Here is a 62,610-nt window from a genome sequence, read left to right as displayed (position 1 = left end):
TTATTCCCGCACCTTTGGACCTTCTATACCCTATGCCATCCGCCGTGAACCCGCTACCGCTGATGCCCCTGCTCCGAACCTTCGCTACAGCCGCTCGCCCTCACCTCGACGCCACCAGTCTCGTTCGCCCCAACCCCGCCGCTTCTCTTCGCCGCCTATCACCTCCCGGACCCAGCCGGAAAACTAGGCACTGCAGCTTCTGGAGGTGAAGCTGCATTGTCGACCCTGCCCTCAAATCCTCTGCTCACGCTACCTACTAACCGAAACCTTCTTGACGTTGACGGCTATCCTGTCACGGCACTCATCCGACGACGACTGAACAAGCTCCTCACCCCAGCGTCGGCACGCGTCGTCCGCGTTGCGGATGGCGGTACTGTGCCTATCATCGGTATGTGTACGGCACGTGTCAGCATCGCCGGCCGCCACACTCCTGTCCTCTTCACCGTAATTGCTCATTGTCCCCACGACCTCATTCTCGGCCTCGATTTTCTCTCCGCCCATTCTGCTCTTATTGACTGCTCTTCCAGTACCCTTCGCCTTGAGTTGCCGATGCTCGCAGAACCTTCTGACGCACCCCACTGCCGCTTACACTCCACCGGCTTTCTTCGCCTACCGCCAAAGTCCATAGCCTACATTGAACTGTCTTTCCCACCAGTTCCTGATGGCGAGTACCTCGTCACTCCTCTGCCCGACATTCCAATAAGGTACGACGTTACAGTGCCTCACAGTATACTTAAGATTACTGTGAACCGCACTCGCATGCCTGTCTGTAACTTTGGATTGGCAAAGCAAATTCTACCGCAAGGTATTTGCCTTGCCACCGTTGATTGTCTCGGCTACCAATACGTGGCAGCGTTATCGACCGATGGTTCTCGCAAGCTTAGCATGCCCCTCGCGCCAGCCTCGGGCGTCGATCCCAACATAAAGAAAATGATTGCGACGGACCTGTTCTCTACGCAGGCTGAAGACCTTTGCGAAGTATTATCGTCCTACTGCTATATTTTCGACTTCGACGATCGCCCTTTAGGCCAGACGCTCGCGGTCAAGCATCGGATTCTTACGGGCGATGCTGCGCCTATTCACCGACGACCGTATCGAGTTTCTGTGTCAGAACGCCGAGTAATTCAAGATGAAGTGAACAAAATGCTCTATAAAAACATCATTGAGCCTTCATCGAGTCCCTGGGCGTCACCTGTGGTGTTGGTTAAGAAGGACGGCACGTGGCGCTTCTGTGTAGACTACCGTCATCTGAACAGCATTACAAAGAAGGACGTCTACCCGCTCCCACGTATAGACGACACCCTTGACTGCCTGCACGGTTCCAGCTATTTCTCGTCTATTGATCTTCGTTCGGGATATTGGCAGATTGCTGTTGACGATATGGACAGAGAAAAAACCACGTTCATCACACCTGATGGCCTATACCAATTTCAAGTAATGCCGTTTGGATTATGCAACGCCCCTACCACCTTTGAGCGTATGATGGACTCCTTGCTCCAAGGTTTCAAATGGTCCACATGCCTCTGCTACCTCGACGACGTCATCGTCCTTCTCGCCAATGTTTGACACTCACCTTGAGCGTCTCACAACTATACTTGATGTATTTCGAAAGGCGAAGCTGCAACTTAACTCCTCCAAATGTCTTTTTGGCCACCGACAAATTACTCTTCTGGGCCATCTCGTTGATGCTTCCGGAGTACAGCCTGATCCCGACAAAACTCGCGCTGTCCGAGAGTTTCCGGTTCCGAAGACAGCCGCAGACGTTCGAAGTTTTGAAGGGCTGTGCTCGTACTTTCGTCGTTTTGTTCCAGATTTTGCGACAATTGCTAGGCCCCTAACTAATCTTTTGAAGAAAGGCGTACAATTCTCGTGGGGTACTGCAGAAGCCGCCGCCTTCTCTCGTCTCGTCACTCTTCTAACCTCACCACCCATTCTCGCCCACTTCGACCCTGATGCCCCTACAGAATTATGTGCAGATGCCAGCGGTCATGGCGTAGGTGCCGTCTTAGCCCAGCATCAGCGTGGCAAGGATCGCGTTATTGCTTATGCGAGCCGCCTCCTAGCACCATCGGAGCACAACTATTCCATTACGGAACGCGAATGCCTTGCTGTTGTCTAGGCGGTTGCGAAGTTCCGTCCTTACCTTTACGGTCGCCCTTTTTGCGTAGTCACTGACCATCATGCTCTCTGCTGGCCCTCATCGCTAAAAGATCCTACAGGCCGGCTTGGTCGATGGGCTTTGGGGCTACAGTAATTTTCATATTCCGTGGTGTACAAATCTGGCCGCCTGCACCAAGACGCTGACAGTTTGTCGCGTTACCCTGTTGACGACTCTGACTCCTCCAATATTTCCAGTGCTTCTTGCGTAATCTCTGTATCCCAGCTGCTTCATTTCGCCGACGAGCAACGCCGTGACGCTATACATCAGAGCACTCATCGACCGTTTTGAATACTCTCCGGCCGATGCTGCTCTACGCCTCTTCGTCCTACGCGACGGTACTCTGTACCGTCGTTACCTTCATCCGGACGGCTCTGAGTTCCTGCTTGTAATACCTAAACACCTCCGTTCCACCGTTCTAGAAGAGCTTCATGACGCACTAACGGCAGGACACCTCGGCGTATCTCGAACCTATGACCGTGTACGCCGCCGTTTTTTCTGGCCGGGCCTTGCCCGTTTCGTACGACATTACGTCGCCGCTTGTGAACTTTGCCAACGACGCAAGAAGCCTTCCCAGCTCCCCGCTGGTTACCTGCAGCCGCTCGACATCCCTGCCGAGCCCTTCCATCGTGTCGGCTTGGACCTTCTCGGCCCATTTCCGAAATCCACATCAGGAAACAAGTGGGTTGCAGTCGCGACGGACTACGCGACCCGCTACGCCGTAACCGGTGCTCTTCCGACCAGTTGCACAACTGATGTTGCGGACTTCCTCCTACATGATATCATTTTGATGCATGGTGCTCCGCGTCAATTGCTTACAGACCGCGGCCGCACCTTTTTGGCCAAAGTCATTGACGACATCATGCGTGCCTGCTCAATACAGCATAAATTTACCACCTCCTACCACCCCCAAACAAACGGCCTCACTGAGCGTTTGAACCGCACCCTTACAGACATGCTATCCAAATACGTTTCAGACGACCACCGTGACTGGGACCTGGCTCTACCTTACATTACCTTTGCATACAACTCTTCCCGTCTCGAAACTGCTGGCTTTTCCCCGTTTTACCTTTTGTATGGCCGCGAACCGACGCTACCACTGGACACTGTGCTTCCCTCTGCCACAGCTTCAACTAGCGATTATGCCCGTGATGCAATCGCCCATGCTGACCATGCTCGCCAACTTGCGCGCGCTCGTCTACAAGTGTCTCAAGACAAGCAGAAACAACGCTACGACCTCCGTCACCGTGATGTCCATATTGTGCCTGGCGCCCTCGTATTGCTTTGGTTACCATCGCGTAAAGTCGGCCTTTGTGAAAAACTGCTTTCCTGTTACACAGGCCCATATCGCGTGATACGCAAAGTGACCGATGTCACCTATGAAATCGTTCTAGCCATGCCCGCTACGTCCTCCACTGTGACAACCAGGGACATTGTCCACGTTGCCCGACTCAAGCCCTACAACTCGCCATGCACCTTGGATATTTAACAGCACCGTGACGGTGCTTTTGCCACCGAGGGGCAATATTACGATGTCATCGAGCAATGCTCAAGAGACGAGCCGCCGCGAGAACGACAAAGAAGTTGGTCGGTGCCCTTGGCACGAGCGAGTGTCAGCCTGGCAGCCTGGCTCCAGTGTAAATAGCGTGTAAATAGCATCTTTTGTCTGTGTCTTTCCACACGTAACAATATATTTCCTTTTCCGTGCTACACGTCCAACTCACTTGAGAAATTTACTGGTGCTTGTTGCTTGCAGAATATACATGACGGCGAATATGTTTAGCGAACTGACACAGGCTGCTCCAATGTTACTAGACTAACGTTGGGCTGCTCGGCCCAAATCTTTTAGTGAAATATGCCTTTTCGACCGTATGGCTACAGCCAGAAAGAAGTTGAAGCGTCAATCATTAGTAGTATGGGACATATGGGCATTATCAGCATAAGGGATGCATTAAGATGCATGTTAAGGGATGCATTATGATACAAGTGGGAGCAGCCTATAAATACGCTAAAGTCACGCATATGCTCGCAAACTCTTCTTCGAAGACATCAAAGTAGAGCATGATGATGATAGTGATCTAAAGAAAGGAAGGAAAGACGTTTGATTCTGCAACCCGTGAGGGAGCACGGAGTATACACTCTTAGGCAAAGTTACACCCTTTGGCTAAAGTCACGCATATGCTCGCAAACTCTTCTTCGAAGACATCAAAGTAGAGCATGATGATGATAGTGATCTAAAGAAAGGAAGGAAAGACTCTTGATTCTGCAACCCGTGAGGGAGCACGGAGTATACACTCTTAGGCAAAGTTACACCCTTTGGCTTGCCCCTTCTGCCACACAACAATAATCGTTATCTGCCTTGATGCGTTTCCTTTCTTCAACGCTGCGAGCCCGGAACTTTCCAGTAACGAACGGCACGCGCGTTATCAGAAGGGGCACTCCAAAGGGTGTAACTTTGCGGAGAGGCGCGTCCTGCGGAGAGGCGGCTAGTTTACGGGGACTAAACGAACGTTCGCGTCACCTTGTTTCGCGGGAGGACCGAGTGTTTAAAAACTGCTGTTGTGTGGATGCTCGACACACTTTCTTAAGCGGTCATGTTAGACTGAGACTCTCTCTCAAGCAGTCATGTTAGACTGATGTACTTTCTCAAATAGTCATGTTAGACTGATTTAAATACTGTAAATAAACCCATATTCCTCGTTCTCGATGAGAAGCAGTCCTTCCCTTCATCAACGTCCTCAGCGTGGATAAGTTGGACGACGGCATGGGCCAGCTACCTTCGAATTCATGCCGGACTCCAATCTTGACAATGGATCACGAGCGATGGGATTGAGCCCCCAATCCTGACACCAGGTGGAACCAAATTGGAACAGCAAATGTTTTACATTTAGTAGTTTCATTTTGGCATTATTCATACAACCAAGTGATATGTAGCATAAGAAGGTGGAAGGTTGGGTGAGTTGGTGTTTTTCGCAATGCAGAAATGGTTTTAGAAAGAAAGAGAGTACAGAGAAGCAGTGATCTCTCTCCTCTGCAGTCATTTTCTTCACTAAAACCATTCATGCGCTGCACAATTAAAACATTGCCAGGTGAAATGTTTCAGAATGTCAAAAATGTTTAGGTTGTAGACATTGGATAATAGAATAAAAGGAACCTATAAGTCCATCTATAATGACGTATTCATACAATGTATGTGTTGCGGATGCTGGAAAATAAAGCTGCATTAAACATGATATTTTGTACATGCCATCACCATGACGACACTTAATTCTGGCTTTCCTTGCACTTTGCTTACATAACATGTTTAGTGAAAATAACATATAATCACGGTTGTATCTTCGTGCTGTTGGCTTGAGGATGCTGAAACATTTCAGTCTCTTTTGTTCATTCTTTGTCACTGAGCTTTTAGGTAGTTTTTATTTTTGTTACAAGCAAGCATTCTGGTTGTAATTACGTCATGCAATTCAAAGGCCTGTTGTGATGTTTTGAATGCAGTGTGGCATAACCCAGTGACAGACAACAAAGTAGTAATACAATATCACTATGCAAACTGCAGCAAATTATAGCTGTCATAATAAAGTAGAAATGTCTTGCAGGCTTTGGTTATATATTCAGGCTTCATATTGGTCCTTACTTCGGTGTTCAGTGACTGGAAAAGGTATCTGCATTCACATGGAGTGGCTTAATTATGTCTTAGGTCATTGAAAGGGCACCATTTTCTTGGCTTATTGACATGGAAAGTGGGAGCGGGCACACACATCCTAAAATATTTAAAGCCTATGTTGGTGCTGTTTGCCATTCTGATTTCAAAATTGCTGGGCATAAAGTGTACAAGTCTCGTAGTTAGTTCCTGAAGGGTGATGAAGGAACCTACCAATAACTCCTAGAACACACAGTGCCTGCAAAACAGGTTGCTAAAATTACAAGCAATAACAATCAACTGACAGGTGTGGACAGCCAGTCACAGCATGCAGTGAGGGGAATAGAGATAAAAGCTTCACTTGACGCTGCTGATCTACACTTTGTAAGCAGCGTCTGCATAAAATCTGTAAGATACAGACTCAGTTGTGTGGTTTATCAATGCTCAGAGAGAAATTCTATATTTGTCCAAAAAGCATGTTTGTGACTGACCTCCTAACTGCAGCCATCGTTAACATGTACCAGGGCTAGTCAAGTCAGTCAGTGTGCGCACTAGTCGATTTCCTGCATCCATAAGCTTGACCACTTTTTTGCATCAGTGCTCAAGGGCCATGGTTCTGCCTTGCTGTATGTAGAGTAAATGGATACGCTTTGCATTTCATTGCAGCTTGATGCTGTGCATCACAGCAGCACAGCTTTTCATAACACAACTTGCCATGTGCCATCGAGTACATATCTGGCACAACAGCTCTCATGTTTGTGGCACACAGCGCATACAACAAAGCTTCTTATTGCCGCGACACCATCTGTGCCCAACCACGCTGACGATAAAGACGACGACAATATGCATAAAATTGTGCCAAGACTCCCGCCGTATCAAATCTCAGATGAGCATATGTACTGCATATTCATGTATTCATTAACCCTGGCTCATATTTCGTACTACTTGAAATCGATAACAAAGCATGATGGGCATTGTTTCCGGCAAGTTTAATTTAAATCAGTTTCATATATAGTATGTCTATATATTGCAGAAATCTGGTGTAAAATATTCACTTAAAAAAGCTAATTTTAGCATACAACCTTCCACACATAACCGCTTTTTACAGAGCTCCAAGTCGGTGTAGCCAATGGTTCACAGATTCCTAGGCAGAGTTCGAAACGGGCTTGCGGAAACCATTCTAGAGGTGCCGCACTGGCAAGCATCATCTGTTGTAAAAGCAAGCTAGATATCTGATAAAGTATTTGCGATGAAGAAAGCTTGTGCCACTATTTGAACTTTTTCTGACATCCAATCACAGGCAACATGTGGAACCAGACATGGAAATCTCTAATTGATGTTAACACCTTTGTTTCCAGGGTGTGACCCTGATGGATTTGGTGAAACACTGGCGAGCTTTGGTACACGAAACATAAAATCCTACTGTTTGTTGCTCAAGTTACCTTCACAGAATGGCCCAGTTCATGACATAGCCATTTAAGGCTGTAGGTCTTGAATCCTGCGAGTGCCATGGCTATCTCCCTTCTTTTGTTATTGATGCAGGTCATTTAACAGCATACATTGTACTCGACAAACATCTTATCACTGTTAAATCTATGAATTTTCATCCACACAGCTGTTGCTGAAAACCCTCAGTAATACCTTTAGCCCTGATAATGTAATATACAGGGTCATCATTTTTAAGTTTTACGGAATATTTAAGAATCGCCTGTGGCGGATGGCCCAATTCTTGTCATTGAGCTGGATTATTCGAATATGCGGGCATTACTAGCACGAGAAATCTAAACACATATTCTAATGATTAACAAAAAACTGCAAATTAACTTTTTAAATAATTACTTTACGGCCCATATTCGAATTTATTAGTTGTAGCCGGGATGTTTACAAGACACATCCACTCGAAATTAATTTCCAGGATGACACCAATTTGGAGTCATTTTCAAAAGTGTGGGATGAAATACTTGAACGTTCCGGTTACTTTTGCGCTCCAATGCGTAAGAGCGCTTAATAAATAAGTGAACCAAGAGTGCACTTTCATGGCACATTTGATGGCACATATCTACAAACTGGTGCGATCCTGGAAATTCATTCTCAGTGGATACACCTGACTAACTCACCAGCTACAATTTGTAAATTGCAATATGTGCTGTGAAGTAATTAAGTAAAAATATCATTAGTAAATTTTTGTTAATTATCTGAATATGAATTTTCAATTTTTTGTGCAAGTAATGCTTACCTCTCTGAGCAATCCAGCTAAAGGGGTGGAATTACGCTATCTGCAACAGATGAGTTTTACAAATTTCATAAAACTTAATGGTCACCCTGTATATGTAGCGTTTAGCACATGTATTTGCTACTTGCATACACAAGTAAATAAGCATGACATACAACTGCAAATATGGAAAAATCTAACTTCTCTGCAGTGTTGCCAGATTGCCAGCAGGAAAGTCAGTAGCCAGAACTCTTAAAAATAAGACTTCCCCAAAATTCTGTATATCGCATAAAACCATTTTGGTGTGATAAAAAGTATTGTTTAATTAAGAAGCACATACTGTTGGTTCCGATATAATAAAAAAATGTTAAATTACAATGACCTTGTTGAGATGTCAATGTAGGGCAAATGGTTGCATGCCCTCTACCACTGCACAGCCAGGAATGAATGACTGATGGCATGGCGACTTTGGTGTGCCACCTGCCCTCTTCATGAAATACAAGCGTGCGCTCTACAGTTTCCTTGGAGATCAAAACTGCGGTAAGTTGCCGCGTCTCCTCGCACTTCAAATATGGCAGACCGTTGTTCTCCTTGCACAGAAGCAACATGATGCTCACACCTCCAGCCTTAGCAGAGCAGCTGCCGAAGGCTCATCCTGGCGACCCTTAGTTACTACACCGAAGATTACCAAGATGTTACTTTAAACCACAGAAATCAGTAGATATTTTGTTTTATCCTGGAATCAGTAGACCACTAAGAAAGTTACTTAGTGAAAAATCAGTAGGTATGGCAACACTCTTTATGTTTTTTAATACCATGTTGTTAATAATAACAAAACTTCCATCACAGTCACAGTTCTGTTGAGGCACAGTTCCACCACAGTTATCATACCTTTGTTACAAAAAAGCAACTAAAGCATCTCCTGAAAAACTCTATTTGTGTTTGGAAGTTTTAGAATGTTCACCTGATCTTTACAAGCTTTTATCAACTTCAGTAACTTTGAAGAAAACTGCTTTAACAATTTTCTTGCACTATACTGAACACTTCCCGACTCTCTCACCAACATGTACACAAAGTAGAACATGATTCCCTCTTGATCACAGTAAACATCATCTTCGTGAAGCAAGGGTGGAAGACTTTGGACAGATGGGCAGCGAAGAAACAACTGCAGAAGTCCACTTGATGCACTAAACAGAGAGGCTGGTGCACTCTGAAGGACATACTGCCATGCACAAATGAATGCTGGTTTGGACCACAATAGCGGGTGACCACCCAGTGTGGGCAAAACACGGCAAAGGACATCAGTTGCACCAGCACTAGTGGCAGCTGACAGAAATGCTTCCCAAGTTGGTGCAGCCTGCACATGATACTCGATGCAGAGGTTGCCCACCAACTCTAGAGCCACAGCGTTGTGGTTGTGTAAATGAAGGACTGCATTGACAATTTCAGAGGCACCATCTGCATCAAGGTCCAAAGATGGGAGTGGTACACCAAGCTGTTGCAATCTGGCTTTGTAAGCCAAAGCTCTCAATTCCTCCAGGCTGGATACACCGCTCTTCGGCGGCAGATCGAGAAAAGTGGGATTTGAGATTCCCAAACCAGCTAGCATGCACATCATGGCGAGGACACGTGGTCTCAGCCCAATGAAGCCATCACTCACTGATGCAATGCAAGAAAGCACTTCCTTCATCTGCTCTGGAATATGCTGCATCAGATGAACAATGGTGATGAAACCTGCAGATCTTCTTGCACTGCCCACATGACTTGCCTCCAAATAAGGTTCCAAGGTACTTTCATCGCCAGTGTATTCAGAGGCTTGGAACCCTAGCCACCGCTTTATAGATTTCTCAAGGAGACCAGAAAAGTCTACCGAGACAACACCATCAGTTGCAGCAATCTGGCTTATGCAGCTGTAAAGTTCTGAGGTATCAGAAAAAACAAGGTGCCACCTTGTATCCTCCAGCAATGCAGCTACAAGGTCTTCTGTTTTGCCACAGAGTGCCAAGTACGAAGAAGAGTTAAAATTGTGCTGCTTGAGTAGTTGTTCATTTCGGTGCTTTATGTACTTCCTTCTAAATTTCATCTTTGCATCACTCATTTTAGATTTTGCCTCGCCAGATGCAAAAAATGCATCGGGCAATGTAGCACACTCCCTAGCTACACTCGTGGCTGTTGGGCCTTTTGGCAAGTTGTCTAGAAGATTCATCAGGCATGCAACAGCCTTTTCCTTCTTGTTCATCTGCACTATCAGTCTCTTGACACTTGAAATAAATGCTGCATCTAGTATGTTCCCATTATGCTGTTGTGCACTCCACATCCGAATGGCATTATCTACGGCAATGAACCGGATGTCGTCTTTGTTCAGCCTAAGTGTGTCTGCAACATTCAGCCATGCATCCGCAGTTTCAGGGTGCAACTCATTGGTAATGAATTGCCACAATGATGGCTTAAGCAAATGACGAAATGGTAGTCTTGACTGCATCAGAGACGAAATCTCAGCCACCGGATATTCTTCACACCACACGTCCATTTCCTGTTCTGAAGGAGGGCTGTACCTTTCATAGGACTCAAGGAAGTGCAGTATATCAATTTCCCTCTGAACACTGCTGTCTGGTCCTTCTTCAATGGCTCTTATGTAGTCATAGCCAAATCGCAAAACTTCGTAGTGGTATGGGTTTACCTTGGTTAGACTCTTCATGAGTACCTTTTGCACCGACACCTTCGGCATTTTCTCAAGCACACGAGAAGCCTCTGCTAGTATTTGTGGCAGGCTCCGCCTCTTAATACAGGGGTCTTCTGCTTGAGTACACAGAAGGAACTCAAGTCTTCGAGAAAGGGACAGCTCTATGTTTATGTTAAAGGAACTGCAGTAACTCATGAGGTCATCAACATCAATCAACGAAGACTTCTCCATTTGCTCAAGAACAGACTGTAAAATAGCAGGGTTTTGGTTTGTCATTGCATCTGCAAAAGAAATGTCAGCTTTACCCAACTTCTGGCACCAGTAGGCACCTTTCACGACAGCTCGAAATGCAGCTTTCTGGGCTGAGTCACTGCATAGTTCAAAGCCGACAGTAGCGACAGTTTTGAGCAACCTGAAGTTGCTGTTGCACTGACCAAGAAGCTTTTTCAACATTGCAAGTGCCTTTCGAGGTTGCAGGTTGCACAGCAAGCCCTTCAAGAAAGGCATGTCGGCATGCTTTCTAGCTGAAGCCCGGGTCATGATTGAAATTGTATTTTTGCTGATCTGGTGCTCAGTCACTTCTTGAAGTGATTTGTGCACTGAGTGTTGCTGTGGGATGTCAAGAAACATCTGGAAAACTGTTGCAACCACAGACAGGCAAAGCTCATCTTGAGATCTCTGGCTAAGGTACTGGCAGGTTGCTTGCAAGTGGAGCTTCACTTCTTCAAGAAGTCCTGGGTGCTTCTTGTCTAGGAAGTTCCACACAGATTTTCCAAGAGCAGCTAAGTGCATCAGCATTTGCTTCTTGTCTAGTGCATACCCATGCCTACTGTGCAGAAAATTCTGTTCCTTGGTCGAGCATACACATGCAGAAACAGTCGAAGAATGGTCAACACTGCCGAGCAGAACTGATGCTTGCATTAAAATGTCGGCCCAAAGAGCAACATTTGTACACTTCTTGACATTGTTAACTGTGGATGCCAGTCCTATACGAGAAGCGATCTTGTGTACGTTAGTAGCTATGTGCAACACATCTTCACACTGACAAAATATCAGGGGCAAGATAACAAGAACAGACTCTCGGATGTAGTGAAGCTCCAGCAGGCAAGTGCACAATGAGTCCACCATGTCATCTCGTTTAAGCTCAAGCACCAAAGTGAGCATTACTTCTATAGCAGACTGCAAATCAAGCTTCAAGACTCCAGCAAGGTAAAGTGCCTTTCTACAGATAATCTTACATGCATCTTGATCTTGTGCGGGTTCACTCAACAAGACTTTCTGGAAGCCTTGCTTTAAGACTTCATGCTTGTCACTTTCACAACAAAGCTCAGCCGCAGAAACAGTGATGCCAAAGTCCCTTCTCAGCACCATTCCCTGGCGCACCTGACGGTGCAGTGTATCATAACCGATGGCACTAGCACTTGAAGTCTGCTGCAAGACACTCAGTAAGTATTGCCAGCATTCCATCAGATCAGCAACTTTCACCTCCGAGTATGTATTGTGACGTTTCAGGAGGAGCTCTGCAAATGACGACAGTCTGGGAGCAACTTTAAGGAATAGCTCCTGTGGGACACTCTGCAAAACCTCAGCAAATCTATTAATGTCAGCTTTCACATAAGCCATTTGCACGTAAAGCAAAAAGACATCAAGTTCTGACATGTCGCCTAAGTTCTTGGCAACAGTGAGAGCATCCTGCAATGCTTCTTGCTTTTCAGAAAGCAAAATGCATTTTACCAGCGTACTAGTAGTGCTGAGTGCCATTGACCGAAACAAGTTGACATCATAGCTCAACAGAATCATTTTAGCCTGCATTCGATCCCTCTCGTAGTCAATCTCTCTGGCAGCTGAGCCTCTCAGCGAGGAACCATGATCTGCAAGCCCTTGAATGCTTTCACTCCACGGCACATGTGCATGGCTGAGGATCTTCTTCACAGCCACAAGCCAACAATGAGGGTGGTCAATAAGTGCTGCTAAGGCAACCATCTTGTCTTCCAGAAGCTCATCATGCATCAAACTGACACCTTTGTAGCAAAGCACTTTGTCAACATAGGACTGCAGCACATTTGAAATGTCCAACCCATTGGTTTCAACAAATTGTATTAGAAATCCTTGCACGAGTGATGCAACTTCCTGCTTTGTAATGGCTTCATCGAGGATTGCAAATGCCACTTCCTGCTTGTCAGTGTTTTGCAGCTCTTGCAGGGTGAGACAGCACTTGTATTTGCTCCGCAGAACTTCAAGGTTCTGGAGATCCAAGGAGAGATGGTACAGCTTGCACAGTGCACTTGTCTTGTCCCTTATTCTTTTCGGCACACCATACACGATCAGCCAAGTTTTCAATGGAAAACAGTCTGCAATTGTACTGGTCAATTGGAAATGATCCAAGACGACCTTCACAAGTCCCAGGGCTCCAGAAGGCCAGAGTGACTTATTGCGGAATTCCATCTGCAGAACTCTATCTACAATCCATTGGCAGATGTATTCAAGGCTCTCAGGCAACGAATCAACTATTAGAGGCAGAAAGCTGCCTTTAAGCCACTGTAAAAGAGATGAGAGCTCCACGGTTATTGGAATGGCATCTAAAAGATGCCCTACAACATCACAGCTCAAGCCTCGCAAGAACTCGTCCTGATGACGCTCCCAAATGAAAAATCCTGCAGGCATGTGATCATCTCTGAAAAGGACACAAATCTCCTGGATGAGGTCAGCTTGTGAAAATGCAAACCAGTCACTTTTAAAGTCACTGTCACACAAGAATCTGAATGTGGTAGCTCTGTTCAGTAGCAACATAATCTGAGCAGATACGCTATCACGTTCTTCAATGTCACAATCTTCTGCAGACGATACATGTCCTTGCAAGAAAAGGAACAGCTTAGATGCAACAGCAGGTGAGGCAAAAGGTGTCTCAATGCAGCACCTAGCTACCTGTAGGACATCTGGAAGCACCTTCACCAAGTTAAAAACTTCATGAACCAGCTTAAGTTCATCCTCTTCATCCATCGATGCATCTGTCAGCCTAATACTAAGGCTCTTGAGAATGTACAAAAGGTGGTGCCAGTGAACTTCTTCAACAGAGAGGTTGAACAGCTTTGCAAATTCTTCAGCCTCTGAAAACTTGTTTTTGTTGATCAATTTCATCAAATGATTTTCTGGGAGTGCCTCGCTGATCGTCCGAACTCTGAGTCCAGTTAAAGCTTCTTCATTATCACTAAAGCCTTCAACTATCCAGAAATTTTCTAAAGAGTCGCAAAATGCCATCATGTGACAGGTCTCGTTAACTTCCAATGCATACTGCATGGAAAAGTCAGGGAACCTGTAGATCTCCAGTCTTCTGGTTGAAGTTTCAGAAGTAGCTGTGAGCACCGCTATTCTGCATTCTTGTTCAGGTCCACGCTCGGTTTTTGCGGCGGCTTCTTCGCAGAAAACAAAGTCCGTAACGGTTTTTTCCGACCAAATGTCCTTGATAAGGAAAGTCTTCAAGCAGATGGTGACGAGACGGCTGCCTTCAGTGAGAGTAAGCAGAGTGCAGAGGCTGTCTACTACAACCATTTTGCGAACCCGTTCGCCAGCAATGTTATTAAGGATGCCATAAGCCGAACTGTTGGCGTCCATGGGAATGCAGCAAACAGCTCCTTGTCCACCAGTGACCAGCAAATCGTCATCCAACACACAGGCGCTAGCCATTGATACCAAAGAAAGCATAAAGTCATTTCGACTCGCGTGTTGATTAACGTCGACTATGCGGATTTGGAGCGGCGACAAGTCTGGCTGGTCCGCCGATGCGAGCTGCGCGATCACGGCGTTGCTGATTGTGGCTGTTATGACGTGGTGTCCCGTTAGCACGCACACGGTGTAGCTGTCACTGTTCTTCTTCACGTCCACGGAACGGAAGAGGGCAGCGGTATCATCATTTTCTGTGCTAGGAACAGGTACCTTGACGATGGACTGGGCAGACTCGACGGTGAATATGTGAAGGTTGGCACTTCTTTCCGCAACAATGAGAAGTCCATCCAGTACGTCGCTGCACAAAGCAACGGCATCGACGGCAGCATTGAAACGCGTAGAGAAGAGGAAGCTACCATGCTTGAATACTTTCACAACATCATCTATCGCAACCGCAAGATGTTTCTGCGAAACAACGCCCTTCACAGTTGGGTTCACTGCGACGCCAGGAGTGTCCGCACAAATTGTAAACTGTGTACGGACTTCGTATAGTTGAGATCCAGCTTTCTCTTCATTGCGTTGACCGAACAGTGTGGTTTCACCGTCAAAATTAGCGCACACGTTAGACCACATCATTTTACAATTTCATATTTCATCGTACCTGCTCAAAGCAACGCTCGTTGCGTTCGTCTCTTCAACAATTTGGCGCGACAGCGAAATGATACTGATGATAATGGTACAACACGGAAACGTTTTCCTGCAAATAGCAAAAAAAAAAAAAAAATAGTTGACCCTTATTGCTGTTTTATTCCCGCTAAAATTTTGTAGAAAGATCACATTCTCGTATTCTGTATATATTAAAGAAAACGTCAATTTACTGACGTCTGCGCCATTAGCGGTGAGCGCTGCTAGTGAGCGATGTCCATTGATACACGCCGGCACCATGCACGCCGGCTATGACGTTTCTTTGTCGCTTTCGGCATCTGCAGTAAGAGAAAGTACGGCCTTCGAGATTTGTTTTTATTATTTGCTGGCGTTGCGTGACACATTGACATGCATATATCGCTTAATCTGTTACTGCTCAAACTTAGCAGAAATGGCGCTCTTTATGGCACAGACCGTTCAGTATAATGATTGCAACTGTTATTTTTTCGGTTTGTCAAGATAAAATTTTGAATTTGCCTCCGTTGGCACTCGGGACCCCTCGCAGTATGTACTATGGCGGCTATGCCAATGTTGTTGTCCGCGATGCAGAAAAGCATGACCTTCGAGATTCGTTTTCATTTATGAGAGCAGCGGTGAGCGCAAAACCTTTATTAGAAGAGGTGTGAAAATTAGCGTACACAGGCGAAGGAGGTAAGACAGCTGTCATTACTAACTGATTTATTAGGCATGCGCAGAAACACAGGAACACAGTCGAAAACAGAAAGGAAACAGGTAATGGGGCTCTTGCATTGCCCAGGGGGCGCTGCGAAGGATGGATGGATGTTATGAGCGTCCCCTTTGGAACGGGGCGGTGGCTTGCGCCACCAAGCTCTTACTACTATGCTGCCTAATATCCTACCTATGTTCACCAATGAAAAAAAAAAAAAAAAACCACTATGAACTACCACGTCCAAATTTTCTGATACCCTATTGCGAACTGTGCTTTTGTACGTCTCCGTCTTTTGTCGTTTCCCTACTTTTCTTCCACCAATCCTCCAATCGCCTCTTACTGATGTCTATTGCGGACCTGTTTGCTTTACCACTGCTCCCGCTGAACCCAAGGGCTTCAAGGAGGCCAGTGGTGCCTAAATCGACCGCTGGGTAGACGTCCTCACATTCTAATAAAATATGTTCCGTCGTTTCCCTAGCTTTACCGCAGCAAGCACATGTTTCTTCTTCATTCTTATATCTCGCTTTATAGGTGCGTGTTCTAAGGCATCCCGATCTCGCTTCGAAAAGTAATGAGCTTCCCTTTGAGTTATCATAAATGGTTTCTTTCCTAATTTCGTTTTTTCCCCTTAAGTAGTTACTCATGGCAGGTTTCTTTTCCATTGCCGCCACCCATGAGATTAATTCAGCCTCTCTGACTTTCCGCTTGACCTTCTTTGTTGCTGTGTTGCCCACCCCACAGGCCGCATACTTGCTGGTAAGCTTCCTAGTTCTTTTCCTCCACTGTGAATCAATGTTTTGCCTGTACAGATACCTGAACACTCTCCCAGCCCATTCACTTTCCTCCATATTCCTCAGCCGTTCTTCGTACTCAATTTTACTGCGGGCTTCCCTCACTTCAAAACTAGTCCAGCCCATATCCCCTTGCACAGCTTCATTTGTAGTCTTCCCGTGAGCGCCCAATGCGAGGCGACCCACTGACCTTTGGTTCCCGTCGAGTCCTGATTGTACCCCTGATTTAAAGCAAACAACCGCATTTCCAAAAGTAAGTCCTGGAACCATTACCCCTTTCCACATACCTCGGAGGACCTCGTACCTATTGTATCCCCATAGCGCTCTGTGCTTCATTATGGCTGCATTTCTCTTCCCCTTGACTGTTATGGTTTTTTCCTGTGTTTCCATATATCCGTTGCCTTCGTTTATCCATATACCAAGGTATTTATATTCTGTTACCCGAGGTATTTCTTGGCCCTGTATCTCCACTGTCTGTTCACTGTTTTCATTGAATACAATAACACCTGATTTTCTAACACTAAATTTCAAACCTAACTTGTTGCCCTCCTGTCCACAGATATTAGCCAGACGTTGCAAATCACTTTGCTTGTTTGCGAGCAACACAATGTCGTCCGCATAAAATAAACCTGGGAGTTGCTGCTCTATTACTGTACCTGCCTGTTTGTATGAGAGATTAAACCCGATATTACTCCCTTCTAGCGCCCTCTCCATCCTCACCATGTACATCATAAACAGCAGCGGGGATAAAGGGCACCCCTGCCTCAGTCCCTTGTTGATATGAACTTTCTCCGCGCTCCTCATCCCTTCCCATTCAACGCAAACAGTATTTTCTAGGTAAATCTCTCTCAAGAGCTGTATACAATCGTTACCTAAGCCTTCCCCTTCCAGAATATCCCACAAAATGCTGCGGTCTACGTTGTCGTATGCTCCTGTAATGTCCAAAAAGGCTACATACAACGGTCTGCTTTCTGCTTTTGATATTTCAATACACTGAGTAAGAACAAACAAGTTATCATCCAAACGCCTACCTATTCTAAAGCCATTCTGAAGCTCTCCCAAAATGCCATTATTTTCTGCCCATGCTTGAAGCTTTAATTTCACTGCCTGCATTGCTAGCCTGTATATTACCGATGTAATGGTCAACGGTCTATACGAGTGAATTCTGTCTTTCTCCCCCTTACCTTTATAAATTAAATTCATTCTACTTTGTCGCCAACTGTCTGGTATTCGTCTATCTTTTAAAGTTTTTTCAACTGCTTTCACGAGAGCTTCCTTACTTTTTGGTCCCAGTTCATTTATCAGCCTAACGGGAACCTCGTCTAGCCCTGTGGCTGTGCGCTTAGGAATTTTCTCTTCCGCTTTCTTCCAGTTTAAATTTGTAAGCACTAGCTCCTTTCCCCCTTGGGTCTCTTTCATGCTCTTTTTTTCTTCAAATACAACCTTGTCCTTGCCTTGGAAAGATTCGGCTGTTACTTTTTGGATGTAATTTATTGCTGCTTCTCCTTCCAGTCTGTTTTCATCTTCGTCTAGGATATGTTGTTGTATTGTTGTTGCCTTCCTGCCTAATAATTTTATGTGATTCCAAAATGTGCGAAAAAGGTGCTAAAAAGCGCCCTCTGTCCTAAAATGGGTCGTACCAAGCTCGGTCGTCTGCTTCGGAAAGCACGTTTACAATATGGACCCGCCACTTTCGGTTGTGTTGTATCACGGCCTGCAGCGAGTATCGGGCGCCGAAGATTTTTTCAGGAGTGGCACGCTGCGTAAAGGCAAGAAATTATGCAGTGCCGAATACGTGTATGCCGTTCAAGAATTAAACGGCGAAGTTTTAGCGCGGTGTCAATCGCAAGTGAAGCGAGTCGCGCACGAAGTGGAACTTCAGGTAAGGTTTGCACGCTGCTAGATTCAGGCGCACAAACGCGAGGAAATGCTTGCTATAAATGAATCCACAGCAGCGATAAGCAGACATCATGTGTACGGAACTGCTCGAGCACACGAAGGTACGCGCCGTGACGGCAGCGGTCTTTCAGCATGCCGCGATGTACGAACTGCTCGAGCGCACGATCGTACGCTCCGCGACGGCAGCGGTCTTTCGACATGCCGCGAAACGGCCGGTCTCCTGCAATCTTTGTTGACTGCATGCCGCTAAACAAGTAGTTAGACCTGCGTTGTAGTAGCGGCCATCTGTCCCTTTTAGTAACTGGTAATAACTGATGCAATGCATATGAGCTCGCACGTACGTGCGAATCGCGCTGCAGCGCGAGCTCGTGCGCTGCTCGCTTGATGTAGCTTTTAATGACAACGCTAGAACATCGATCTGCTGTAATCAATATTATCTTGCTGCGCTGCCTCAACATGCTGGCATGAGGTCAAGTATGAGCACATTTAACTCTGTAACCTGTGCTGCTCGTAGTGGGGTAGTGAATTATCACCGAATCAACCCGGCCATTTGTGGTCATTTGCACACACCTGGGCACTTCACCACTTCGCACCGGTCGAATTGTTAATTGTCGCTGTGGCCGGGTTTCGAATCGTGAATCACCAGCCATGCCTGCTGCTATGTCGGTCTGCCGTCGGGACTGTAGGTGCAAAAGACCGAATTTTAGAACGCAGATCTATAATCAAGCAAGCTTCAAGACAGGTGAAGCAGTCAGCATGGCGCGAAGTTTCGCTTAACCAGCGCGACGAACTGCAGTTATACAGCGCGCCCGACGCTCCGCTTCGTGAGGCCTTGAAGGGAAACGATAGAATCGGATGTTGGGATTCAGGCCTTCTTGTTCATGGGAGCCCACGACGCAGCAGTATCGACGGTGACGCTTTTTCGATGCTGAGCTAGGTCCCTCCGGATCGGCGTCGCCGATTCCTTCTGCTTCCAGCATTACGTCCCACGGCACACGGAGAGTCCGTTTTCGTTAAACTGTAGGCTGCGACCAGCTCGCAGCGTGGTCGACGTGGTCTGTGAGAAGTGACGAGCCTTTTCGCACTCGCAACAGGGCAGAAAAAAGTGCGAATCGACGCAAAACTCGGCCTAGAAACGTGCTTCGCCACAGCCAGGGCTCAATACGACCCAAACTGGTACGACCCAGATGTCGTTTCCCGCGCCGCCACCAGGCGCCGCTACTATACCTCAAACTCCAGCGCAAGACGCCCATGGTTTTCTGGTTTCATGCCATTTTTTCCAACAAAGCATTTTCTCAATGGTAGAAGGTCGTGTCACTGATACATTTTGCTCTGTTTTTTCTTAACAAGGTCGGCTTCTGATATTTCCCTCGCATTCTTGTTCTTATTTTTCCAAGAACACGACGCCTTCATCAACTGCCGTTTCAGTTAGATATAGGCCTGTTTGCTCAGGAGTACAGAGAATTAGTTACGACAACTATTTGATTTACGAAGGGCCAAAACACCGACCAAATATTCTGCAAGAAAGATTGGTACAAAGTCTGGAAGACGAAGGGAGAATGGCCAAGAATATAGCAAGGCCACGTAACTTACTTTTGCCACAAACCTTCATGTCACTTCTGCGAATGAAATGAAACACATTATGTAAAAACAGCGTCAGGGCGGTCTATAAACATGTGATGGTGATAAGGTGACGTATTTTATGCTGCTAGGTCCACTTGGCATTTTCACATTGCTCTTATGAGTTCCATAGTTGCAGATGATCGCCGTTTCTCATTTACAGCAAGAAATCCTACAACTGCATGCGCAGGTTACTGTATGCAGCTTTTTTAAGCATTCAACCCTTTATTTTCCACACGACTACGGACAGCCGGCCTTACTGCAGCGAGAAAGTGAATGCTCTCGAAAGCACATTAAATTTCTCAGCTGCTGAACGCCATAGGCCATGGGCCACCGCAGTTGGGCTCCATTCCCGAAGAATATGAGCAGAAATTCTAATCATGAGTAAATATCTTATCTGATCTTAATCTACGCTCCAAAGGTCTCCCCAGTCCCCAGTCATGACTCTCTCCCATTGGTTGTCCAATCACAATGCGGAACAAGCACCGTACACGTGACCGGGCTGCACAGTCACGATGTCTGGGTCGAGTTGCACAGTCCTGGAGGTCATTATCATAAATTCTTGCTGTGCACGAGCCTCTTGCTTCCGCACTTCATGGGACACAGTCCCCAAGGGAAAATATTAGCACACTTGTTTTAGGAATCTTTTGATGTCTGGGCTTCTTACGGACTGTGTTTTTGTGGACTGTTTTCAATAAGAGGTGCAGTGCGAGGCAATGGCCTAGCTCCAAAGCAACAGCATTGATTTCGTGAACTGAATCGTGGAAGTTGCACCTGAATTCATTCACTTGTGCATTGTCAACCATGACAACCCCCCATGGCTACCCCCCATGGCTACAATTCTCCGTCGCCCGTCTTGGTGTTGGGCAGTCTCTCCTTCGGCAGTCATTGCACTTGTAACCGTCCTCGGAGATGGCACTCAAACTCCAGTGAAAAAAATCTGTGTACAGTGTTGCATGTGATGTTATACCAGGAGTTTCCATTCTAACTTTTTGCCGTCACCATTTCTGTGGATGTTGCACCAGTAAAACGAATGGCATGCTGCAAAAATGAGGCAACTGTTTCAATCGGTACTTTTGCATACTTTCATCACTGTGTTTCCCAAAAGCAGTCTGAGGAACCAATCACACCTTGAACACTTCATTTATTCTGCACAAAACAGTTCGGGAAACATTTTCCAAGGGACATTAAATGGAAACAGTAAAACAGCTTCAAGGCTGCAGATTACCCCTCCAAAACCCCCATTTGTGTTTTTTCAGTACAATAGGATGGATCCAAGCTTCCAGCTCTTGAAATTCATGCCTGAACTACGTACAGCATCTTCAATGTTGTCCTGTCAAGCCCTTTCTGTACAAGCCTATAAATTTTGCCACGTTACTTCTGCTTACTTCTGAGTGAATTATAGTCTACCGTCTAGCAGGTGCTGCAAAAATCTACAATGTCACAAGTAGCTGGAATAGAAATTTCAAAATGACTTTGGTCATCTCTCTTTCTTTTCTGCATCCTTTTTGGCTTATAAAAGTTCCGCACAGTATTTGCCATCCTAGAAGTGTAATCCAGCTTTAGCTTAATATTCCTTTTCAGCCTCTTTTTAACTGTGCACAAAGAGAATCTCGGTAAGTAACGTTTACGGCCACTCACATAACAGGATCACAGGTGCATAAATGAAACCAAGTTTGCAAGTCCCGACACTTGTAGTTTAAGTACACTCTTCCGACATTAGAATGTACGAGGAATATCAACACAGTGAATGTTTAAAGGGGAGCAGTCTTATTGCTGTAGTACCTATAAGAGATGAAACATAACAGAACTCTTCTTGGGGAAACACTAAAGTGCTGCCAACAATCTTCCAGAGAGCTGTTTCTAGGTACACTTGTCTAACATTACAATGCACAAGGATTGTGAACGCACAATACATTTAAAAGGTAGCAGTCTTATTACACTAGTGCCTATAGGAGACAAATTTTAACAGACCTTTTCTCTAAAAAGAACTAAAGTCCTGCCAACCAGCTTCCACACAGCTGTGTCACTTAAAGAATAGTGACCTGCATTATTCTTTATAAGTACTCAGAAAACTGTGCTCAGCAAGGTCACATTGTGCACCAGAAGGACTAGCATCAAAGTGCCCAGAATCTGAGCACACAGCTCTTAGGTCAATCAGTCTACACATATTCAGCATGTATATATGTGGAAAATACACTATATCTGGAAACAAGACAACCAGCCATATTGTACAGATACTGGAATGTGCATGGAAGCGCAAACAAAACAAACACTCAGCTGAAGCACAACATTACAGCCTAGTATGTTTACCTGCTAGTGCACAAGTTTAAAATAGTGCTGCACATGCTACAAGAGCCAACCTTGAAGAGGGATACAATGGTGTTGCAAGGAGCAGGCCACCCACGGTGTTGCATATTGTGATGGCGTCATGTATTATTTTTCGCTGTGTAAGCAACTTTTCGTAGCTTAATATGTGGAGTTGCTTTAGAGGTAGCCAAAGGGAACGTGATGTGGTGAGCCCTGTTGTGGGCACCACAAACTCGAGTAATGCATGTGCTTGGATCAAGAAGGTTATTCTAGTATAGTCAATATTTTAAAAATTAGGTTCTCCTGCTTGTAGGCACTTTAATGCTGATGAAATAAAATTACGGTCACTCCTTATACCACAAGAGAGTCACAGAATGAAGTAAGCATATAACATGCACAAAATACCAAGAACACCTTGCTTGAAAATCAAATTTTATTATACCTATGGTATAAGAACTTATTGATATGATATTCAAGAAAAGGCTGCAGGTTGCAATTTCCAGCAGACATTGAATGTGCACACGCATTCAATTGCTGAATGGCATGATGAAGTGTTTCACATCGGGTACATACAGTGCAGCTTTGCCCTGCATCCTAGATGCCTGTTCTACAAGACATATTTGCGCTTTGAGTGTTTGTAATAATTTAGGAATATGCAATGGCAATCGCACATGTGGTTTCCCCACACTTTCCATAGTAAGGAGTAATTGCTGGTGTGGTGTAGCTGGGGAATATTTTTTTTTTCTCTGGCTTTCAAGCAAATTGGTACAGGAGTGTACAAGGATGACTAACAGCTGAGTGATGACCAAGTGAGTAGTGTAATAAGATATTATAGATTCCAGCAGGGCCAATTTAGATATCATTCTGTGGCATACCATTATCAAAATGGTATGCCACAGAATGGTCTAGATGCTTTGAACTTTGACTGCTGACACCTGTCCTGCTCCCTTTGTCAACTGATATGTAACAAGTCTTATTGGCAAGTAGTGCACTGGCTTCTCCTTTTACATAAATGACCAACAATGAGGGTTCACTTATGGACTGTTTCAACAATGAATCATATCATGAAACTTGACAGCCCACAAACGGCAATGGATGCCACATTTGTTGCTTGATGCTCATGACAATGACAGTAAACTTATTTTCGTGTGTAAGGCAGCTGCCATCTTTAAGGTTAAAGTATAAATCTGTTTGAACCACATGAATCCACACAATGCTGATGCAGCAATTTTCTGGCTTTTACATGGAAAGAAGTATGGCAATTCATACAGCATTGGACATTGCTTGGCCAACATACCTCTAGTGTCACAGAATGTGCTAGGCAGACGACCTTAAATATAAGAAAATGGTTTTGACAGTAAATATAAGCAGGTCACACAAGCTTGGGAGCATGAGATGCAGAGATAATATACCTAGGTGGCATGCACTACCAAAATCAAGCAGCCAATTCATCTAAATTTCTTGAAAATGAAAAAGAGGTTTCAATATGAGAGTGCACATGTTGCAAGATGTGAATAGTGATGACACAATGTAGTTAACATAACTCTTTAAACACGCGAAACAGTTGATATAGACGTGCAATATGGCTGCAAATAAAATGTTGAGTGCCTTGTAACAGAACCATCAAAAAGCTTAAAACGTAGTGGAAATTTCTGCAATGCTTACTAATCACCGAGTACTGAAAAAAAACACCTAATCCAGCCATTCAGCACAACCAGTTGAACATACAGAAAAATCTGTAAATGAGAGCAGGACAGTGCCATGAAATGAATTTCCACCAATATCATGTAATGACTAAAACCAAAACATTATTGGTTAGAAAGCTTAAGTACACAAGCTAAGATAAAGTTTTTCTAGTGAAATTAAGAACTGCAAAATCAAGAAAGAATAAATGTACCAGGAGACGCCAACACTGTCAAAAATGGAAACAGCAAGAACAAGCAATTCATTTCACCTAGTTCTACTGCGTTCTTGTAAAACGCTACAGAGCTGTCAATTTGGGTCATAATGCAGAAAGGATGCCACTCGGGCCAAAGATGACGACCAAAAAGGAAGAAAAATGGAATAGAATCATTACATTATTCAGTCCTGATAATATTATCAGTAGGTTTGGACATCATTAAAGGGCTTCTAAACCACCTATGACATTTTTTAATGTAAACACACGTATGGTGCATAGTGTACTGCGATGCTAATCTTTCTTGAATATAGCAGCTCTGTGCACCATGGGGAAGCTACGTGTTCAAAAAACAGTCCCGTGCTCCTCTCTGGGTTTTTCTTGTCCCTTCTTCGTACATTGCAACACCAGCAGGGTGTTGTGCACGACATCGCCACTGTAAAAGCTGTTTGTTGGTCAGTCAGCGAGGGACGATAGTACCATCATGACAAGAGCCAGCTGTGTTCCGAGAATGGAAAGAATTTTGCCCATTGTGCTCCATTGAACCTTCTACGGAACTTCCATTCAGTCGCACGGAGGGCGATTAGGGGCAGACAGTGGAGGAGCCTTTGTTCTGGTGTGTTGACATGACCAAACCAGTAGCTTTTGCTGCTCTGCATGGAGTTGATGAGAGTGTGGCGAGGAGAGAGCGCCAGTGGGGAGGGCAGTGGAAGTGAGCGAGAAACCATGGCAGCCGCGTAGTCATTCAGCAAATGATTGTAACTTTGTATTATGGCATAATTTCAGAATTTTCTTACGGCTGTAGTATACTTGTTGTGACTGGTACACAGCTGCCCCTATGCTACACATTTTCAAGCTATAGAGGGTCACAGCAAGAGAGGGCCAGAGTTGTGGTGCAAAAAGCATCGGGATTTGTCCAACAATGCTCCAACACTCAGTATCTTGCTTGTACAGCAGTTCATCGCTAATCACCCTGTCCAACTTTTACATGCATCCTAAGGACCAATCCACATTTTAATAGAGTCTCTTTTCTGGACATACATGTAAAAAAAAAAAAAAAATCAGGGCTGCTCAAGATGTTCAGACATCATGACCTGCTAAGGTGCGTTGCTGAAAACATGCCATAACATATGATGCCAACCCAAAACTTCATAATCAAGAACACTAACAACCTAAAATAAAATAGAGAGAGAGGTAAAGTGTCACTGTTATTGCATAAGCCCACTTAAAATATATTGTATTGTTTATATTATGAACATAGCTCATGCCACCTACCTCTAAATTGACTTTTCACTGTTTATTGGCTCCAAGGTACCGAACCTGAATATGCAATAGAACTTCATGATAATCTGTTCAAATAGATCAGGAAGCACATCACACAGATCTACACCGGGAATGCACTGGGAAGCCATGATTACTACCATTCACAAACACATTTGAAGAAGTTATAATGGCGTAACTGATGCTAGAGAATGCTTATGACTGAGGCTGCCTCGGAGGAGCATACGGACAGCCTAGGAACTGATCTGCAATACGACCGGCTTCTCTCAGCCCACTGAGCAATGCACCGTGCACGGTTGCTGGATAATTGCGAATTGTGTGTTCACCAGCAAAGAACAACCGGGGCAGTGACTGTGGCTGTGATGAACCTGGAACCACAGAGGGCGGCGTCACAGGAGTTGCCAAGATGTCATAATCACTTCCAGAGGACCCTGTGGCAACATAGGAATAAGAACCTCTTGACCATGGGTCAGCTCTCCAGCGGGTCACAACGGTTTCCTTAGGTTGCGGCACACTGCCAAAAATACCCTTCAGCACAGCCAGGCAGCGCCCCACAATGACATCATCACTAACATTCTCCATGATGGCTGCTGCCTCACCAGCTACTAGTGCCAAAAGTACAGGTGCTCGGTAAAGGTTCCAGAAAAGGAAGAGTTCACCTCTGCTAGCTGTTGTGCTGCCAACATGTCCAAAAAGGTTAGCATTGGGATCCCAGAAGATACGGTCAAAGCAAAGCACCACCTTATTGAGATTGCCAAAACCTAGCCGTTGAATGGAACTAACTTTCCACTCTGGAAGAGGTGGAATGAACTGCACGGTGTTTGGTACATTAGGGTTGCCCTGCACTGCTTGCTTCATAACACCAAGTGGGAGTGTGCTAAGGACAGCGTCTGCTTTGAAACTGATGAGACCACCACTGCTCCGGGTGTTAGCAGCTAGCACTTCGACTCCCGTGCTCCCATGGCGGATCTGTTTGACAGCAGTGTTGAGCCGAATTTCGAGCCCTTCTGCAAGTGCAACAGGAACACATGAGTAACCATTACGTACAGTCAGATGTGCACCAGTAAATTCAAAATCGTCATCTTGATCCCAGTGCTTCAGTGACAGGTTGTTCAAAGGAGTGGCATTGGCGAACTCTAGATTGGCAAAATGCCAGTCAAGCACCTGTCGATCGCGAGACGAGAGGTAGACGTCACTTGGCGGAGATGCCTCCAGCTCTTGCAACTTATCCTCTATCTCTTTTTGCTGCTCAACAAGTTGGTCCCATTCCCGGCAGGTACAAGTTAGTTCGTGCTGTTTGCTTCGCAGCACAAACTCCTGCGTGACGTCACGCTGTGCCTTGGAAGAGGCAAGCTCTTTGTGCTGCTGGTGCAAGGCCTCAATGTGGTCTCGCAGCTGCAGCATGCGCTGTTGGTTTGTCTTAAGCTTCTCTTGCATCTCCAATATAAGCTTCCAGTGCTCAATCTGCTTTTCTTTTACATGTTTCTCTTGAAGTTTTATGACCCATTCCAACGCCTGGCCAAGGGACACTGGCTTGCCTTGTATGTAGTTGAAATCAAGCTGGTGCGACAGGTAAGATGTTGCCTCAAGAAGCCGGTTAAACTCGCGCTCTACCATCTCATCTTTGTCTTTAGGCACAGTGGTGCCATTGGACTCGTAGAGCGGGCACTTCTGACGGATCCGATGCAGCTCCATCTTGATCTGCCGGCTCAGCACGGCCACGGGATTGCCGCCCAATCCCGTGACCACCATGGCACCCAGGTCGGCAATGTAGTTGCCCTTGCGGAAAGTAGCCACACGACCGCCGACTCGGTCTCGAGCCTCAAGCACGATCACTTCCATGCCAAACTGCTGGAGCTGTTGCGCCGCAGCCAGGCCCGAGATGCCGGCTCCTACGACAATGACCTTTCCGTGCTTCTTGGCTGGCGGACCACGGATGCGTTCGTAGACGCCGAAGTTGACGAGCCCCTGGCGCTCCAGGTAGGCGTGTACACGCATCACGAAAGGCACGTCGCTGTTGTACGGTGGTTCGATTTGCGGAAGCGCGTTCTCGAATATAAGCTGCATCTTGGGGTTCTGCAGCCACAGCTGCAGCAGCCGGTTGCGGATGTGCAGGAATACCTTCTGAGTTTGCTGCGGGCCCTGCGCCACGTCTGGGAAGCAGGCCGCTTCCTGAGCCGTCATCTTGTCGAAAGGGAGCCGGCTCTGAAAGGCGGCCCCTTCCAGCCCAGTCGGGTCCTCCATCTCGCTGTCCACGTCTTGCCCATCGCCGCCGCCCTCGGAAATTGTCGCCGCCGCTAAACGCTCGCCACGACGGTCACCTGTGCTGCCCAAGCGTGCCTGCTTGGCATGCTGGCTGTTGCCGCTCTCGTCGTCCGACGCGTAGCTGGCGCCGTCGTCGCCAGGAGGTCCAGCTGTTCCGCCGGCGGCTTGCCTGTCGCCCATTTCCTTCGGATCGAGACGTGCCCGTCGCCTCCGTGTAGTGCGTCTACCTGTAGGGTCGTCGTCTCTGAGCTCACTTCCAGCTGCCGCTGCCTGATCGGCAGAGAACACTTCCTGGGGGCTGAGACGTTTTCTGTCGTCCGAGGAACTCATTCTGAAAAAACCTCTGGCTGTTACTGTCAGTTATAATGAATTTTGGCTGTGAATGTCCTAGCCAGACGCCTGGTAGCGCGATCGTTCATTCAAAGGTGACCAAAGAATATGGTGAGAGCGATTACCGTAGTAGGTGCAGTACTCGGAGGAACGGGCAATGTTTTGTCGGCGTCGACGTCGGCATCGCGCGCACTCCTGCATTTCTGGGCAGCAGCTGTTGCTGGTGTTATTTCTAAGTTCGAGGCGGGGCCGATTCTATGGCAACACATTATAAGTGAGGCCGTTTGTTAGCTTTTTTTCTCTCGTTTTGTCGAGAAGTCGACGGTCTTCGATACATTCATCCGGGCTCGCAACTGTTACTGTACAACTGTTTCGGTTGGTTCAATGTTGCACACCTTTGCACGCTTTCGACCTAAACGGACAAAACTTCGCCGCTTGACAGCGAGTCTGCCCTCGTTTTTAAACGTTTATTCAAGGAGTGCATATCTTTTTTACCGCTTATGTAAAACATAATATTCTGTCTGGCAAGCATGTATTTACCTTGTGCGCTGTGACTGGCGTATAGATGATTTTCAAAACACATCGTCTGTGACGTGTTTCAGTCTCGGGAACACTTTCTGCCGCATCAAACCAATAAATGCATAGCCTTTAAGATCAGCATTTTTATCTATGGGGCGTCGCCCAATGAGCATATGCCCATGGGGCTTGGATTTAGACGATTTGAACGCTAAACGCGAACGCAGCGCAAATCTCGGAGGCCACAAAATTGTGTTACTTTAGAAATTTGCCGACAGATGGCGATACCTACTCAGGAGGTAAAAAAAAAAATGATCTGAGCGATCGGGCTCGGTGAATGTTTTTGCAGTTTCCTAGAAGTAAATGTAGAAAACCATCATTTTCTGTGAATAGCTTCCACCTCCTACCCACACTGTGAGTGGCGCAGCGTTCGCGGAAGTTCTGCTTTTTCCCGGAACATTAAATGCAAGGGAGGAGGAAGAGTAACGACGAATCTGTTCAATACTTGGCCGATGCTCCACGGTGGCTGTGTATACTGTATGTACCATTTGGGCAGAGGAACAACATACACAAAAAATATCTACAATGAATGTAAGCGAGTGAGTAGCCGAATGCGTGTATTTGTTGCAGCGAGAACGTTTAGATATCGTTTGGCGTTCACTGCAACGGCGCCATTTTACCGGCGGTGAATGTCCAACCTCCGGCGACCAACCATCAACCATAAGAACGGGTGAAGGATCGAGCCAAAGACAGCTTGAAGAAAAGAGTTTTACGTGCCAAAGCTACTTTCTGATTATGAGGCCCGCCGTAGTGGAGGAGTCCGGAAATTTCGACCACCTGTGTTCTTTTAACGAGAAAGGTATTCGCCTGAAGTAAACATTCCTAGCACGTGTAACCGTGTCGCCGAATCTTCGGTGGGTCTAGCGGGCGTTTCCTGTTCGTGGGGTGTGTTCTACCATTGGCGCTGTGACTGTCTCTCTTTGCACGACAGCGCAGGAACTTCACTTTAAGCAGCTGTGTTCTGCTTTCGCCGTTGGGTTCCGGTTGATGATGATTATATTTCTATTGGCATCTTCGATACGGGGCGGTGACAAATAGCCACCTAGTCTGCTTGAGCTAACCAGGTACTATATATGCATAGCAGCCTAGCATTTTGGCTTTTAACTTGGACCGAGGTTTCACGGGACCATTCACGAGACCATTGACAAGCTAGTAGAGCAGGCGGAGTTGAATCCCAATCAAAGGGCCGAACTGAGGGAACTCGTGTTTGAATTTAACGACATTTTCGGACACACCAGGCAGGACCACTGCGATCGCTCACGATATCGAGTTAACCTCATCGGACCCAGTTCGTTCGAAAGCTTATCGCGTTTCACCTCATCAACGTCAAGTCATGGCTGCTGAAATAAACAAAATGTTAGAGCTAGGTGTAATCCTAGCTCTAGCCTGGAGGGTGATTATACCTCGCCTCTTATCTTGGTTGAGGTCCCAGGAAAGGAGCCACGACCATGTATCGACTACCGCAGGCTCAATTTAATCACGAAGGACCAGACCTACCCAATACCGCATATCTAGAAAACGCTTGAGAGAGTGAGCAATGCTAATTTCATCTCTACGCTTTATTTAGTCAGAGGGTACTGGCAGGTTCCGCTGACCGACAGGGCAAGCAGGCTTGCGGCGTTTATTTCCCCGATGGGAACCTTTCGGCCGAAAGTCCTGAGCTTTGGATTGAAGAATGCTCCCTATTGTTTCTCTAGCCTTATGGACCAGGTGCTACGGGGATTGGAGGACTTTGCACTTCCGTATCTCGATGACACAGCAATCTCTTCTTCATCGTGAACGGACTATATGCAACACCTGCGAACCGTGTTGTGTCGTCTACGAGAGGCCAACTTAACTGTCAAGGCTCCCAAATGCCAATTAGGGCGCGCGGAGGTAGCTTATCCAGGGGCGCTATAACGTAAAACTATTCCAAACTTTTCTATTCCGATTTTGCAATCAGCCCTCTGCGATTGGTCGAAAAATTTTGTGGACCACCCCCACTTCACCTGTCTGTCACGGGACGTCACGAAAACAGCGATAGCTCAACATGTAATATGACGTGCACACACTGATTATGCATGATTTGACCGAACGAAAGAAAAATAGTTATTTCTGATTCGACGCCTTCTCGCCATTAGTCCTCGGCTATTGGTCAAGAGTTTTCGGGCTGCACCCACTTCACCTGCAAAAACCGCACAACCGCAAGACCGCACGAAACCGCAAAAACTCACCACGTCATGGTGACGTGTAAGCGTTAAAGATACATTAATATGTCGAACAAAACTGAATTTTCTTCTGAATAGCCGCAGGCTGCCTCTTTCCGAAAGGAATAAAAGATTGCTGCATGGTTTTGGGTTTCGGTTTATAGCATGGGTTTATTTGCGGGACCGTGTAACGTTTTCGAGCACTTTGAGCACGTTTACGACCTCGTTCTGCAAACTCTTCTTTGCTGAGGATCCGTTTTAGCATCATTCTTAAGCTTCCGTTGCATGCCGCCGCGATTTTCGACGAGCCACCGCAAGCTAAGTAAGGGAAAGCGGACCAATCGCAGACGCCGCCACCACCCTCTTCATCCGGTAATATATTTTCAGCGCGCTGGCTCGGCCCCATCGAAACCCTATCAACTTGAGCGTGCTCCTCGCCTCGTGTCAACCAATTAAAGAGAAACTGTTCGATGTAGGCAATACTATTCGCTTTGAAAGCAAAAGAAAAGTGACCTCGTTTAAACGAGGAGTGCGTTTGATTGGGCTTTTCAAACAACGCGGCGGGTTACCTCCCTATGCTTGCGTCGCTGCTTACGTTAATATGACGTCAGGAGATTGCAATAAAAACAGATTGGAATAGTTTCACGTTATAGAGCCCAAGGTTGATAGAAAGTCCGCATAGATTTCAAGTTACGACTTCTTCAAACAACATCTAGAAAGACAGCTTGTATAGCGGCAGAAGAGGCGCGGGTAATTTGCACCGCTTTTCATAATCTGAGCGGTTTCTGCCTGTTCTTTCTCTTGTGTCGTAAGAAAGAAACAAAAAAGCACGATTGAAGATATCTTGGTTTATAGCGTCTATATGGTGAGAACTCGGGGTTATAGTACTCTTTTCACGTAGAATATAAAAAAATTCAAAAACAGAATAAAAACGTTTGAGACTCCGCACATTTTCACCGCCTTTAAATTGGGCTTCGCCACACTAAGACAAAGTTAAAATGTGAAGCAATCAACTTTCACACGGTAACGATTTTGGTGTTGAAGCAACCATAACATTTTCGACAAAAATTAAAGGTGTAGGTGCGTACGGAGTGGCCCAAGCGCGGGATTTTTGAGTCTCTATTTCTGCCTGTGGCCCAGTCCGGGCTATATTTTTTTGTATGCACGGCAGGATATCTTAATTTCAGTTGAGTTCCTGGACACCATGCTAGGAGGATATATCTGCGCATGGAGAACAATACCTATAGACAATACGACTCTATGTTTTGTCGTTGTGTCCTACAAAAGATACTGAAACTTGATATTTCTAGGCCCCTGCGGTTTCCTTGTTTATAACAGGCAATGAAAGACAATGACTCTCACATGACTATGCTGGCAAGTGCGCGTGCGTAGATGTCGGGCAGATTATCACGTGTCCTGCTTATCGCCCGTTCCGCCCTCTCTATATGCAAAGATTATAACAGTAATCGTCTTTCTCAGTAGCGACAATGGACGCCGAGTCCCAATCTATGCACTGGCCTGTCTTCTCTGGATGCTCTGATAATGCGTTGAAACACGCAGTGTTGCATTTGGTGATGATTCTGCTTGAGACACTTCTTGAAGTTTCCAACTTAGCCGATATAGGTTGCGTCCCATTCTTTGCGTCGGACATTGTACACGACGCGAAGGTATACTTCGATCTTTTGCGGAAGTCCTTCGATCTTTTGCGGAAGTTGCCGACGCGACTGCCTGTTATTATTGACAATTATATTGTCGGAGTCTCTGCACATTCAGACGACGCGAAAAGCCGAACACGTGGTAATCAGGGAGAATCCGGAGCATTCGTTTGGCCGCCGTTTCCGTTATGCGCATTGCGCGGCCCACGACAGCTCATTCGGGAACTAAATCGTTCAACATTTTCATGAAACACGTCGCACCCGGTATCCACTTTATGCTGCACGTATATGCTTATGTATTTACACCGTTGTCCACGTTGTGGCGGTACCGCCAGATTACAGAAGGACCTAAACAGATTCAAACGGCATAGACACGTGGTCCGCACTGAATAAGCTCGCCTCTAATTATACTCCGCCTCGCGAACTACATATTTGGTGCAGCGAAGGCTATTCGCGCTTTCCAGATACGCTAACGCCGCCATGCGTATTTTTCCGGAACCCGGGAGGGGGTGATGGATTTCCCACTCACGCCGTCTCCGCAGCTGTGTTGGCGTTTTGGTACTCTTCGATATGAAAAAAACTGTCGACGATCGATGGGCAACCGCATGTGAATTGTGCCACAATGCACAAATCGTGCTATATTGGGAAAAGTAAGCCCGCACCACTTTTCAAAAAAAAAAAAAAAAAAAGAAGAAGAAGAAGAGGGAGTTGCGGGCGATCAAGCTCCGAATTGGGAAGCAAATGAGCGAAGAAATGGTCGTATGTAGCGAGCATTTCAACAAAGACGACTTCTTTTGGGGCTCCTTGGCGAATGTACCTGACTCTTGCTCAATGATTTCATTTTGTTTTTGTAGCGAGCCCTTATGACAGCGGCAGAAGAGAAACTCCGTGCCTTCGCAAAAGATCCCGCTGCGGGATCTTTTGCGGAGTGAGACCCAGGGTTGGCCGAAGAACGCCCTCTACAGATTCCCAAAGTAAATTCAAATACGAAAGTGTCACCGTTTATTAAGTTTTCTGCCTTGTTGGAATCGCACCGCTGGCACGAGTTGATGGGGTCTCGGTGCTGACGCCCGTTATTGCAAATGGGTCGCAAGCCCCAAGGGTAGCGTTGGCCTGGCGGCCTGGGGCACTGGAAGCATCCGAAGGTCCCGGCAAAGCATGAGAAGACTGGTAACAGAACAACTTGTTTATTCTAACATAGCAAAAGAGCGGCCGGTCAGGTCGACCGAAGTGGAGAGACGGGAGAGCACGTAACTCAACAGTACAAATCGGAGCCTCTCTCCTGGCGTCCGGGGGCAGCTGCTCTTATACTCTCGGCGTCGCGGTCCAAAAGGGAAGGTCACGGGATGAAGGTCACGGGATGAAGGTCACGGGACGGCGGAGCATGAGCCCACGACGGCGCGCACGGTCGAGCCGAGAGACCTGCTGAACCGAGTGTAGTGACGCATCGCCAACCCTCACTTGGGGAGCTCCGCTCCCCGGCTGCCGCGCTTTGACAAGCGTGGGCACACACACACACACGCACACACGAAGACACGTGGCACTGAAACACGCCTGGACACGCTTGGCGGGTAGGCGTTGCGGCGGCGTCGAACGGGCCAAAATGTCCGCCGCTTTGAACAAAGCCCCGGCGTCCGTGGCATCCGCGCCGGCATTACCGCGCGTTGTAGGCGAAACGTAACAGACCGCCCCGCCGGGGGAAGGAGATCCCGATGGTCAGGGGACTGCATCCGCTGTCCGGAGGGATGTCGCTCGATGATGCTCATAACCGTAGTCGGGCGTCCTTTGGCGTTTCTTGAGCGCAGCGCACAGAGAAGGCCTCGTTCTCACGTTCAGGTGCACACAGGACACTGCAAAGTGACTTCGGGAGAGTTGACATTTTTGTTCTCGTTTCCGGCAAGCGTTAGAACTACGCCGAAAGTCAACCGCTCAGTCAGCAAGCACGGCACAACCCTCACTAAGCCCTGCCAGGCTCTTTCCCCTTTTATACTGCTGCCTAGTTCCTTACAGTAGTTTAGCAGCACTCAGAACGCGTCCACAAATCGGAAAAATTGCACTAAAAAGCACATCATCACTTTGAAACACTACACAAAAGCAATAGGTTAAAAATCCTGCCTCAGGAAGAAAAACATCAGTAACAAGCAATTTTGAGGCTGATTCCCACGTTAGGGGCTTCGACTTAAGCCATCGGCGTTACCGTTGAGACTCCCCTTTTTGTAACGCACCTCAAAGGAATATTGTTGCAAAGCGAGGCTCCAGCGCAGGAGGCGGCCATTTTTGGGAGAGATGGTCTGCAGCCATTGGAGAGGGCAGTGATCCGTTTCAATGATAAACCTCGAGCCGGCTAGGTAACATGACAATTTCTGAACGGCCCACACGATACACGCACACTCTTTCTCGGTGGCGCTATACGCCTGCTCACGACTGGTCAGCTTACGACTAGCATACAGGACGGGGTGTTCTACTTCTCCATTTTCCCGTTGGCACAGTACAACGCCCATGCCTCGCTCACTAGCATCACAATGAACAACGAACCCTTTTGTGTAGTCGGGCGATCGTAGCACAGGCTGGCTTGTTAGGGCGCTCTTTAGGGCGCTAAAAGCTCTTTCCTTCGTCTCATCCCAGACGACTGTTTGCGGCTCTGTCTTTCTTAGAGCATCCGTCAAGGGAGCCGCGATATCAGAGTACCTGGGGATGTACCTCTGATAGTAGCCGGCGACACCTAAGAACGACCGAATATCGGTCTTCGTACGCGGTTGCGGGAAGTCTCGCACAGCGGCCACCTTTATTTCAGAGGGGCGGCGTCGACCCCGACCAATCACGTGTCCGAGGTAGACAACCTCGGCCTGTGCTAACTGGCACTTGGGAGCCTTGACTGTCAAGCCCGCATCGCGCAGGCGGGTTAGCACTGCCCGCAAGTGCGCCATATGTTCAGGCCAGGATGCGGAGAATATCGCTACGTCGTCTAGATACGGTAAAGCGAATTCTTGCTGTCCCCGCAACACTTTATCCATGAGGCTTGAAAAGCAGTATGGCGCGTTCTTCAAACCAAAACTCAAAACTTTAGGACGGAATGTCCCCATTGGTGAAATGAACGCCGCATACCTACTAGCCTCTTCTGTAAGTGGAACCTGCCAATAACCCCTGACAAGATCTAGGGTGGAAATAAACTGAGCGCTACTCACTCTCTCAAGGCGCTCCTCGATGTTAGGGATCGGATAAATTTGATCCTTAGTGATGGAATTAAGCCTGCGGTAGTCGACGCAAGGACGAGGTTCCTTGCCCGGTACCTCAACTAAAATCAAAGGGGAGGTATAATCACTCTCACCTGCTTCAATAACACCGAGCTGTAGCATTTTCTTTACCTCAGCCTCCATAATATCGCTCTGGCGGGGTGACACCCGGTACGCCTTGGATCGTACTGGCTCTGGGGAGGTAAGTTCTATGTCATGAGTAAGGACAGAAGTCCTACCAGGCCTCTCAGAGAACAGACCTTGAAACTCTTGTAAGAGCTGGTGTAGTTCGGTTTTCTGCTCAGGCGACAGCGATGCTTTACTTATTAAGTCACTAATGACTTGATCGGTGTCTTTCCTGTTCGTCACTGAGCCTAGTCCCGGAAGCTCGACCGGAAGCTCTTCTAACTTTCCCGTGTCGGGAATTTCCTCTCCAGTATCTGGTGCCTTTAACGCTACAGGCTCAATTTTATCCCGTTCGGGCGTGCCCTGAATACCAGCTTGCTGCGCCTCTGACCCTTTCTCATCGTTCAACAACGTCGGCCCCGCAACTACCGCCTTTGCAGCGAGCTCCCGAACTTTCGATCTGGTTAAGGCCTGAACGCTAGCCTCACCAAACAAAAGCCCCTTCTCGCGCAGGAGGTGATCGGACCTGTTCGAAAATAGGTACGGGTACTGGGGGGGCAGCATAGATGACACTGCGGCCTCCGTCTCAAGTGCTCCGAAAGGTCCTTCAATAAGCACTTTTGCTACCGGCAGACACACGCTATGAGCTTCCACTGCTTGCTTGATCCATGCGCACTCGCCCGTGAACATATCGGGTTCTACGTAAGAGGGGTGAACTACATCCATTGTAGCTGCGGAATCGCGAAGCACTCGGCACTCTTTCCCGTTCACGAGGAGGTCTCGCATGTAAGGCTCGAGAAGCTTCATGTTCTCGTCAGTGCTGCATATAGACAAAAACACGACTTGTGTTTTTGTTTCTGGACACTGCGCCGAAAAGTGACCCGGCTTCTGGCACGTATAACAAACGCGCGCTTGCCTCGTCTCGAACCGCTTTCTGCGTTCGGCTTCGGTTGCCGCCGTCTCCTTACGTTCGGTCGGACTGCTTTCACTCGCATCCGCACTACGTGTATCCCCCTTTGCTCTCATGGGTGTGAACTTCGGCCTCTCAAACTTGGAGCCAAATTCACCCTTTTGACCGTCCTTAGCTCCGCGAGCCCGACGCGTCACAAACTCCTCGGCTAACTCAGCGGCTCTAGCCACCGTACTAACGTCTGGCCTATCCAAGACCCAGTACCGCACGTTCTCAGGTAACCGACTATAAAACTGTTCTAGCCCGAAACACTGCAGAACTTTCTCGTGGTCACCAAACGCTTTCTCTTCTTTGAGCCACTCCTGCATGTTTGACATAAGCCTGTAGGCAAACTCTGTATATGACTCACTTCTGCCTTTCTCATTTTCCCGAAACTTCCGACGGAACGCCTCCGCTGACAGCCGGTACTTTTTTAGCAGACTCGATTTCACTTTGTCGAAATCCTCTGCCTCCTCTCTCTCCAAGCGAGCGACTACGTCGGCCGCCTCGCCGGGTAGCAAAGTGAGCAAGCGCTGTGGCCACGTTTCCCGAGAGAACCCCTGCTTCTCGCACGTTCGCTCAAAGTTAACCAGGAACAAACCAATGTCCTCTCCAAGCTTAAACGGCCGCATCAGGTCAGTCATTTTGAACAATACTCGTTCTCCTGCACCGTGTGCCTGACTTCCATTACGAGCGCGTTCCATCTCTACCTCGAGACGCTTCATTTCCAAAGCGTGTTCGCGCTCTTCTTTTTCTTTCTGTTCTTTTCGTTCACGCTCATCTTTCTCTTTCTGTTCTTTAAGTTCACGCTCATCTTTCTCTTTCTGTTCTTTACGTTCGCGCTCATCTTTCTCTTTCTGTTCTTTAAGTTCGCGCTCCTGTTTCTCTTTTTGCTCCTCCCTCTCCTCAATGGTCTCAAGGCATTCCGACAGCTCGTCATCCTCAGCTTCTAACTCAAGAATAGCCCTTAGCAGTTCTGGTTTTCTGAGTTTGTCTGAGACATCCAGACCCAACTCTCTCGCAAGCTCCAGCAATTTCGGTTTGCGCAACGACTTCAAATCCATGGCTGCTCTGAATGCTGCTTTCTCTACTGCCTACTATTGTCTTGCCGCAAACTAACCCGGCAGCAACGACAACCCCAATTACCAGCTCTGTTTCTAACACTAACAAAAGCCTGGCAAAACTCAGAAGAAGAAAGTCCCGCACTCACCAAACCTCGCAGCCAAGACTTCAGCGCAGTCGTTCCGCTGCAGGCAACCAGTCATCACACAGGGCTCGTTGCGCTGCTCCCGGATGGTCGTTGTGCTGCTCAGCATACAGTCAACCGCATCTCTTCGCTGCTGGCCTCCGTTGTCGCGATCTCTCCGCTGCCAACCAGTTGTAGGAATCGCACCGCTGGCACGAGTTGATGGGGTCTCGGTGCTGACGCCCGTTATTGCAAATGGGTCGCAAGCCCCAAGGGTAGCGTTGGCCTGGCGGCCTGGGGCACTGGAAGCATCCGAAGGTCCCGGCAAAGCATGAGAAGACTGGTAACAGAACAACTTGTTTATTCTAACATAGCAAAAGAGCGGCCGGTCAGGTCGACCGAAGTGGAGAGACGGGAGAGCACGTAACTCAACAGTACAAATCGGAGCCTCTCTCCTGGCGTCCGGGGGCAGCTGCTCTTATACTCTCGGCGTCGCGGTCCAAAAGGGAAGGTCACGGGATGAAGGTCACGGGATGAAGGTCACGGGACGGCGGAGCATGAGCCCACGACGGCGCGCACGGTCGAGCCGAGAGACCTGCTGAACCGAGTGTAGTGACGCATCGCCAACCCTCACTTGGGGAGCTCCGCTCCCCGGCTGCCGCGCTTTGACAAGCGTGGGCACACACACACACACGCACACACGAAGACACGTGGCACTGAAACACGCCTGGACACGCTTGGCGGGTAGGCGTTGCGGCGGCGTCGAACGGGCCAAAATGTCCGCCGCTTTGAACAAAGCCCCGGCGTCCGTGGCATCCGCGCCGGCATTACCGCGCGTTGTAGGCGAAACGTAACAGCCTACACTCGCGCTGTTTCGGCAAATACTCTGCGACTGTGCCTATCGCTGCGCCGCGAGCATTGGAAACTAGAAAACTTATTCCGCAACTGTTCTTAGTCGTTTTGTGTGAGAATGAAACAGGCGGTCTATGCACAAGGCGCTCGCTGTTTTTTTTTTTTTTTTTCCGTAGTGAAAGGTGTGTACCGATCGGAGGTCGAGCGCACGCCTTTCTGATTTTGTATTTTTGTTTGGTCCTAAAGCATCTCTTCTATAACAATGTTGCAGGAAACAAGGGCCAGGACTACGTACCTAAGGCGGTCACTAATGAACTCTGCGCATGCGAGCTTCCCTACAACACGCAAAAACGCTAATCGGGCTGGAAACGGGGCGCGCTGGCACACCTCGTCGTCTCGCTCATATGTTGTAAATCGGCACTACTGAAATGTTTGCGTGTTATCTGGCATCATTAACAAGCATTCCGCAACTAAGTCGGTGCATGGAGCCATTGATCTCGTCCTGAATGCACTAAACGTTTATATTATGCAGCGGCATGGGGGGTATACTGCGCTTTGTTTACATCCGAGCGCTACCGATTAACTGCTTGGTGTCAGTTCTTGTACACCGCGTATAGATTACGAAGCGTAAGGAGAAATAGTGACCTTTACGGCGCCAGTTACAGTGCAGACTTAAACTTTTATAGTATGCGGCGGGCATCTTACTGCACTTGTCTGCAGGCAGAGTGACTTGACCTGGACAGCCGCGCTTATCGTCTCTCGTATTTGACACCATATTATATGGCCAACGTTAAACGTAGCCTCTCCCTCTACAACACATCTCTGCATTTCCTTAGCAATGTCAAGGATCGCGCTTAGAGATAACAGACGCCCGTAAGCCGCCTGCTTCTGGAGATGCGCACGCTTTCGTATCGCCTGCATGGACCACCTCTATCTCCGCCATATTGAAACGTTCTCCGCGCCACCTATAGGCGCTGGAAAGTGCAGTATACCGTGTTAGCCAATCAGTAACGAGGGTCACTCCGCGTCTTAAGAAGAAAACGACGCTCGCCCATTGTCCGCTGCTAATGAATTCTTTCCGTTCAGCTGGCGTCGCGCGGAGGGCCTATACAGAGGAAGACAACTCGATCCCACTGCTTCTCATATCAGACATGCCTTGTGCGTTGCGCCTCGGTTGAGCCCTGCCTGTTATCAACTGATCCATCCTACCTGAGCGCGTTTTCTCGGGAAGTGACTGCGCATTTTCGGAGCCGTGACGCGTGATGCCCGTTACGGTCCATCACAACCTACTCCATTTCCTCCTACTTCCTCATTTTGCCATTGTCCTTTTCTCACGTTTTGACGGAACTGTGGGCCTCCTTGGCAAGGGCGTGACGCACCTGTGCTCTTGTGCCCGACTCGTCGAAGCATTATAAGTAGTTGCAGTATTACAACTGTTCGTTGAATTTACGATCGCTGGAATTGTTCTCTGGAAAGCCAGTAGAAGCACCGTGCGTGAGAAGTACCGAATAAAAAGCGCGCATCAGAACTTGCGTCACTTGTGACGGAGACAGCGTTGCTGCATTGTCAGATCGATTGCACACACCACCGCCTTTTCCACCGGGCGCGCCTGTGTTCCGGCTTCAAAAACAATCGCGGATAAAAAGGATTTCTGTTTCTTTTTTTTTTCCTCGGTGTTACTTATTTCAAGTATTAATTGTCCAAGACGTCTTTCTTTCAATGCAGATGGCTGTTGTCGTCCACATCTTTCTTTATTTTACTTTTTTTTTCTGCACCACGCCACACGAAACGTGTGAACGAAAGTAAAAGGAGCGGGATGCAGTAAAAGTTCGTCCCCCTCCCGTGTTGTTGCCACCGTTGTTTGTGGGAACATCGAGCGGCGGTGTCAGATGAGCGTGCAAGCGACTCGTAATCGCCTCTACACTCGCGCTAGAGGGAGTAGTCGTTATCGTTTACAGCCCACAGAAACACCGCCACGCCTATTGACACCTTACGCGGGGTGATGAGTCATCGAGACCGCGACAGCGGGGGCGAGATGCTCCTGGCTGTCACTCCTCTCCAATGTCGGGACAACCCCCCCTCCTCCCTCCCCCCGGAAACTGGCAGCCCGAATGTTGGAATGGCCCTGCCCTCTTCTTGCGCGCACCTGCGCACACACTCTGCAAAACAGCAGCTCGCGGCCACTGGACGTCAGAGCACTTGACTTCGGTCGCGGTCGTCGCGTGATAAACGCCGTGGCAATCCCCGTTTTCGGGCGAAAAAACAAGCGCGCTCTCGCCCTCGAGAGGAGAGCGCGGAATGTGTACGGCGTCGCAGGCCGCCCGAGCGTGGAGATGAGTACCCGGTCACGGCACTGCCGCGGCGGTCAGCTCTTTTGGGCCAGCTTTTTGCAGGGTCGGCGTGCAAACACTGTTTACGACCGCGGCGCACGCGTAGAGGGACGGGAGTGCGGGCTACACACACAGTGAAAGTGTCGCCCCTGAGCACTGGTCCACTCTCTCTCTCTCTCTCGTATATCTTATCCAGCGTTTTAGTGCTGCACTCTTCCCTTTTTTTTTTTTCTTCTGGTATCTCGTTTACGCTGCATCCGCGCCGTGTGAGGGAGGGTCGCGTTGAAGAAGGGACGATGACCCTGCTCGCTGGCGATACTCCACTTGCGTTGATCAGTGAAAAGAATGAGAAAAAAGAAAGAAAGGAAGAAAGGTTGTTCGACGTTTATGCTTGCGGTTGGTGGGAATTAGGCGGCCGATGAATCTTTCAAAAGGGGGATGGATTTATGGGAAAGCCTGTACGTTGAGGGAGGGGACTTAGGCAAACAAATAGATATAACTCTGTGAGCCCGTTCTTTACAAAATTATGTACTCGTGTGTGTGTGTGTGTTCACTTGTAGAGCTGAGACGACCAAGTGAGGGGGGAGTACTAAGATTCGTTCTTCGTACGCACCACATCACTTGCGAAATAACACTCCATAAATTTTGTCTCCAGACTTGTTCTATGAATAGACGATCATCCTGAGCGAAATGTTTTTGCAAAATTATGCCTCATATCGGCTTTTTAGAGGGACTCCACGTTCGTAAATATCGCCAAGGAAGGCTCTATAGCTACTAAAGGCCTGTTTCAGCAAAGGAACTACAGCGCTCGAAGCTGGGTGTAACGCTACGGTCGTCACTGTCCTCTCTATCAAATGACGTTAGCATGGCTGTTAATGTCTTGTCGGCCATACATGAGCTCTAGACTCGACTAGCGCTGCAGCGATTTACGATGGTTTGGTCAAGGCTCTAACATGGACTTAGTTTCACCAGCGGTCGATTGCTTGACGCAAGCAGTCGCCATGCCCGCCATCCCCACCGCTTATCTAGTATGTTTCGTCATATGTAACATCGGTGCCTAATACAAAGCGCGGGGGCCACGAAATGGGTGCATTTATGGTTCGGGCTCGCAACCGCTAAACCATTGTAACTCCTTGTTCGTCGTAAACATACTACTGCAGGCTCCTTATTTTAATTCCTTAGTTAAGCGTCTTAGTTTGATCTCCTTAAAGTTGCACCATGTACTGGAACTTTGAAGCTGTTCTAGTAATTATTTGCGCGCAACGAAGGCGCCCTAAGCCTGCCTCAGGAATACTGGCCTCGACCATGTACGTTGTTCTCTGGTGTACGTTGTAAGTGTATGGGCTTCCGAGTGTTGCGTGCATGTGTATGGGTTCGTCATTTCAGATGTATAGCTTTCGTCGTCAGGAGTAGCACGCTATTATAGGCGTATGGCCAGGCAAACATCTCCACCATCCATTGACGAATGTCCTTCTCCCTCACTATCCTGTAGACTGCTTGCTACTTGAGCTTTCAGGCTTTGGGCGGTTCACGTAAATTATTATTCTTTTTTCCGCACATCCTGTACTCCATAAATGTTCGACGCCGAAGGTACCTAAGTGCTGAAATAACAAAGTCAACTTGACTTTCACCTTCCCCGTAGCAGCCGCGTTTGCAGGAACCCAAATAAAATCGGTCCGGGCCGAGTTGTTCGGCTGAAATGAGGTAGTCGGATTCACGTAAACGCCAAAGGGTCTTGTCCAGGGAAACGGTCGGACGTGTTGGGTAAACACAAGACGGCTGAGCCTGCCTGCAGGGGGTGGGTTTACTTGCTGGACCCGTTAAGCGCATGCAAATACTTCCAACCCACTGATCGGATCGGTCTAGATGAAGCCGATTTCTGATTCGACCCGCTCGCATCGAGTTCGTGCATATAAACGCAGCTAATATTTCCCGCAACCCGCCGTGGTTGCTCAGTGGCTATGGTGTTAGGCTGCTGAGCACGAGGTCGCGGGATCGAATCCCGGCCACGGCGGCCGCATATCAATGGGGGCGAAATGCGAAAACACCCGTGTATTTAGATTTAGGTGCACGTTAAAGAACCCCAGGTGGTCGAAATTTCCGGAGTCCTCCACTACGGCGTGCCTCATAATCAGAAAGTGGTTTTGGCACGTAAAGCCCCATAATTTAATTTAATTTAATTTAATTTAATATTTCCCGCAGAACTGGCTGTAATCGCTTCCGAGTTCGTTGGTCTAGAGGGCCGAAGTCGCATGCCGCTCTCACTTACGTTACAACTGCTTTTGTCCGCGGTCCTTGAATAGCGCCGTTGCTTTGTCCAATGCCATAAAACGAAAATAGAAGGAGACGGTACTTCGCTGCCCCTCTCCGGTTATTTGTCGCAATCGAGAGACGACGACGGCTCCCTTTGTCGGCTCGTTAAGGAACGCGTGCAAGTGAAGCTTTTCTTTCACATCGCATGACGTCATATAAGTGTAGGAGGAGGGAGGAGTAGCGACGCCATTGCTTCTTTTTTTTTGGTAGGGCGCCAACAATCACGGTCGGTGGCCCGTCCCGTGGCGGGTGAGTTCGACGAACGACTTGTAAACATGACTCAAGTCGAGCGCGGCGCCCACTTCGAGGAATCTCCTCTCACGGTGCACCACCCTGGCCGATCCCTTCGTGGCAGGCACGGCTTTGGGCGAGAGGGGGAAGGCGATAAGACGAGACGTCGTCGGTGTTAGTTGCGTGCACAGAATTGCGTGATGTCAGCCACTAGTTGTTGCAGGGCTAGATGATGCAACTACGGGTGTGCGCCGCATAGATTGGGTGGGGAGGTGTAAAGGGGGGAGCAATATCCCCCGCCCCACGTTTGAGTGCGAGTTTATTCGTCATCACAAGGGACGGATGTTTATTTGCCTCAGAGCATCTTCCAACCTGTACATCCACAAATATGGTAATTAGAAGCAGTGTCATGCGCGTACGCGCGGACGGCAGTATGGATAAGAGAGAAAACGGGTGTCGCTGATATTCTGTTTGAAATTTAAAGGACGAAGTCGAAATGGGTCGGTCATATATTGCGCAGAGCACATTCCTGGCCAATCCTTTAGAGTGGGCGTGTGGGATTTACACATAGCGACCACGCCGCACGTGAAAGCATAACTAATTTCTTATTAACCGGTGGCCGTTTACAGTAAAATGACTTCCGAATGAAGGGAAATGTTGCCGAAGAAAGCAGATAATTCGGTTGTGTGACAGGAAATTTGCAAGCATAGAAGACTCGCCGATCATGATCGTCATCGCGTTCCTATGATTCTTCATGGTGATGATCATCATCGTGTGCGTCGGTTAAGTGCAAAGAATAATAAGCGCAATTTACTTATTCCTTCCTTCCTGGTCACAGATTTTTACATGCATCCATTTCAGATGCTTAGCAATTTTCCACCTAGCTGGTATGGCGATAACGTGAGCCGTTGAATACGCCGTGTTGAGTATGCGTTGTCTAGAGGTTAGTCACCTTCTTGTGGACGCCACTCTGCACGCCTGTGATTGGCGGAAACGTGGGTGAAGACGTTGAATCAGCAAGCACTAACAGTGCTGCAGGCGCGCAGATAAGCCAAGACTATGCTTATATTGAAGTTACAGGGTCAGACAAGAAAGAGGGGCATATATTCGAATCCTTCCCCAAGCATGAGTCAGGCTAAACAGTATTGACATTTTCTGTTGCAGCACCTGTACCTACGAGGGCGCATTTCGCAATTCAGAGCAATGATTACGCACTCCCATTGATTCATTGCTTACAAAGACAATGAAACAAAGACGAGAGCGCGTAAAATAAGTCTTACAATCTCAGCGCGGCACGATCCGTTATACAAATGACAGCGCGACATTCGAGGCAACTGTGGCTGATGGCGCCAGCGTGACATTTCGACAATACAAGCGACAACTCGCGAAACGTCTTTCGTATAGGAGCCGGCGGCTCCGCGTCGTGTTGCATAGAATTTCCAGGGGTCACGCTACCGGGGCTTGCGAGTGCATGCCTCTGGGAAAAAGAAAGGAGGAGGAGGACACTGGGTGGCCGTAAAGAAAAGGGCCGCATTCCAGGTAGCGCGAACAAGTGACCTTTGTGTCTGCGTCGCTCGGGTCGGACGGAGTGACTGGAGGGGAATTCCCCCGTTGCGCAATGCGACCGACCGAGCCCTCTCTCTTTCTCTCTCTCGCCCTACCACCGACAGTATCCTGCTGCTGTGTCTGCGCTGCTCGCATGCGGCAGGCCTCCGTGTCGGCGGCCGCAGATGACTGCTGCGCGAATCCCTGATTGATGGGGCGCGCACCGCCTCATAACATTCTCCAGTCGTCGCGTCCGGGGAATGGGTCTCCCTGTGTGTCGTGCAGTCCGCCACGCAAGACCGCAGCAGCCGGCTGTGCCACTGCAGGCACAGCGCCGCAGCGCCGCTCCCCATGTTCGAGTCTGCTGCGCGTGACGGAATTCGCGTTGACATGCGGCTGCAGTCGCAGTCATTCCGGAGGCGATTTCCGGTTTGCGTTGCGCCATCTCGATTGCGGCGATCGGTCGTGTGGCTTCGAACAAAACGTCGTCTGTGGCTCTCTCTTTCTCTCTCTCTCTCTCTCTGTAGCTGGCATGTGGTGGAAAGCGTTGCGTCATGCCAGCATTCAGGGTGACGTTTCTCGGCTGTGACTGCCGAATTATTTAAAATGACAACCCTAAGGAAAGTCTTAACGGTGTATTTTCGCCGTGCCGTCGTCGGTGCATTCACTTTTATACACTGCATGATTAGTGTGCCGTCGTTCCGGCCGAAACGTTTTCCGCGTGATTAACGCTTATAGAGGATACTCGGTGGTGCGGATTTCGACCATGATGATAACTTTGTTGTCGCGAGGCGTGAGATGGACGCGCCCCAATGGGAATGAAATTAATTAAAATTCTAAGGTTTTAGGTGCCATAACCACGATGTATAATTATGCGGCACGCCGTAGTGGGCGATTCCGGTATAATTTAGTCCACCTGGGGTTCTTTAACGCGCACCCAATGCACCCCACACAGACCTCTCCGCATTCAAACTAACACAATGAAAATAAATGTTATGTCATGTCGGCAGTGAAAACATTACTTAGCGTTTTCACGTGTCGTAAAAGCAGTTTCCCGTGGTCGACTGTTTTTTGCCGCGTCAACCGTCGCGGTGGCTCTCTATGACGTGTCAGATTCGATTCCCTAGCCTGGCGGCTGCTTTACGGTAATAGAGAGAGAGAGAGTGAGCGAGAGTAGACATTTATTTCGTGAATCGGCGTGAAAGGCATTTCTTCGCGCAGGATGGGCGGCTTCATTGGTCCAGAAAGCCGTTGGCGATCACTGCTACTGCGTTTCACCAGTTTGCGCCAACCTTCCAGATCCGAGGCTGCGAGCGAAGCCTCCCACGATTCTTCACTGTGCTCTTCTGCTTCGTTCTGGTTTTCTGTGGTGGAATGCGCAAATCCCTGATGATGGCCGGAAAGTCCAGTCTTATTTTAGATTACAATAAGACAAGATTCGGATTTAAGTCTAGACTTAGAGGCTGGCGTTTGTGCAAGCGGGCTCTGGTGTTCTTTGGATGCGCGTTCAAGAACCCCATGTGGTTTAAGATAACCCAGAGCTGCCGCTGCGGCGTCTGCATAGAGTTAAATTACTAGATGGAACTCTGGCGTTATCCCGTGTCCGCGGAAGCTGCAAGTCTCAGACGGCGGTTTAGCCAGCGTCGAAAGGAAGGGTTGTTCGTGAATTTGCATAAAATTCGTCCTTATGCCTTTAAGTGGCGCATTGCCATCTTGCAGATTAATCATTTTAATCAAAATATTGCTTTATAAGTGCAAGAATCTTCACTGATTACGCATATTCGCGGAGATAAGTTGGCTTTCTCTGTTTAGAAAACTATGTGGACTTAGAAATTTTTAATAAAGAAATAAATAAATAGTATTAAATAACGTCACAAGAACATTTGAAGGCACGAGCACGACGATTAGATAAACAAGTAAAAGTGTACTAACAATCATCCTCATGATAGCTGTAGGCTATCGCAGCGCCAGAGTTCCTTCTCGTACGTTTTTTTTTGTACTTGCGAAACTATAACAGGGCGTCTCCCACAGCCTAAAAGTTGGTTTGGTGCCCGTTAAGCGTTATCATCACCATATATCTGCAGCGGTAGTTCACGTACGTGGTGCCCCCTGTGTCGTACTGTTTGTGGCCTCAATAGTATATGGACGTTGTGCATGCACATGCATACATAGACCTCTCCCCAAATACGTCACACAGCGCCTGCGACGTCACAGCGTGACGTCACCAGCGCACGTGTGCTGGCTCTGGTTGGCAAAACGCCGCCTCCGCAAACTCTCGGCGGGGCGTATATTCGCGCAATGCTTGATGCAGGTGGGCGCCACATGAACGTGTTTTCTTTTCCTTACTTTTTCGTGAAACTGCAAAATCATCTCGTAAGACAGATCAGCAGTATTGTGTGCCGGTTAACATCGGTACGTGGTAAGAAACGTGATAGACAACTGGTTACGCTGCCTTTTCTTCTTGAGGGAAGTGAACAACGTGGTGGTTCTTGGTGGACTGCATGATGAAGGACATCGCAAGAAGTATGTGTTATTTATATACGCTTCGTGCATTAGTACTGCGATGAGTAATGGGCAAAATAATTAAAATTTGGTGTTTAACTTCCCTAGTTAGCTAAGTGGCTTATGAAGAACGCTGTAAGCGAGAGCTCTAAATTAATTTTGACCTCCTGGGGTTTTTCATCAGGCACCTAAAGCACGGTAAAAACTGTTTTTATATTGTGCCCCCATCGGAATTTGGGCGCCAGCACAGGATGTGGCTGATACTTGTAGACAAAGTTAATCTCGTACATCGTTTAATGTTATTATGTAAATTGACGCAAATTAAGTACATTCGCGTAAATGCAATTCAATTTTTGTTAGGAAGACCAGTCCTTTAGGCAAAGTGTCGTTCGGTACCGGATACATGTTCGTCCGCTGTGGTAAAGATATGCGCTTTACAAAAGTCATATAATTTTTGTGGCTGTTCATGATCTTCGGAAGAGGCATTCTTGGCGATGCCACGCACTTGGCAGTAACGCTACGTTATTGTACCAGTAAAACGAGGACGATTGCTTTTCCAGCGCAGTTCGTAGGTGCTGTCATAAAAAAAATAATGCAGTACGCAAAAAATTGCGATCGTAGCAGTTTAGATACAAGCATGCGCTTCTATTCAAGAACCGGCAGCTGAACGTTTTCTTTTTTTGCCAACCAGCGCCCACTTCGGAGGTGAGGCATAGATAGGAGGGGCACTCGCGTTGACGTCACGCTGTTTGAAACAGGGAGATGCCTATTGGTGCGTGTACGAGAAACTGTTTGTTAAACCAGTGGTATAGTATGAAATGTAGCAAAGCTGAAATGCCTTGAGCGTCTGCGCAGCTTCCGCGCTAGCTTTAGATTCAGCTGTGATTCAGCTGGAGCGGTAATAGTTCTGTTGTTTCTCGCTGAAGCCACTCCCCCACCCCTATATTTTTTTTTCTCTTTTTTGCTTGACACATCAGCGCTTGCTTTTGTCCTTTCCGTAAAACTCGGCGTGCTATTCCTGTACGACACGTCAATTTGCGACGCCAGCATGTATGTCAACCATGCCTCTTTGCTCTGCCTTTCGTCGTGCCTATAATCACGAGCACAGGTGCTCATTTTGCCGGCGCGAATTTTTTTTTTTTTTTTTTTTTTCAGTTCTCGAGTGGCCCTGGTCGGGTATGCCACTATTTCCATCTGTTAGTATCAATGTTACTTTTCTTGGACGCCGCGACTGCTCCGACTATTATTTTCACCGGACATGCACGCACTTAACGCAACAGCTCGTTTGTTTTGGTATGGTTAGGCAACAGCTCGCGCTCCTTCTTCCGCCGGAGTAATTACCGGCGCTTCGTGCCTTCTGGCAGCGCGCGCAAACAAAGGGATTGGCGCTGCAGGCGGTCGCAACGCCGAGGTGTACGACTGACGTGCGGAATCACTGGTCTGGCGACAAGAAGAAATTATCCGCACTCTTACTGTGTGACAGCCGAATTCCACAAGCGACAAATACGCGTGTTTTAGACATAATCGACCAGCTTTTCCACGCAACTTGCACGTTTGTCAATGAAATGCATCCACAGAACGTACGCACAAACTGCGCACATTGCGTGCGCCCAACAGACTGTCGGGAAAAAAAAATTTCCGAGGACACCTAAATACTTCTTATGAGTTGTGAATGCGAAAGCATTAATGTCCAATTGAACGCCGCCGTGCGGTCGGTCCTTCGCGTTATGGACTAACTCCTCGCGGGCAAACGAGCGCGTTTTGATTTGGCCTAGTACCGAGGCGCAGTTAGAACGAAGGTGATAGCTTGCGCGAACAAGGAACGCGTGGATAACCGAATAGCACAGGTTTCCGGGAGCGGAGATGACGTGGCGTCGCGGCGATGCCCCCCTCCCCTCACGCAATATCGCGGCAGCAGGTGTCCCCTTTCGCTCGCTCTGCTCCGCGGAGGCCCGAGCCACCGTGGGGCGGGGCGCGCGCTCGTGTGACGTGGCGTCGCAGCCAACGGGAAGTTTCTCTGCTATAGACGCCGCCGGCTTTTTAGTTCAACGGGTCGTTTGACGCTTTCGCAACAACAGTTTATTGCAAGGATTGACCGTACCAATTATGCGAGGCACGAAGACGATGCATGCACCGCCAGGACGACACGATACTAACAAATGCGCACTATATGTACTTGGTTGACGTCAGTCCAAGAAATGTTCTAGTTCATGTGCTTTTGCCCCCCTTCAGTCATGAATTATGATGAATTGTCAATGAGTCGTCGTAATTACGGGGTATTTAAATCTTGAGTTAGTGTACGGTCAGTCACGTCGCATTTTTTTTTTCTCATAGCGACTCAAGTATTATTACCTCAAAGCGCGTGCACAACTTTACTATTGCCTGCAGGTATTTCAGGAAAAGGAAAACTATGCCTTCACCATTGCTGATGGAAAACGGCGCGTCGAATCATCTCGTCAGACATGTTCGCACTTTTAGTAAACTAGACGTGTTTAAAAAATCTTGGCATATGGGTGTGAAATGAAACTACTTTTGGTAAATAGAGGGATAAATTTTCCTGCTGCTTAATGTTCAGGATTTTTTTGTTGCTTCATGCCGCTATATACTGAACACAACTAGCAAAAACAAGTTGCGAACGTAAATGTGTTCACTGATACTGGATGGCATAAATTCTTAATACATCTAATAACACACAAAAGCGCGCCTAACCTAAGACCTCTAACAGAGAAACTTATTTTAAAATGCCGTCATCACAAGCCATCGCAGCAGAGGGCGACGAGGGCACTGTTGCAGTTTTTAAGGGCAACAGAATTGGACAAGCGGCTGTAGCATGAACAGATGGTTCATAGTGCTGCAAGTGCTACTGGGCTGTGCGGTGACATTATGCGGTCACAGTGACCGACTATGATTGTATGTCCGTGCTCCCTTCTTTCTTTATATCTACTTAGTTATCACTTTACCTCCCCCTCCCCTCTTTCCCCAGCGTAGGGTAGCAAACCGGATCTTCCCCTCTGGTTAACCTCCCTACCTCCTCTCTCTCTCTCTCTCTATCTCTATCTCTCTCTCTCAACACACACACACACACACACATGTAAACGGATTTACATTGCGTATAGTTAATGATCTACAAGAGGCAGTTATGACATGAAATTGCATACCGACAGGAAATCGACGTGTATTTAGGGAACACACATACTGTACTGTACACGAAGTGATCATTTTTAAGTTTTCCGGTATTTTTATAAATCGCCTAAATCGAACACAATTCTAGTCCTTGTACAGGATTATTGAAAGAGGCGGACATTACTTGCACGAGAAATCGAAACGCATTCAAATTATTTTCCAGACTAAATAAATTTAAAAAAAAAATGTGATGGCGCCGACATATGCGGCGTCAAACTCGCCGTAACAATTAACTGTTGTTCCACTTACTTTTTAACAAAACGCTCTTTTATGCATTGGAGCACAAAAATAACTGGAACGCCCATGCACTTCATCCTACACTTTGGGAAATAATATCTCGAAACTGGTGTCACTTTGGAGATCCATTTAAAGTGCATACGTCTTGTAAGCTCACCTGCTACAATTCGTAAATTGCAATATGTACCGTAAAGTAATTAATTAAGAAGCTAGCGCATTTTTTGTTAATTAATTGAATATGTGCTTCGATTTTTCGTGATAGTAATGTCCGTCTCTTGAATAACCCAGCTCAAGGACAAGAATTATGCTATCTGCCACTGCAGATTATTAAAAATTCCGGAAAACTTAAACATGATCACCTCGTATAACAAGATTATTCATTGTACATTTACCCCCCCCCCCCCCCCCCCGAGCTTGAAAACTCTATTGCGACATTGAAAAACAGATTAACCGAATAACGAATAAACGAAGAGGATAACACGACTCATGTAAACTGCAATAAACCTAGCAACTCCTAAGCCGAACACTTTACTGCACAGAAGGGCTATTGAAAACAAAAGAAAAATCTTAGAACGTTTTGCGAAAAGAGGCGCTACGATCGCCGAGGAGTGTAGACGTGCTCGCGTCGGCTCCGTGTTCGTGAAATGATTCTGCAGCATTTTCTTGCGAATTGTGGCCTAATTTTTACACCAGTCGATCCGTGAAGATACCAGGACTCCGTAGACGCCTCATTTTCAGGTGGGATACTCCATTTCCCGGTGCTACGGACATTTTCCTGTGCTGCGAACATTCTTGTGAATCGCCCACGCCGCCGCCGCGCGTGCACGCCAGGCGCACCGGATGCGTGGCGCGCACTCGAGCGAGCTCCGTAACGCCGATCAAGTTTCTCTGCCCCAGCAACGAGCATGGAGCTCGAAGTGGCCGCCGAGACGGGCTGGCGAACAACTCGCCTTCGCCAACCGGCGAAGCTGAGGGACGACTCTTCACCCCAAACTGACCCCACCCAAACCTCAAGCACTTGTTCTCGCTCCAAGACCAGGCCACCAGTCAAAGCACAAGTTCTCAAGGCTGGACGCATGCCTCCGCTACCTTCTAACCAAATCAAGATTATAATTCGCCCCAAGGGTGCCCTCAACATCGCCAAAATTGGTGGTCCTACCGTGACTACAGCCGTTCTCCAAGCCGCACAGCTCAGCCCAGCAGATATTCAACAAGACACCGTGTGCCCCAACACTCAACAAAACATTGTCGTTGTCAGTACGCCAAGTCTGCAGAACGCCGACCGGTATGTCTGCATAAAATCCATTCAAGTCAATGGGGTCACGCACGATGTTAACGCGTATGAGACGGCCGCCGAAGACACCACGAAGGGAGTCATCCGCGGAATCCCCCTCTCTGATACCCCACAGCAAATCAATGCCAATATCGTCAATACCCGCAACCCCCTCGCACTAGCCGCAAAACGCATTGGAACGACAACCAGCGTTGTTATCGCCTTCAGTGGCCCCGACGTGCCATATCTGGTCCGGTACGGAGCTACCTTAATCCCATGCTCATTATTCCGCAAGCAAATAGAAATTTGCTACCAATGCGGCCGCCTCGGACACCGCATGGATGTCTGCCCTTTTCCCAATAACAAGATCTGCCGAGGTTGCGGAGTCCGCAACCCACCTCCCGATCACACGTGTAACCCCAAGTGCTCACTGTGCGGCGGCGCTCATCTTACAGCGGACAAATCGTGTACGGCTCGCTACAAGACACCGTACGTTATTCGCAAGCGCATTGGGGAACGCCGAGCTGCAATGCAAGCCACCCTTCAAGAAAGCGACTTCCCGCCCTTGATCTCCAAGCCCCGCTCCAGATCCCGGTCTCCATCACGCTCGAGGCAACATTGTTCCCGGACCCCTTCACGTTCGAGACAGCGCCGTTCCCGATCCAGATCTACCTCTACCCCACCCGCCAAGTCTCCTACTAACAAGGTGAGCTTCGCAGAAGCCCTTAAGGGCGCCTCGCGAGAGGGTCGCACCACACCTTCTCCACAGTCCATGAACACCAATGATAACGCAGAAATAGCCCACCTCAAAAAAGAAAATGCCATTATGCGCGACCTAATCCACAAGCTCTCGCAAGAGGTTCACGATCTTAAACAATCCAAGGCCCCCGCTCTTACACCACCCGCCGAAGCGTCCCACTCCTCTAGCCACGACGCTCCACTGACACCAGCCCCCAAAAAGCGGGCCCTCCAAGAGGGAGCCACGGGCCAAGTGCGCTCAGAGGTTAAGGACATGCTAGTCTCACTTCAAAGCACGATGAACACACTCCAGAACGCAGTCGAATCCATGCAACACGCCGTTCTCGCCCTGGCACAGCGCGTCACAAACATTGAAGCCCACTTACAAACTCTCCCCATGCCCGCTCCCCCTGCCCTCGAAACCCCGGCACTGCCCATGACGGCATCCCTCAATCCTCATCATGGCCCACACTAACAGAGATACACTTATCTGGCAGTGGAACTGCCGAGGCTATCTCCGCAAACAGCCAGTCATCCGTCAACACCTTCGTACCCTCACCCGGCAACCGGACGTCATCATGATTCAGGAAACCCATATCGATTCGGTCACCCTCCCAGGTTACCAACCTTTCATCCCGCCACATGCTTCTCGCCGCCTCTGCACTTTCGTCCACAAGAGAATTACCGCCATTGAACACAATCTCCACGACTGAAACATCGAACACCTTCTCGTTGAACTTATCCCCACCAGGAGACGTAAGGAAAGTATTTTTCTCCTTAACGTGTACAGCTATCCCTCTGCCAAAGTTCGAAGCCGTTTTCTCACCCTCTTCAAGAAGGCCCTTAACGTAGCTGGCACCAACCCCCTCGTTATCGGTGGAGACTTCAATCTCCCCCACACGGTATGGGGATATGGCTACTCGACGAAGGCGGCTCAAAACCTCTGGAAAGACTCCCAAGACCTCGGCCTCACTTTCATTACAGACCCCACCTTCCCCACACGCCTCGGTAGTTCCACTTCCCGCGACACGACCCCCGACCTGACATTTACCAAGAACGTCACCAACGCCCAATGGAGCAACACACAACATGATCTCGGTAGTGACCATTCCATCATTGCCATACTTATCCCTCGGATAGCTGCAGTTACCGCCAAACCCCGTGAGTTCACTTGGGTTGACTGGGATGCATTTCGCAAGCATCGATCCGCTGACCAGCACGCGGAACGCATAGCGGACATTGATGCACGGACACGAAATCTCCACTCCGATACCAAAGCAGCCGCGCACACCGTTACCACCGATGCCCCCGTCGAGCGCATGGACAGTAGACTGGCCCATCTCCTCGCGGCTAAAACATCCATCCTATCCCGCTGGAAGGGGCAACGTCTCAACAGGCGCCTCCGCGCTAAAATAGCTCTCCTCAATAAGGAAATCGAAGCCCATTGCCTCACTCTGAGCCGTCAGCAGTGGACTGAACTGTGCAATACTGCTGACGGACAGATCCACTGTCCCTCTTCTTGGAAGCTTCTCAGACACCTCCTCGATAGTCAAGCCACCCGCTCTTCCCAACAAGAACGCCTCACTAAACTTCTCTATACAGAAACGAAGAAACAGGGCCGCGCCCAAGTCTTAGACTACCTCACCAACAAGTATCTCCCCGTGGGCCCAGGGCAACCTCATGGCTCCTACACCGGGGCCCCCAACCCCCCACTGGACGAAGACTTTAGTGTCGCGGAGATCCAAGCCGCCCTGCATAAATTAAACAGCCGCTCTGCCCCTGGCCCCGATGGGATCACTAACAAAGCCCTCCGTAATCTGGATGATGCCTCCGTCACCGACCTGACAGATTATATCAATGACTGCTGGCGTAATGGTGCCATTCCGCCGGCCTGGAAAACAGCAAAGGTCATCCTTATTCCCAAACCTGGCAAACCTTCTAGCCTCGATCATCTTCGCCCCATCTCACTTACCTCATGTGTGGGAAAGGTTATGGAGCATGCCTTCCTCACGCGAATTAACACCCATCTGGAAGACACTGCAGCGTATCCTCACTCTATCATTGGCTTCCGGGCCCACCTGTCGACCCAAGACGTCATGCTACAACTTAAGCACCATATACTAGAAGGTAGAACACGTACTACTAAAGCTATACTCGGCCTCGACCTCGAAAAAGCCTTTGACAGCATAGCCCATTCCACCATTCTTGACCGCATCTCACGCCTTGATATCGGTGCGCGCGCTTATAATTACGTCAGAAACTTTCTCTCTAATCGCACGGCCTTCCTTTCGGTGGGGGATCCCCTCTCCGACGCCCAGACTTTGGGCAGCGCGGGAACCCCCCAGGGCTCCGTTATCTCCCCAATGCTTTTTAATCTTGTCATGATCGGTCTTGCCAAGGAGTTGCAGCAAGTGGACGGTGTCACCCACACCATATACGCTGACGATATAACCATCTGGGCCCACCAAGGCAGTGACGGCGAAATAGAGACGGCACTACAATCCGCCATCGAAACAGTCGAGACCTATATCCAAGGCACGGGGCTTCGCTGCTCCCCAGCGAAGTCCGAACTCCTCCTCTACAGGCCTACTCTCCGTGGCCGCCGTCCAAAATACTCCACTGCTAAACGCCATTACGAAGACATTGCGCTTCATCTCACGGATGGCAGCCCCATACCCCTCGTCACCAATATCCGTGTGCTCGGCTTGCTAATAGAGGCGAACGGAGCGAATGGCATGGCCTTTGCCAAAATCAAGATGAATACAGCCAACACCATGAGACTTTTGAAGCGGGTCTCCAACCGCCGTGGGGGTATGAAAGAGGAGAATCTGCTCCGATTAATCCAGTCATTCGTAATTTGCCACATCACCTACGTTGCTGCGTATCTAAACTGGTACAAGGCTGAACAAACCAAGCTCAACATCCTCCTACGCGGTGTCTATAAACAAGCCCTCGGCCTCCCCGGTTGCACCAGCACTGACCTCCTCCTTCAACTAGGCGTCCATAACACACTGGACGAGCTCATCGAGGCCCAACGTCGCTCTCAGCTGGAGAGACTCACTCTCACAGCGACGGGTCGCCATATCCTCACCTCGCACCAACGTTACTAGACTAGCTTCAGTTTTAAAACTCGGTGCCGCTGCGCGGAACCGCCACCCGCCCGCGCCTTCGTGGCGCTGCAGTCGCGCCCGGCTTCACTTTCTCACTCGCCGGCTACGCGGGCGGGCAGGACTAAGTACGCGGTGCAGCGCTGGTGTATTCTGTGGTTCGTTGTGGACGGCGAATTTCAGCAAGCATGTCATCCGTAGAACTGTAGCCTTCCCCGAGTTTCTTAAGAATATCAGCAGACGATGCCGACGAGCTACGTACCTGACTACATAGGCCGCTATCGGAACGATGTCGACAGTTCGGCGCACCACTTTTTCTGTGCTCCCAGCAATGCGACGCTTCGCTCGGAGTGAAACAGAGCGATTCCTCGTGCCGACCGAGAACTCTCTGCAAAATCAACGGCACGCGCTCGTGCCACTGCTCCCGCGTTCGTCGTCGTCTTCCACAGCTGGCTGCGTGGCCGTTCATCTTTCCAGCGTAGAATTTCACTTCACTTCTGTCGTCTTAATGGGGAGGCCTCGTTTATGGGGGGTATGAGCCACTCATTGTCTTACGTAACGGAAAGATTTAATTTTGAAGAATCACAAGCGGCAAATCGCAGGCGAAGGCTGCTAACCACGCCGCCAAGCAAACTCGAGACATCGAACACAAGCGACAACTGCGGACTGCGGGCATACCGTCAGTGACGTCGTTCTCTCCGTCGCAGCCGATTGTGTTTGTAACCTCATAACTGAGAAACACTTTAATAAACCCTTGGGATTAAAACCCAGTGATAAACACAGTGGCCGCACCTTTCAGCTTCGCTGATTAAGCATCTTCACGGAATGAAAAATCCGACTTCCTTTTTTTTTCTTTTTTTTTGTGTGTGTGGCTTGTGTGTTCAAACACTGACCTCATCTTTCTTTTCGTAGCGCTTCTTTGGCGTGGTGAGAAGCTTCGGTGGGGATGAAGATCACCCTACAATAACGCACTTTGGCCAGATATTCAGGCTCGTGTGCCTACACTGCGCGAAACGTTAAGACGACAGGAAGAAACACACGACATTTAGAAACGCTCATGAGAGTGGCTTGTTGGGTTAGTTGGTACATGGTTATACTAGGAAAATGCCAGCAAACTTGGACAGTAGAAAAAATCGAGAGGCAGACATAGACAAAGAGACAGGAAGGAGGCTGGTGGTGACCAGGAAGTTGGTGACAAGCCACCTTCCTGTCCCTTCGTCTATGTCGGCCTCTTGATTTTTTCCACTCTCAAGTTTGCTGGCATTTTCCTCGTATGATTTAGAAACGCAGCTTCTGCGCTTCGCTGTATGCGTTTCTTCCACTCGTGCAGTTTACCCTTCTTTCAGTATTAAAGAACTGGCGCGATAAATCTTATTGCTGTAGGTGGATAGCGCTTTCTCGTGGTATCGCTAATTCGGACAAGGGAGAACGCCAGCGAGCGTGAAACACGCGCAAACTGCCCGTCCGCTCGAGCTCAAGGCTGTTACGAGGCGTCTGCTGTGGAGCCCGATGGAACAGCGTTGCCCTCTGGCGGCTGTCACAGAAGTGGCGACAGCGGCTGTAAACGCGCGGGCGGGGAGTTTTACAACTGAAGCTAGTCTAGTAACGTTGCCTCGCACGGCATCACCTACCACCATCAACACGGCCATAAGCACCAGATCCCCTCCACCATACGAGCTTGGATTCACGCCGACCCTATCCCCAGAAACATGCACCCCGAATACAACCACGCACGTCGCACAGCACGTGCCACGGTTCTCACCAAATCCCTTACTCGCCACGATGGTGTGAGTTTCGTCGACGCCGCCGAATATCCCCACGGTACCCGCTTTGCAGCCGTCACCACGCGTGGAGGCTCTCTCCACTATGCTATCAGCCTAGTAACCCCACACGCTGAGGAAGCTGAAGAAGTGGCCATCGCGCTAGCCACACTGGACCTAACATGCCATACCATCGTCTCTGATTCCCGCTCCGCCGTTATCAACTATATCAACGGCCGTATTTCACACCAAGCCTTGCGCATCTTGCAACAAGCACCCCGCTCCACCGACCATCAGGTTACACTCGTCTGGTTCCCGGCTCATGCAGGCGCCGTCCATCCGCACCTCCCCAACCTCAACGAGGTTACCCACTCCCTAGCGCGAGGCCTAGTTAACCGCGCGGGAGAAGAGGAGGCTGCCCCCACCGGTAGGGATCGCCTGACACGCTACAATGATCTTGTGAAGTCCTTCTACTTAGAGCGTAGAACCTTCCCCGGCCCACACAACAAACTATCCCGAGCGCAGGCTACAACTTTCCGCCTGCTACAAACCAATACTTACCCCTCGTTACAACTTTACAACAAGATCTACCCAGACATTTACCCCAATCCCACGTGCCATATCTGCAAGGCACAGCCAGCCACACTTCCACACATGCTTTGGGACTGTACACACCAATACCCCGACACTAACCCCACGACCCTCTCGTCGAGATGGCACGCTGCCCTGCGTAGCTCCAACCTTGACGACCAACTCTGGGCGACCCAGCAGGCCTGCGAGGCGGCGAAGAGGCAACACCTCGACGTCCCCACGTGGGAGGCCTAGGCCCAGCCACCATCTCTTGCTGGTTTCAATAAAGTTTATTCAGTCAGTCAGAACGTTTTGCAAAGAGACAGGAAAAGAATGTCGGTATAATACAAAAAAGAAACAGAAATTCAGGGGTGCTGCGTGCCTTAACTACAATCTGATTACGGGGCACGCCGTAGTGGTGGACTACGGCACAGTCTATAAAAACGAAATATTTCAAAAAATGATGACACGAACGTTGCGAGCCACGATGCTGACACAATACGATACAGTGCAAGCAACTTCGCACTACACCTATATCTGTTCTTATACATAATAAATACTTAAACCGACAGGGAAAAAAAAATTAAATTATGGGGTTTTACGTGCCAAAACCACTTTCTGATTATGAGGCACGCCGTAGTGGAGGACTCCGGAAATTTCGACCACCTGGGGTTCTTTAACGTGCACCTAAATCTAAGTACACGGGTGTTTTCGCATTTCGCCCCCATCGAAATGCGGCCGCCGTGGCCGGGATTCGATCCCGCGACCTCGTGCTCAGCAGCCCAACACCATAGCCACTGAGCAACCACGGCGGGTAAACCGACAGGGAACACAAACACGATTACACGTAAACAAATTGCCATGTACACATGCTGCATGTGAATGCATAGAAACACATGAAGGTTGTGTACAGTTGAGGATGTACCAGCGGCAACTTACATATGAATGCCGTGGTCGATAAAGAGAAGACTGGTAACGGAATGTATCAAAATAGCCGGGGTGAAAAGTTGGCTCTTAAAGTATGACGTGACAACAGAATTTAAAGAAATGGGCTGCCCGGTAGTTTCAAGTAAGAATGAACATGCGAGAAAAAGTCCACAACCAAAGAATTTGAAGTACAGTCCACAAAATAATGATAAAAAGAAAGATTGCTGCGGGCACAAGCATTAGTTTAAGGATCATTCACAAAGGAAAACAGGCAATAAGAGAGTTTATTGCATATTTACAGAGCTTGCAAACATCGTTGGGACACTGCAAAACAAGTTAGCCGAATAACCAGTAAACAAAGAGGATCGCATGACTGACGCTAACTGCAACAGACGTGGCAGTTTCTGAACCGAACGACCTATGCAACAGATGGGGCGCGCTTGGAAGAACGTCTGACAGCATTGTATTAAGCGGCGAGGGAAAAAAAGAAAAAGAAAGAATACAAGTATAATACAGGTAGTATATATATATACTAGCGTTCTCATTACTAACTGTTCCCAATTCTGAAAACCACTGACGCAGGAAGTTGTCTTCGCGTTGTTGGCAATCAATTCATCTTGCACGGGTTTGTTCGGATTACGAATTCTTTTTCAACAATGGCTACATTGTACGTTGCGACTTGGCGCGCACTTTGGCTAAGTATCGTTGCTGCCATAACGCATACATAGCAGCTAGAAGGACAACTCTTCCGAACAAGGAAGGTTTTCTTTTGCGAGTATAATATCCACACGCACATGAAACATGCGGTATATATTAGCATCTACAACGTTTGCGCTATAAGGCACGGTCATGTTTTATTTAGTCTACAGTCGATTCAGTACGACAATGGAAATGAAGTCCGGTAAAACACGCCAATGTGCAAAGCGTTCTCTGGTTGGAAGCAGACTTCTACGGCGCCATTCAAATTTTCACGCGAGCAAGCCTCTAGTTTAATGTTTTCATCTGTAGCTATCTTATGTCCGCTTTACTGCGTTCCATTTTGCACGTCCGTAGTTCTTGCTCAAGTTGTTTTGACCATCTTTGACAAAATCTTTCCTTGGAAAAATGTCTCGTACTCGCAGGATTTGCAAATTGGCAATGATTTCCTTTTCGCCACGCGCCCTTTAAATGGCAATAGAAGTAGAGACGAAAGTTGCACAAGACAGGCATTGCTGTATTCATGGTGATGGAGGAGAGTGACTTACTCTTGCGCCGCGCTTCGCCTCCGTAGATTTTCCATCATTCGCACGGAAAGTTGTGCTCAGGAGCTTTGTGTCGTCTGAAGGCTTAGCTGTTGTGATGGCGCTGTGTTGTCTAGTACATCCTAGCCGTGTCGCGTTTCTCCGCCGCCATGGGCTGCACCCTTGCCGGGCGCCGCGCTTTCCTTGTCGAGATACGCCGTTTCAGCTTGCCGACTCATCCCATGCAGCTTCGTTTAAACCGACTCACGGAGTGCGTGAGATCTGCACGATTCTAAAGCGAGTGGCCAGTCGGATGAGTGTCGGGCCTCGCGCAGTGTAAGATAACCGAAAAGTCAAGCGCGGACGCCCAGCCGTTGTCGTGCCGTCGTCGTCACCCTGTCATAATGCCGTCGTCACCGTCATCGTCACCGTCGTCGTAACCGTTGTCTTCATTCTGTCTTCGTTCGTCACACCGTCATCTTCGCGGCGCCGTGACGCTGTCACGACGTCTACCAAAACAACTTAAACGATGATTCGAGCCGCTATCATCAAACACCGCTTTCGACGTTAGCGGTATACACTTCGAAAGTTTTGCTAGTGTGTGTACATTTGGTTTCTTCCGTACGCATAAGATATTCGCCTACGCTGGCAATAATCTTCGATGGTTTCTGCAACAGTTTCTTTCTATGGGAGCATAATCCTGACTGCACATCGCTTCTCTTCAGTTCCTAGAATTCTAGAAGAGCCACCGCTGCACAAAGCACTGAAAATGGTCTATACGCGAGTCGCTTCCATTTGTTTACGGGTTCGTCTCTGTAGCTGCATACACATTAAACATTTTTAACGCTTCTAAGGGTGTTAAAAAGGGTGTAGTTCAGTTTTGTACCTTACACAACACCCATTAGTGCCCATTTCACCCAAGGCACCCTATACAGCACACTCGTAAAGCTTGCACCCTTTGGGGCTTATCTTGTCCCACAACAATAATCGTCATCAATCTCACCCGCATTTCCTTTCTTTAACGCTGTGCGCCCGGTATAGCTTCAGGTCACGAATGGCATGCGCGTTAATTTTCAGCGTGACATATAATTCTCGACAGCAAAGTAGTAAGCGCAGAGTTTTCAAGAAAGGAAACGCGAGCAAGGCAGATGATGTGGGAGAAAATTAGCCCCAACAGGTGCAAACTTTTTTTTAAGAGTGTAAGAATGTGTGCGAAAAAATCAAAACACAATAAAAATGAACACCCTAGACTAAAGTTGTTTGTACACCTTCTATAGCGTGTTCGCTACCATTGAAAACTGTCGTTGCAGCTGTAGAAAATGTTGGGTTTCAAGCGTAACGAACGCATTTTCTGCGATGCAAGATGTGACCTTGGCCAAGGTTTCTCGTGGAATGGAACCAGTTGGAGTTTCTCTGGAATTTATACGCATAGATACCACGGAGCTTCGGCGTGTCGTTTCAGGGGCCGTTGCTTCGAAGTCGACCCTTTGCCTCTTGACCGCGCCCCTGCCGAAACATTCCGCAAACGGGGTATATGCCGCAACGAGCGTGAAAGTGTTTTCCTATACGGGGTCTTTGTATTGCGAGGTGGTGAGACAAGAGGCCCAAGGCACAGCAAGGGTTTGTCGCAATGACCTCGAGACAACGGAACTCCGGATTGTGTTACCCTGAAGCCCGTTGTGCGCGCACTGCTCGCACCGCACTGTGATTGGACGAACTATGGGCCGAGGGTGACGTCGAGGAAGCCATTTTAGGTATGCACGTGCAGGGCCGTTGCAAAGGGATTC

General features: G+C 48.3%; 2 protein-coding genes across 2 annotated transcripts; both read right to left on the bottom strand.

Moving 5' to 3' along the window:
• Positions 1–8,795: 8,795 nt before the first annotated feature.
• rod (rough deal) lies at positions 8,796–15,011 on the bottom strand. The gene has a single exon (XM_050189486.3). It carries the CDS (start codon positions 14,990–14,992, stop codon positions 8,921–8,923), a length of 6,072 nt encoding a protein of 2,023 aa, XP_050045443.2. The 5' UTR covers positions 14,993–15,011; the 3' UTR covers positions 8,796–8,920.
• Positions 15,012–21,165: 6,154 nt separating this feature from the next.
• On the bottom strand, positions 21,166–28,481 carry LOC126542424 (lysine-specific histone demethylase 1A-like). Its single transcript, XM_050189487.3, has one exon. The coding sequence runs from the start codon at positions 28,122–28,124 to the stop codon at positions 25,725–25,727; it is 2,400 nt and encodes a 799-aa protein (XP_050045444.1). The 5' UTR covers positions 28,125–28,481; the 3' UTR covers positions 21,166–25,724.
• Between the last annotated feature and the right edge of the window lie 34,129 nt (positions 28,482–62,610).

Source organism: Dermacentor andersoni, chromosome 2, assembly GCF_023375885.2.
Source record: "Dermacentor andersoni chromosome 2, qqDerAnde1_hic_scaffold, whole genome shotgun sequence".
NCBI lineage: Eukaryota > Metazoa > Arthropoda > Arachnida > Ixodida > Ixodidae > Dermacentor > Dermacentor andersoni.
Note: the sequence above shows the minus strand (reverse complement) of the source record. Positions and strands in the feature narration are given on the sequence as shown.

What these genes read in the sequence shown, in the direction of transcription:
- rod (XM_050189486.3), bottom strand. Translation starts at nt 14,992, where the DNA reads ATGATGTGGTCTAACGTGTGCGCTAATTTTGACGGTGAAACCACACTG.
- LOC126542424 (XM_050189487.3), bottom strand. Translation starts at nt 28,124, where the DNA reads ATGAGTTCCTCGGACGACAGAAAACGTCTCAGCCCCCAGGAAGTGTTC.